Source organism: Dermacentor albipictus, chromosome 3 (genome assembly GCF_038994185.2).
Source record: "Dermacentor albipictus isolate Rhodes 1998 colony chromosome 3, USDA_Dalb.pri_finalv2, whole genome shotgun sequence".
Taxonomy (NCBI): Eukaryota; Metazoa; Arthropoda; class Arachnida; order Ixodida; family Ixodidae; genus Dermacentor; species Dermacentor albipictus.
Window position 1 is genome coordinate 114,964,903 of NC_091823.1, and position 64,424 is coordinate 115,029,326.

At 46.5% G+C, this 64,424-nt stretch overlaps 2 protein-coding genes across 5 annotated transcripts in view; both read left to right on the forward strand.

The window, feature by feature from the left end:
- The window catches only part of LOC135916900 (RNA-binding protein 24-like), a 126,279-nt gene extending 119,382 nt beyond the window's left edge, over window positions 1-6,897 (forward strand). For both annotated transcript variants that reach the window (XM_065450345.1, XM_065450346.1), the window contains exon 4: window positions 827-6,897. In XM_065450345.1, the coding sequence (XP_065306417.1) occupies window positions 827-1,262 (436 nt within the window). In that variant the 3' untranslated portion in view covers window positions 1,263-6,897. The remainder of the gene's footprint in view (window positions 1-826) is intronic.
- A 10,366-nt stretch (window positions 6,898-17,263) lies between these two features.
- capt (adenylyl cyclase-associated protein 1) lies at window positions 17,264-60,718 on the forward strand. 3 transcript variants are annotated; one of them, XM_065450354.1, is made up of 12 exons: window positions 17,264-17,346; window positions 44,142-44,398; window positions 46,351-46,428; window positions 46,527-46,580; window positions 47,890-47,979; window positions 48,087-48,172; window positions 49,160-49,265; window positions 50,676-50,850; window positions 53,287-53,462; window positions 55,484-55,607; window positions 58,369-58,595; window positions 60,147-60,718. In XM_065450354.1, the coding sequence occupies exons 2-12, from the start codon at window positions 44,156-44,158 to the stop codon at window positions 60,225-60,227; spliced, it is 1,440 nt and encodes a 479-aa protein (XP_065306426.1). In that variant the 5' UTR covers window positions 17,264-17,346; window positions 44,142-44,155; the 3' UTR covers window positions 60,228-60,718. The 3 variants fall into 3 exon arrangements, with proteins under 3 accessions (XP_065306426.1, XP_065306427.1, XP_065306425.1); XM_065450355.1 differs by lacking the exon at window positions 17,264-17,346 and adding an exon at window positions 35,700-35,811; XM_065450353.1 differs by lacking the exon at window positions 17,264-17,346 and adding an exon at window positions 40,698-41,131.
- Window positions 60,719-64,424: the final 3,706 nt, after the last annotated feature.

Below are 64,424 nucleotides of genomic sequence, written 5' to 3' on the forward strand. Positions count from 1 at the left end.
TTTAACGCTTTGTACAAACAGAGCCCTTGTAAAAAAAAAAGAATAACACGATCACTTGGCCTTCTGGAGAATCATTTTTTTTTTCTTACCCTAGTCCACATGCAGACACTTATTTGACGAGTCCTGACCGTCCTCCCATACTTATACTAGAGTAGATCTAGGGATTTGAAAGAAAGAGGAGTCCGAACTATCTGCCTCATTTCCCTTGCAGGTGCAGGTTGTCTGAGAGGTTCATGAACACTTGAGGTATTGTAGCTTGCGTAGCACGAACACATATTGTGCATGTGCAGCATGCTTTTCAAGTGTGATTTTGCATAGTTGAGGCAGAAAGTATAGGTGCAACCTTTGTGCTTTGCGGATGACACAGGTCTGGTAAACGAGTGGTGGTTTACGCAACACACTGAAAACTTGATGTGCCATTTTGGAGTGTTTAGCATGTTGTTTGCCAAGAAAGGGTAATATTACTCATCATAACAAATCTCTCCCTTTCTCTCTTTTTGTGTGTGTGTAAACAAGATGGGGCACTTATCACGAAACAAAACAGCATGCATGTGATAGGTTCTTTTGTTTGATAGCCACAATATGAAATGTACGTATGCAATCTACTGCAAATACGTATGCTGTGCAACTTTGCAGTGAATGGGACTGCACGTAAAGTGTGCACTGCAATTGGTTGCACCGACCTTCTGCGCACTTTGGAAGCAGATAATTTCCACAAGTTACCTACCAGAAGCATTCGTTCTGTAGCATCTCACGTCATGCTTTGACTTTCTGCGTCCACCCCTATTAGCAGCTGTCGTTATCTGCTTTGGCATCCCGTGCGCAGGCTACACCAGCCATTTGTCTACCCGTCCGCCTACCTGCACACGCCGAGCCTGATCCTACCGCCACACCCTCCCCTCTCGCCCGCTGCGGCCGCCTTCTATGACTACGGGCCATCGCCATTTGGACATGGGGCTGCAGCTGCAGCTGCCTCGGCCAACCAGGCTGCGGCCGCAGCTGCTGCAGCTGCCGAACTAGGCTACCCATTCTCGACAAGCCCTTCATCCGCCGCCCTGGCCGCAGCTGCTGCTGCCAGTTACCTGGCACCACCGCCGCCTCCGCCCACAGCTGCACACCATGCCGGGCAAGCCGCTGCAGCTGCAGCTGCTGCCTACTACACACTGCAGCAGCCCCTGGGGGCGGTGACTAGTGGCGCTGCCGGGTCCCTGAGCACCATGCCATATGCCGCCACGCAAGCTCAAGACGCCCGGCTACAGTGATTTGGGTGGTGGCCCTGTTCGCCTCGTGCTGCCCGCCGCCGCCACCCACGCACGCAACCGACACTTTCAAGTAGTCTAGAGCAATACCAAAGCAGGGGTGGGTACATCGGCAGACATATAGGAGGCTCGTCACACCACCAAACCGGGGCACCCAGGTGCTTGCAAAGATGATTCCGAAAGAGCAGCACTGGTGAGGAAGATATGCCTGGTGGACTGCTTGGACGAACATTTTTTTTAATAGCTAAATCTTATATTTTTGCTGATGTTATCTGAGTCCTTGGGGCAAGCTCCTTGCAGTAGTAAATTAAGTGTGATCATCTGTTATGGGCAATGCAAACTTTTCTTTACTGACCAGAAACTTTGTGGAGTGCATGCACACATGGGGTAGGGACGCCGCGCTCAAAATTGATGCAAGGTGTTTAAGTTGTTTTACTGGCCTCTCTTTTCTAGTCTGAGGGAATTAGACATCCCATATTTGCTCAGGAAGTTGCTGTAGTTAGCCATTTGTTTTGTTCTATGGGTGGGTCTTGGCAAGAGTACTATAGTCAAGGTGCCTCTTATTTCATCACCTGCAACATACGTGCAGTAGAAATTGCTGCTGTAGTCTGTGATGATCCTTTTCTGTTGCTTCCCCTTTCAAAGTGCACCGAGGGCCAAACTTTAACGAGTACTTGCTCAAGTTGTGAAGTGCCAGCATTCCATGTCGTGTTGTGTGCGATGCTGCATGCTTCTTGGAATTTTGAAGGGATCATATTTTCGCCGGAAATAGCACTTGAACGAACTATAGTCTAATATTGAAAGCTAGTCATTACCACTGTTACTGTGCATCAGGATGAATGACAGCTGCTTCACATGTGCACTCGAGCAAGTGGCATTGTTTGCACTTGAGCATCAGGAACACTTCAGCAGTGCACAGTCTTAGGCACGATTGATTAACTCGTAATCCGTCGACTAAAATTAGCCAGATTCCAATGTGCTGCCACAGCTTCGACAAAGTTTCGGTTACCATTGTAATGTCAAGGCTTTGCAAGGAGCTTGCTTCAAGTAGACAATGCATAGACGGGGCATTCCTCAGAAGTGTAGTTAGTCCAGAATGCTTGCCAATCTTTTCAAGGGCGCCTTCAGTGGTCACCCAGCATGCTGCTTTGTGCGCCCCTGGCTGAATGCGCGTCCCCCCTCGATGGCAGGTCACTTTAGCAGACAGCCTGATGTTTTATTAAGCCGCCAGCATTGATTACAGAAACACAGCAGCACTTCTGCCCTTTCAATATGTGGGGGCTAGCTTTGTACCAAAAGAGAACTACTACAACAGTCTGGTACCACTGTGGGGTCTGATGCTGCCGCTGTGCTTCTGTGGGCAGCCGTCGCACAAGAGTACATGTATACATACGCAAGACACAGACCACTTAATTAACTACACTCTTTAACATGCATGATGACCGCCCTGCGTACCAAAGGGGCACGTGGTAACACTTCGCATGATCATGTTGCTACAAGCGTATGCGCGAGCTCCAAATGCCTGCAGTGTGCTCTTTGCCTGCAATCATGATTGCGCACCCTGCATTGCTTTTTTTTTTTTTCCCCGTCTCCATGGCTACCTAATCGGCACTTTATTTGGTAGCTATTTGGCATTCTCCAGCATTCTCTTTGTGGTCTTTCAAACTTGTGACAGTTTGAAGTGGCTGTTTAATTCACAAATGCTGTTGTTAATGAACTGCTCATGGAAGTTCTGATTGCATTGTTGAGTTGGTTTTTCCTCTCGTTGGCTTTGAACATTATGCGCAAGCAGACATGGCAAAATTTTCTATACAGCTCGCAAAGACTATTCTTTTTTTTTTCTGTTAACTTTCTGTTACGTTTGCAGAGATGTTTCTGTCATGGATGCAGTGCAAAGAGTATCCTGGTGGCATCATTTGGGGCATCTTATTGCTAGCAGGCAGCCATCATTTCATACACCCCATTCATTCTGCATATCAGTGCCTTGTCTGCTAGAGGAAAAAAAAAAAGAAGATATAAAACATCATCGGTGAATAATCTTCACTCTCGTCACTTGCTGCTCAGTGAAACTGCTTGCTTTCATTCTCATTTCTATTTGTTAATTGTTTGTAAATGGCTGTTTTCTTTTGCTTGATGCCTGCTGGTAGCATTGATGCATGCAGAATGGTGCTGTCAGTTCTTGCACACTGAGAGAACGCCTGCTGTAATCACTACTTCAGAAGGTGGCATCACATGCTCTTAGTGATGTGAATGACCTTAAGATGAGAATTGTCTGTGTTGCAATGTGCCACCGTGAATTCTGGCAGTTCTTTAAGCCATCACATGGTCTATTTTATGACGGAGCTTTGAGCTAGCAAGGTGAGAGAGCAGTACAGTGGTTCCCCCTTTTTTTTCCTTTTTTTTCTCACTAGCTCACAGACACGCTATTTAAGTACTGTCTAGGTTCTGTAAAATGCCACCTCATTGTGATAACCAAATGCTCTTGCATGTTGTTGCTTCTCATTGCTTTTTTTTCTCTCCCTTTTTTCCCCCATCTTTCACCCAATCATCTATGCATCACCTCCAAGAGACGCTCATTCCGGACATGCCGGTGGAAATTTTCATTGAAACAGTTTTAGGGGAAATGCGAGAGGCACGAAAACTAGCCAACCAAGTTCTTTCAGGAGAGATCGGCTTGAAGAGATATTTGTGCAGACAGACCCACGAGGCAGAATTGTTCTCGGTCTGTATACATACGTCTCGCAACTCCTGCTGGAGAAAAGAAAAAAAAAAAGAGATTATGGGTGCAAGAGCTCGAAAGAAGATGCAAGAGCTCCCGAGAGCCTCTTGTTGGCGATGTCACAACTCACTTAGTTCGCGACGGCTAATTCCAAGGTGCATGTAGTGATTGTAGCTCTGCAGACTGTGCGTCCCAGCACATGCATTTCTTTCCGAGTCATCTCGTTCTCTGCATTGAGAAGGCAGGTGAAGTTGGCTGACATGGCGCTTATGACTTTTCCCCCCCCCCTCTCTCTGCGAAGAAGCTAGAAACCAAAGCAAATTTCTGTCTCCACATGTCGCTGTGCGTCATGTACAAGATGAAAGAAAATATGTAGCTAGGATGAACTATATTTTCCTCTAAAGATTCAGAAAAAAAAAATGCTGCCTTTGTATTCAACTTTACACAGCTGCAGCCTTCTTGCCACACGCGAGTACCTACAGGGTCTTTCTCAAATGCCTTATAGAAAAACACGCAGGAAATTGTGGGCCTTGCAGGCCGTCGGGTTTGACTATCCGACGGGGGACAGGCACTTGTCTCATAAACACTGGATCTCACCCGCGTGTCTCTCTCTCCTTTTTTTCTTTTCTTTTATAAACATTGTTGTTCGTCTACTATTTATCACTCCCTGCCCCTTTTATTTATGTATTTATTTTTATTTATGTTTTCCCTCCCTCACACTTCCCTTTTGTACCCCAAACTTTCTTGTTGAGACGACGGAAGGCACAATACGGTCGAACATTTAAGCAAGGTGCTTTTCCTAGCCTCGAGCTGTGGCAAACGCACAGTCTAAACAAGGCTGTGTGTGCCGCGTATCAGTTGCATGCGTCAGAATCATCTGTGTGCTGTCGTTCAGAAACGAGGGATGCACACCTGTGCCACTCTGTGCTGTCATGTGATCCACAGCAGCTGCTGTTGTCCGCGCGTGGCAGCTCAAACGGAACGGGGCAAGTCCTAGTCCCAATGTCCGAGCTTCAATGAACATGTCGGTGTTCTGACAAGCCCCCATAACTGTGGCACTACTGGAAACTTGATGCAGTCTTGGTTCTCAAAAGCCGGGTTCCTTTGAAAACTTAAACTTGTGGGCTGCCTATGTTCTCCTGCTGTCTGAAGGTGCGCATTGGATTCGAATTGGCACCACAAGGTGGCCAGTGCAGCAGCAACCACAGCAGCAGCTGTATTCAATCTGCGGACTCTTGCTCAGTACTATACAGCATGTATATTCCAAGTTGTTGGGAACAAGCATTTTATGACTTGCGCTTTGCTTGTCGTGTTCAAAGCTCATCCAAAAAGGAGAAGAGGAGGGGTGAGCTGCTCAGAGCTTTGACAGAGCCATGAACAGAATAGATATGGCACAGTTATGGCACATCGTGTCTTTCGAGGCTTCCGAGATCTGACGTGCTTTTAAAACTCTATTCACGCCGAAAGGTGATCAACCCCTCTATACATTTGTGCATTCCCAATCTCCGCAGTGGAGTGTCTATGCATTTGCCACAGCTCTGGCGAAAGCTGGAAGCCGTTTTCTACTAGGATGCGTAAATACCCCCCCCCCCCCTTCCCGTCCGTCCGAGTCTAATCCAGTACCGCTGTCACATGTAGCCGTGTAAATGTCATTTTGCTCAAATGAGTTCTCGCAGAGGTGCTGTTGTGAAAAGAAATGGCTGTGATGCAGCAACATTTTGTGGCAGTGGTTCATTCACCCTTTGCTCGAATGCTGCCCACCTGTTTCTTTTTTTTCTTTTAAGTGGATATTCGTTCAAGACGAACTCATTTACATGAAATGGCCTTTACCTATGCTAGCATGACACGGACATAGCTAAGGTGGATGAGATGTATATTTTACACAAGGAGCGAGAGAGAGAGGAGGAACACTCATTATTGTTAGAAACTTCTAACCAGTCAGGTTTTATACTGAGCCTCATGCACATCACTCACACATTGTCACAGAACAATCAGGTCAGAGAAATTCCACCAGTTTCTGTCTTTTTTTTAAACCTTCCATTTGAATGCTATTTACTTATTTTATCTCAACCAACAGTTGTCTTTGTTTTTGTTCCGTTCTCTTTTACAAGCAGTTCTCTATTCTGCTTTTAGATCGCACATTGCCTTAAGACATACTGAAATTCGACATTGAATTTGTTTTAATTTGAATTGCGTGCCTTAAAGGTTCCAGGTAACAACCAAACAATGGCTATTGTTGTTTGTAAACTGACAATCATGTAAGTTTTTAAATTGGTAGCCCAGAGATGCCTTTACTGGTTGTATAAATGGTAAAGCGCCAAGCCTGCCTTAACCATAGCTTTAGACTTGGGGGGGAGAGTAAAAGAGTTCCTGCTCTATCCTTTCCTTGTTCTGCAAAAAAAAAAAAGTCTTTTGTTCTAGTCAGTGTGCTATAATATTATGGACTCTAGGAACTGTGCCATTTTAAACGCCAATTTTTTTTTCCAATTGAATGTGGTCTTCATTGGACGAATGTGTGATGCAGAACTGTTCTATGCGAATGATGTGGTATGCCTGTTCTGGCATTTGGAAGAAGTGTTGATCTGGACTGATTGTGGACATTGCAAAATCGTTTGCTTAGATCAAAGATGGTGTAACACTTGGAACACTGCGCACTTTCGAGATACGCACAGATACTTACCTGTTCCTGTTTAATACACTCAACATGTGTAAAAAAAAATTGAGATATCTGATGCTATGGTTTATACTGTTTATCACTGGTGTTATTTTCTCGTAAAGGGGCCCCTAAAGGAGGGACAAATAAGAAGGCAAAAATGCTGAGTAATTAAGGCCCATTTTATTCGCTCTGATGTTCTCAATCGACCTGATTGTGATATGTATCCTAAGAAGTTTCATAATAAACTCCTGTACACTTGGTTACATGTGACGATCCTGTTTGTGTTCATATACATGATTTCACCTCTACCCTACGGTAGATAAAACTGAGTAGCATGAAGCTTTTGGGCTAATTTGTGTTATTCTTTGTTGCTTTCTCAATGGTTAAAGGCACCCCCTATATAATACGCCCTCCACTTTCTGGGGTATTTGTTTTATCCACTAGAAATAAACCTGGGAGTGTTAGCCAGCACCACCACTCGCAAGCCTTGGCGGCCAATGTGGATCTTCCTTTGTTGGCTTCTTACGATATTATTAATAATCGGGACCCTTGGTTCCCTTTCTTCTCATAGGAATACAAGAATAAATTAATCTGCCACAGTCAACATGACATCCAATGATCATTTTTCTACACACGCAATGTAAACTTTTGAAATGCACAAAACAAAAAGCTAGTGTACTACCATATTCTGTGTCGGCATGACAGCTTTCATAGTAATTGCAGTGAAGTGAGCATGAACAAAAGCAAGTTTATGCACTTTGTCATTGCATGAAGTTTGTTTAATTTTAGTGTAATTTAGGGGCCTGGAAATTTTGGCTATTTTCCCAGGTGCTGGAAAAGTTTTTTTTTTTTTTCGTACAATAACTTTTTTTTCCAACCATTTCCATATTTCCATAGACAAGAGTGTGGAGACAGCAACAGAAGCACAAATGCCAGCTTCCATTTTATCCAGCATGTGTAAAAAAAAACACGCAGAAACTCCTGTGGGAGTTTTCTGAATATGTGTAAGCATTGTGCCACTTGCTCATCTCCACGCAGCTAGTTGTCATTGTCAGTGTTGTGAAACATTATCCAACCAGTATAAATGACAGTGCTGCAGCAACACAAACTGCTGCAGAAGGCAGTGCAAGGTGAGTTGACATAAGCTAACTACTGCAGGTGGTGGTGCCAGTTGTGCTGATGACGTTCTGATCATTATAAGTCGTTATTGCACTTTAGCGCCTTATCGATCTGTGTCGAAACAGTATCAGCCACACTCCAGCAGCGACTGCCCTGAAGCGATCCTTGAAAGTGATCTGCCATGGGAAAACAGTTCGTTGAGTGCTGATAGCTTTGTCTGCGCTCTGTTCTTGCCACTTAGTTCGTGTTGAAGCGGGGCGCATAGGCCTTTTCTTAAGAGCAATCTGCCATGGGGAAACAGTGCACCGAGTGCTGATAGCTTTATGTGGGGTCTGTTCTCGCCGCTTAGTTCGTGTTGAAGCAAGAGGCACAGGCCTTTTCTTGAAAGCGATCTGCCATAGGGAAACAGTTCGCCGAGTGCTGATAGCTTTATATGGGGTCTGTTCTCGCCACTTAGTTCGTGTTGAAGCGAGACGCGCAGGCCTTTTCTTGAAAGCGATCTGCCATGGGGAAACAGTTTGCTGAGTGCTGATAGCTTTATATGGGGTCTGTTCTCGCCACTTAGTTCGTGTTGAAGCGAGATGCGCAGGCCCTTTCTTGAAAGCGATCTGCCATGGGGAAACAGTTTGCCGAGTGCTGATAGCTTCATCTGCGCTCTGTTCTTGCCGCTTAGTTCTTGTTGAAGCGAGACGCACAGGCCTTTTCTTGAAAGCAATCTGCCACGGGGAAACAGTTCACCGAGTGCTGATAGCTTTGGGTCTGTTCTTGCTACTTAGTTCGTGTTGAAGCGAGATGCACAGGCCTTTTCTTGAAAGCGATCTGCCGTGGGGAAACAGTTTGCCAAGTGCTGATAGCTTCGTCTGCGCTCTGTTCTCGCCACTTAGTTCGTGTTGAAGCGAGACGCGTCTTCCATGGAGAAACAGTTCGCCGAGTGCTAATAGCTTCGTCTGCGCTCTGTTCTCGCCGCTTAGTTCTTGTTGAAGCGAGACGCACAGGCCTTTTCTTGAAAGCAATCTGCCATGGGGAAACAGTTCACCGAGTGCTGATAGCTTGGGGTCTGTTCTTGCCACTTAGTTCGTGTTGAAGCGAGACGAACAGGCCTTTTCTTGAAAGCAATCTGCCATGGGGAAACAATTCGCCGAGTGCTGATAGCTTCCTCTGCGCTCTGTTCTCGCCACTTAGTTCGTGTTGAAGCGAGACGCGCAGGCCTTTTCTTGAAAGCAATCTGCCATGGGGAAACAGTACGCCAACTGCTGATAGCTTCGTCTGCGCTCTGTTCTCGCCACTTAGTTCGTGTTGAAGCGAGACGCACAGGCCTTTTCTTGAAAGCAATCTGCCATGGGGAAACAGTTCATCGAGTGCTGATAGCTTGGGGTCTGTTCTTGCCACTTAGTTCGTGTTGAAGCGAGATGCGCAGGCCCTTTCTTGAAAGCGATCTGCCATGGGGAAACAGTTCGCCGAGTGCTGATAGCTCCGCCTGCGCTCTGTTCTCGCCGCTTAGTTCATGTTGAAGTGAGACGTGCAGGCCCTTTCTTGAAAGTGATAGTTACGATAGTTACGGATTTGTAAACATTGTGCTTCTGTTTTTTTCTTTAATAAACCTACAGATTTACATTAACGTCTGTAAATAATTCCAGGCCCTTCAAATGCAACGCTACAGACGCTCAGTCGTGTAATTAACCAATGGTCACTGTTGAGAAATGTGCATCTGCCACATAAGCATGTCTGTGGCTGGCAATCTAACAGCAGCCAGCATCAACATGTGCGAGAACCGACCAGACTCAGTCAGTGTACTAAAGCTAGCAGCTTATTTTATTACCTTATTAGATCGTTTAGTTGATTACATCATTGTTCAGTGACTATAGTTCTGAGTTCATGCATGTTAGCCGATTAGACACACATTGCAACAGTTTGCCGTTGCAGCTTAACTTAGCGTGACTTGAGTGGAACATACTAGAAGGCTGTGCCATGGCGAAACTGCATCCACGACTCCTTGCCCACAGTGTGTGCGTTCGACACAGCATGTTGCTTCTTTCGCGACGGAAGGAATGTGCTACAAAGACTCCCATCCCAAAGACTCCTCAAGATTGCCACCTCAGACAAGCAGATGCACTGCGATGCCTTGCATTCACCAGCAGGGCCTTGTGTTCTGTACTACCTGAAACTGATAAACAACATGGGAGGGCACTGTTGACTGTCGCTGCCGCAGTGCCACCTGGGCAGCACATCAGGCCTATTAAGGCAGCCAAAGACTGCACTTCACAAGTTTTTAGTACTTGTAGTATACTTTGAAATTCATGACCTCACATAGGTGTACCGGCACTGAAGTTTTGGTGTCCCTTTAGGTTTACTTTGTGGGCAGCAGTTTTTCCATTCTCTTAATGCATGCACATAGGCAGACAGAAGGTATTGGCAGTCTGAGAGCACTGTTGGGTACGATCAGTGTACCTAATGTGTCTGCTACAATCCAAGCACAGTTGTTGCACTTTCATTCATTTGTTCTCATTCTCAACACTTGCACACTTAGCATGGCACTCTGGATGTCTTTGTGAGTTAACACGGTAAGTGAATGAATGGTGCCAAGCGAACAGATGCTGTTTTGCAGTGGAGCTGTATAATGTCTACCCGTCCATTGATTTTCAATGTCGGTGCTTGAAGTCCCTCTTGCAGTTGTGAGGAGGCAAATAAAACCAGTAAGGCATGTGCTGACACCTGGCTTAGCAAGAAGAAAGCTAAAAGGCCACCTAATACAATATAGAGTTTCATGCAATAATTACTAGAGGGAACTCTGACGCCAGTGTCTACAGGAGCTGCAATTAGGGCGGTTCAGCCAGCATGGAAATTATGGGAAGTACGTGGATTTGCCTAAACTTCATCTTTCTGGCTTCACACGGCTTTGTGACTTAGTAAGCTTGTCATTTTCAACAAAGTACTGTGTAATAAATAATTAAACAAACATTATTAAAACTGTTTGACGGCAGGATTTGAACACAGGACCTCTAGTACAGAAGCCCGATATTGTGCCATGGACGCATGCATCAACAAGCGGCATAGAGCGCCCTTACGTATTTCTCGCGGGAAAATCTGAGCGTTGAGATGTGTGGCGTGTTTTGATTTGGCCACCTCGACAGTCTCAACTGCTGCAATTAGCAATTGTGTGTGTTCACAGAGATTGTGCCTGCAGTTGCGAGTATTCTGATCAGTGTATATCATCGTGACCGCAAAGCCATTGTGACTATCGGTACTAAGTGACAATGAGTAATGCAATACAGTCTTTATCACAGGTTTTCTTACCACAACATTTACAGCGCCGCTGGTCATCCACCTTCAGAGGGCGGAATGGGTTTGAATTTTTTTTAATGACCACCTCGGTAAGACTGCAGCTCTTGTTGCCCGGAAACCCAAACACAACCTAGCGACGCCATCACAAAGCATTACATCAACATAGCTAAATATCAGACAGAGCTGCTTATGAACGAAAACAATAGCTTACTGGCTGAGTTGCAGTGTACAGTCATGCGCAATCGATACATTTCACCTTATTAAATACAGGTATTACGTAAATGAGGGGTATTGATGTGAAAAATGCTGATTTCATTGACGGGCAGTAATTCTGCATTGTTGTATTAAACCATATTTTTTTCCATGACCATCCAGTAGATTAGTTCATATAGTTCAGAAACCTTTTCAACAAGTAAGCCAAGGCAATAGTGGGTGTATTCTTTACGGCAAAAGCCTTAAGTGGCTCGTTGCAATGGCTCATACTCGAAAAAGCCGTGGCTAGTCGAGTGGTTCAAAAAATAGCGTCAAGTCGAGTGGTTTGGAAAAAGTTGACGAGTGGTACAAAAAATATCATCATCGGTAAAGGCTCATAACCCCAAAAAAAGAAAAACATGATCTGGAATGGCATATACCCCCTTAAGCAAGCACAGATGCAATGGCCGAATATGAATCAAGACACGAAAGAAGAAAGAACGAAGGAAAGAAAGAACACATCAACGCCAGGAATGGCTCATAACCCTGTAAGAAAGCAACAATGCAATGGCTGAACATGAAAGAAGTGAAAAAAAGAAATAACAGGAAGGAACTAAACAAAGAAAGAACAAACGAAATAACTTTTAGATAGTGCATTAGATGTTCTCATGTGTCATTGAGGAAATCAACTTGGAGCGCAGTAAGTTTACTTCACACTGCAGCTCTTTATGTCTTGCAAGAAGTCTGACCCCTTCTATCAGATAAAGTGTGTTACCACATGTACTGCAGACTTTTGCCTTTCTTTATCTTCTTTGTTAAATCCATATTTTGCAGTTAAGATAAAGCAGCAATATGTGCACCTATATTTGTAAAATGTGAACGTTTTTTCTTATGTGCTACCACATTTATTCACATCTTTAAAAATATTTTTGCCCTTGTACTGCCTACAGCAAGGGCAAAGGATGTTGCCGTCAGGAGCTGGATCTGCATTACTGGCAGAAGCTGAACTCACTGATGTACAATGACTATCCAACGCATTCCGATGGCATATCAGCCATCGCTAGTAGCAGGGCAAAGTAGTCGTTCACCTTTCACGCATATGTTGTATCATAAAGTCACCACCATTAGCCTGTTGTAAGCTCACTGCTGGATGAACACTTTTCTCAGTTATTTCCAATGACCTCTGTCTTGCAATGCTTGCACATAAGGCGTACCAATTGCAATGTATTACGTAATCGTATTTTGTGAATCAAGTTAACTGCTCATTGTTCAGGAGAACATTGAGCCTGTACTGGCAAACATGTTCATAGCAAATATGCACCTATAGCTCAGCTCTTTGCGCCCCATTGCAAACTGCGCATTTCACTAGACTTTTGTTATGCAGTGAAAGAATATGAACGTTTCTGGCCTGTGTGTTGTACCTATTCTCTGCGGCTGCTCTTCTCATGTTCACCTTCACACATGTACCTTCTTTTTATTTCCTCTCACCCAGGTGTGCTGTTGCTCAACGCCTGTTACACAATGTTATAAACAAATGCAAGGGTGGACACACATAGACAGACACTGCCAACCTGCAAAAAGGAAGCGTATGTTGCTGGAAGGCACGTCACCTTTGTTAGCATGCAGTTGTTTCCATTACAAAAGAAAGTGCAACACGTAATGTGCTCAATAACTTTTCACCCTTTGCATTTTGCTGATAAGAAATGCTTTTGGAAAATTTCTGCGAGGAGATGATTAGCGAGGTAGCTTGTGTCGTTTGGTCAAAGATGATTTATAACATGCATCTGTAGCTCTAGCCTTGTTTGTCTGTAGTATATAGATGCATACAAAATGCATATATACATCTATACTCATGTTTTCTCATTTCACAAGAAATGTGTTGTACTTGAAGAAAAATATTTATTTGTAGTTGCGATGTTTTGATTCATGCCTGATTTTATAAGCATTTAACAAAAAGAACCTAGCCTAGCCAAAAAATTCAGTGGGCCCAATGGGACAATTTCCAACCACTGCCGAGCGGCGTTGAACCAAGTGCATTTTTGCCACCCATTGGACCATACCATTCATAACCTCTTCGGAACACTGCTTGAAGCCAGTTTTATTTAAATGGTAACCAGTTTGACAAAATTGGTGGCCACTTTGATGTGCCTGGAGACAACTAAATGCAACTGGCTACTCAGATAGATTTTCATTGCAAGCCACCTGCTTTAACCTGAGTAGTCATCCAGCTGAAAGTAACTGGTCACCCAGTTAGTCGAACCTGTGTGAATGAAAAAGTTCACAAATTCAGCCCCTGAGCATAATGATTGCCTGTTAAAGGAACCAGGTTATCTGATATTTATTCAATTTGAGAAGCTTGTTTGTGCACAAACGCACAAGATGTTATTGCTTCACGGAGGCTCCCCAACTAAATGTAACCTCTCTTTAGACATGTCTTTGTCTAAATTCCAACTACTCTCTGTTTTGAATGCTGCACATCTTTTAAAATATATGCCAGAGAATTCTTGCACCAGGAAGTAGCACCAGTTTTACAAAACAAAAAGGTAAAATTTTACGGCCAACTCGAACAAGAAATAAATGCTGCTCTCTGTTGATTGTACCAAACTACAATTACTTCTTATATTGGACTATCACTTTAATTGCACTATTATCTTTAATTAGTTTGTCATTTCATGGCGCTATTCATAACTGCAACCAAATGGCGTTTAAGGTCACATTAAGTCCATCCCTGCATAAATAAACGCTTGGCACTCTCAAATATATGTTTTAATGGGACACACAATGAGCAACTCGCAATCTGACCCAATCGGAACTTTCTTAACAGCAACTGGTCCCATAAAAATTAACGTACAATTGGAAGCCTAATAACACCAACCAACTGGGCCCCATTACATTGTATATGTTACAAATTATTTTCTAATGCCTGTCAGACCCAACAGGAGTTGAACAACAGAAAATTGTAGATACTCTGTAATGTAAGCTACCTCGAGTTGTGCATTTTGCAGTCACATGTTACCAAAAATACCGGTATACATTTTAGTGTTGTGTGTGGTGTTTCCAACAAATAAGGGGGCCTTGCAAAACATTTTTAACATATGGTAATTTGCTGAGCCACAAGACAATGCTGCCGTACGAGAACTTGAATGGACGATTAATTATTCCTGTACTCGCAGCAGATGAGAGCCGTCATGCTCTGCACAGCGATGCCAGGGAACGGCAATGATCAATGCTTTTTAGCACACAAAAAAAATAGCCCAGAAATTTCTGCTGCATTTCGTGTTTATTCTGTGATAAGGGTGATGGCACTTCTTTCGGAGGATCATACTGCCACACACTATTTGTGGTTTCGTACTACTGTGCTGATACTATGGCCTCCGAGCATGGAGGATGGAAATTTTCTACATGCGCCCTAGGGGCCCTAGGATTGTGTCTGCCACCTTGACTTGTCCCTGTATTGACCCTTTTCCCAAAGCAGTTTGCTACAGAGGAACGAGATGGTGCACTCGGCAGCGTGCCGCACGTTGCCTCAGAGAAAGTGCACGAATACGAAACCATTTGCCTTGCTTCTGTAACAACAGAGTTGTTGTTACAGAGTTGCTACAGAGTTTTCGCTAACACACTGTGCTCCATTCATGCTGCAAAACATGGAGCAGTGGCTGCAGTAGTTGGCTGCAACAATTCTGACTGGCATATTAAGGGATGGAATGAATCTGTGTGTCAAAGTTCACAGAGCTTTGCTACATAAGGGCTACCTGTGTTGCCGGCTCTTCGCGATGCATGGCTTCCCTCGAGAATAAAAAAAATTCACTCATCCACCAGCGTTGTAGTGCCAACCTCCAAGGAAAGGACTTCAACCCCGGAATGCCTGCACGAGTGAGTACCGCTCATTATACGGTAAGAAAGGGAGCAGCACCGTTTCTTGGCATATACAGTCGAACTCGGATATATGAAACCTGAAGGGGACCACAAAAAAGCTTGTTATATAGGTAATTTGATATATAAAATAAAACCTTCATACAAAAATTCTTGTGAGGATTTTACTGATGTTCATTATACACAATAATTTGTTATATGTGGGTTTGATATATCAGAGTTTGACTGTAGTAAGTTTCTCGCGTGTTATCTACACACATCCACCCCAACTCGCACACAAACATACGCCCATTTTATCACCAACGAATCAAGAATAAGTGAATTTGGGTGCACTCTTGAATCAATGCGCCGAAGCAATGGTGATAGCGACTACACTGACAGCACAATTTTGTTCGAAGCTGAACGTTTCATAATGACCCAGACTGTGAGTGACTAGTGATAATTATGTATTTGCTTGAGGCTATTATAAAGTACTGAACATCTACGTTACAAGCCTTGCGCGCAGCAAGAACAAATCTATGGCAAGTGAGCACACCCACAAACGATCAGGCAAAAAATAAAGAATCAGAGTGACCGCCCAGGGAACATGACAGTCGGAGATGTGACAAGCTGCTGCTTAAAAGTATTTGCTGAATTAGGGACGAAAAACTAAACACACTGATACTGATTGGCGGAAAGGGAGAAAAGGCCGAAAGTGAGGATAGCTTGCGATATATTTTTAGCCCCGCTTTTTGTGCAAGCACTGCAGGTAAACGCTGCTTGCGCCATTTGGAGCTCGGGAAGTGCTGAAATGTCCTCTGAAATTGTGGCCAAAGCTTCGCGTGTCGTCCACTCAGTCACCCTCTACGATATCCGCCGAAACAGAGGACCGCAGAGCCGCACCGACGTCGTGCACCGACGTCGCGTACAACGGAAGCGGCTGAGACCACGTGATCAAACTTGGCCGCGCCCACGGAATCGCCGTGAGCTTGAAGCCTCCGAGATCATTCGTTATACAGGTCACTTCGTTGTAGAGGCCGCGCGCCGCACTATTCGCAATAGAACCGGGACAGAATCATTCCTTAATTGTAGCGGCGTTCGTTGTAGAGGGACAGTGCTGTGCACCATAGTCGTGATGGAGGTTCGTTTCGCGTCACGTTGGTCTTCATTAGCCTGCGAAGGGCGTTTTGCATAGTGTTTGGCCTGCGCAGGTATAGATGGAGCCACCATTATTGTCGCCCAGAAAATCGGCTGTTTCGATCTGTCGCCGTGGGGTATGCGTCGTTTTGATTTACTCTGGGCACCCTCCTGAAAAAAAAAAAGGAAAAGGAATATCTATGCAGTGCCCAAAACCCACCGCAAGATATGCCACCTCTATGTGAAATGCGAGCGCAAGCGAGGGCAGCGTTTAGCTGATCGATTTGTTCCTATCGTCTCATCGGGCTTATCCCTTCACTGTTGCGCTTTTAATGTTGGTGATTAAACGAAGAAAAGGGAAGAGATGGTAAAAAGGAAAACGTACCGGTTTTCATCTTCATTTTTTGTTTTTCAGGCATAATGTAATTCAGCTATATCATTTCGGATGGTCCTCGCTAGTACTTCATTTTGTCTTTGCGAAAAGTTCTTGCGAAGAGTTTATTTTCTTTGCTCCGCTTTTATTTGCCTGGTAAACCATGTAGTGCTGCGACACATGCACTGCACACACATACGATGCATCTGTCACAGTATGATTTGCTTCCGCCCCCTCTTTTAAGCTTTTATCGTTGCATTGAAGCTTTTCTTAGGAAGCGGGTTAATGTCAAGAGGCCACATTTCTCCACTTTTTCCATGAGCTGCTAGAAAACGGTTATGCCCGCGGTGTTTATTGATGGTTGTTCAAATCAATTTAATGTTATTGATAAGCAAACGAGTTTTTTAACGCATTTGACTTCGCAATGCACATAAAACGGATAACCCTATCTAGTTATAGAAGGAACGTTGCGGTAGTAGGAAGCGGACAGCGTTCGCCTTATTGTCTGGTTTCGGTTTCGATTAAGTTATTTTTTTTCTTTCACTCAAAATGTTATTAGCGCGCTAGTGTAACCATTGCCCTTGAGAGTAATGAAAATATTTATTCTACTTAAATCTGTGATTTTATCCATATTATTATGATAGGTTTGAAAAAAGAACATCCACATAGCTACATGCGTTGTTCACAAGAGGACGCTACCAATAAAAGGAGGAGTTGCCGAGTTGCCTAGCTGTGAGTCACTGAGCTTGGGATACTCGTAAGTGTTTTGACGATTATATGTGCTTCAAACGAGCGTTTTAAACCGCGTTTTGAGGCCCGTGGGTCACATTTGCACCCGCGGCAATTGGTTTTTGAGCACTGCAACTCGGGCGAGAGCTCAATAGCAGCATAAGCGCAGTTCGCCGGCGTTGGCGGTGGCTTGGGCGCAGCGCTTGCGTCGCGGTAGCGCACTTTGATCACCTTATCTGGCATATTCACCGGTGACTGCATTGTTTTCGTGCGATCTCGCGTGAGCGGAAGCCAACTGGAACTTCTAGTCCCTCCGTGTGGCTCGATTGCCGTGTTTCTTCGCAATAGCCGCGAACGACGTTGCAGTCATCAAATCGGGAGCGTGCGTGTTTCGGTTGTACCTTTTTATTTCTCGCCCAGGTGTCACCGACCTTATCAGATTTGGGGAGGTGTAAAGAAAGATATCTCCAGGCTCTTCGCACCGCACCTACGCCCTTCACCTCGTCGCTGCGTCCTTCCCTAAGCGCCAAAAGTCATCGGCGCGACTTTCATGCGATCGCCGCCTAGAGGAAATCGGAGCCTACCTTGCGCTACAGCTAGCTGTCACAAATGTAATTACGCACGCATGCGATGTAAGGACAGAAGGAGCGACGCCGCCCTCTCTTACGCTTAATTTATTTAGTTCGCTTACTTGGCAGCCGACGTTTTGATAGTGAGGCTGACTAGCGGATCGCTGCGCGACCCATTTTTCTTTTGAATGAGAGAACACCTACTCGCGCGCGCGTGTGTTCGTATTCAACGCAAGCCGCGCGGTGACACGGAACGTTTTGCCGCTTGATTAGGCGCCACGCCTGAATGTCTGTTTTTGCATTGGCATCATCACGGCTACAGTGCGGATGCAATAAGCGGAGATGACACGGCGCGATTCGATCTGCCAATCCGGACAGCACTGCGGCCGTCTCAGTATTAGAGCTCAACGCTTGGAGGTTTTCTGTTGGCCTAAGTTCGGCCACCGACGCTTGTGTAGTCAGTTTCTTGCGGTTGGACTAAAATCGTAGTGATACAGGTGAGGACCAGATGTTGTTTGCTTTATGTGGACGCTGCGCACTTTTAATTTAATTGTGAATGTGTGTGCATGATAACGCCGGCCGGATCACTTCACTGTTATTTTCTTAGGAGCGGAACGGCGTATAGCAACAGCTCCGCGTTACAACGTGGCCATATGAGGAAAATTTCAGTTCTGTCAAACAGAATTCGTGGCAGCGAATAATGTGCGGATGTCTGACGTCACTCATCCGGCTTCCACGGGCTTGCAAAAGCGCACCGACGTAATGACGCGACGCGCAAAGGAAGCTTTCGGTTGCGGAGCCCATCTTACGGAAACCCTCTGTGCCTTGCGGATCGATGTATTGGTTCCTTTCTTTCTTTTTTTTCTAAACCCGCGTTCTTTCTGGCCAGCCTTGCATTTGCACCTAAAACGAACTTTATCGTTAAGTAGAGCGCGTACCAATACCAAGAACACCGTCGTCGCGGTGTTCGTAGGACACGACACTTTCGTTTGGCACCATCGCAATAGTTGGCCTTGACTTCGTTATAACGAGTGTCTTCTCTCTCTCAGTCCGCTGCTCTTGCGGAACTATATAGGTCTGGTGGTGCATGGTCGAAGAACTATACAACGCAAACGGCATGCTTTAAGCAGCCGTGCATGTGTGTTTTTTCTTGTCGGCTGCTAGCAAGTGTCGCGAAGCGGATGTTGCGTCTACGCGTGTCATCGCGCTTGGAGTTCTACGAAAGGAAAGGGATCGCTAAGGGGAGGAAAAAACAAACCCCTCGGTGTCACTTTAGGATTTGTTGTGCTGACCTACGCGCACGAATGAAGGCACACGTTCTATTCGTGGCCTTATACTTCATTAGAGTAGGAGGGCGTAGCCATACAGACCATGCTTAGCAGGTAAGCTGGGGCCAGATTAAACCGATTAGTTACGCACACGGCAGTCCTTCAGTGGGTTTCGAAGCTTGCAGCCCTTACCTCGGAACGGCGTGAATATATGGTCTGTGGACCGCTCTTGTGTAACTTATCAGCTCGGGGGGCGTATCTTTAATTAATGTCGACGAAGAAGCAAAATGCTCTGCTCCGCCTCTCATTGAGCCTGCTGGAAGCGTGTGTCAATTAGTCCTGTTCCGTTCGCATCACAAATTACGTACGGTCAGTCTCGGTGGATATGTCAGAGACAGGTAATGTTGAAAAATAGTTGGGGGTTCGACTTGGCGGTTTCGTACGTGCGGCACAGCACATATGTAAGAGTAGGCGGACATAAAGCCATCTCTCTTTTCACCAGCCGTCGACTTTGCACGACGGAGGTGTATCGTGTACCGCTTGCGTGCATGTGGCACTTGTAGTCTAATAATGAATCTACTCACCATATGAAAGAAATGGTTATGTTCTCTATATAATACTGGCAATCTTAATGGGGATTATTGCATGAAAGGCACAAACGTATTAAAAGAAGAAAAAAAAAAGGAAGAAAGCCGAGTTATTACAAAAGGAACAAATCTTGTACACTATAATTTGTACTTCATCCGAAGCGATCACAATGTTTCGATAGAGTGTTCTAGAAATTGTTGCGATTCCAATGCAACCGATGTTAACTCCTGTAAAGCTTACTCGCATTGCCCCAAACTTCAGGCCTCACATTGTTCTGAGGTCTCGCATTAGTATATTATTTCACGTGAAATATCGGCATTAATGGTGGGTACCTGTTAAAATGTGCACCTTTGTATAGAAATCTGAGCACAAGGGCGTTTTCGCGCATCGGAATGCAGCCGCCTCGCCCTGTGTTCAGTGGTGAACGTCATAGCCACTGAGCATGCTTGTACCTAATTAATTACTTGTATTCAATTACATTTTTTATAGCTTTCTAATTTATCGATTACTTTTTTTTTACTCAGTAACGCTCAATGTAATGTCAATTGCCTTTTTTTTCAGCGACCAGTTACTTGTAACCATACTTTCGTTTTCAAGGAACGTATGTAAACTGCTGGCGCCCTTCACAATTCCTCGGTTCAAGTCTAAATGGCTGACGAGAGAAGTCCGGGCTATGTATATATGTTTCGATAGCGATGTCCACTTTGGTCGTTGGCGCCAGGAAACCATCTTACCGGAACCACCTTCTCCGAGCTCCAGCAACGATTCATAGAGGACGCAGACCCTGTAGCATCGCGGCATTGAGTATAAGCACGATTTTGTGAGCAAGGTGTTCGTATGTACATTGCATTCACCCTTCCCCGCTGCCCTCGCACATCGAGCACGTTGTTAGTGCCGCTGCCTGATGACTTCTCAAGGAAACAAGGGAGGATTATCGATGAAGTTTTGGAAAGCAATTGCTGGAAAACGACATGCGATAGAGCTGCAGAGGGCGTATTGAAAGAGCCATGGGTCACCAGCTCGTCCTATCTATTAGATTTGGCGAATGTTAACAACGGTGTAAAGGCAAGTAACGTAAAACTAATTGATTGCTTTTTTTAGCAGTCGCTCGGTTACTTTCGCGGGGCAGTAATTGGTCACTGTAATCAGACACATATTTTAATGAAGCAATGGTAATTATAATCGATCACTTTTACGGGACGTGCGTGTACAAGGAGACATACATGGTGGACGGCAAGGAACTGGGTCTTTCTTGAAAGAAGGACATCTTGTATTGACGGTACCCAAACGTCGTGTTCCTGTCTCGCTGTCAATCGTTTCGCGCTTTCACACAATAGGTACGGTTATTGAGATCCCGCCGGGTGGCGGTCAGAACAATATCTCGTTAAAGTTTCTGTATATGCTATCTTTGGTAGCATATACAGTAACTCTAGCTCTTGTAAGGGAGCCGAGGCACGGTATGGAATTGCGGGGTCAGTGACTTTCAGCAAAAGTCCCGTTGTGAATGAGCGCCAAGGTATTCACCCAGCAAGGACCGTAGGAAACGCTCACCTTCCGGAAGCGCTGGGTTTCAAAGCTGGTATGAGCATTAACTGGTCAGCGGTCGAGAGCAGCAAGGTACGCCTAAAGTATGGGTGCACGGATAAGAAGGCAGGAAAGATATTTATGGAGCCGGGGTCGTTAGAGGCGTAGGTGACTGTACAATATCGAGACAGATGTTTTAATTACCAGAGATGAGATGAAGGGGAGATAAACAACAAAACGCTAGACTGCAGTTGACGTGTAGTATATCCTGATTAGCTCAAGCAGGCTATAGTCGGGTACAACTTTAGAAAAATGGGGTGGCCCCGCCCAGATGACCGAAGCGCGACAGCCGATTGCCTCCGGTGCTAAAATAGTACCGCTCAAAAAAACCGTGTTTAGAAAACGTGTAACTGCAGTATAAATACTTTTGTATTTTGACGACTGGTTTGGTAAAGCTCTCGTCTTTGGAATGCTACAGCACATATACCGGATCGCGAGAGAAAAATAACCCCGTGCCTTCTACAATGCTGCGCGTCGTCTGCTTTTATAGCTTCATTGCAAGGGAAAAAAGAAAGAGAAGCTCTGTTTTGCGCTGGTTACTGGTTTACACGGCACATTTACTACTCACAAACTTATTTGCAAGTATGTGATAGGGTTTTTTTTTCGTTTCTTTTCTTTTGTCTTTCTTTCGTTTTTCTTTTTGCAAGCCTGCAGTCTCGCCAGTTCGCGTAGCGCCAGCGATGCTCGCTGCAATTTTTCGTCGCTGAATCACGGCTCAGAATAAACGCACGCGGCACAAATGGTGCATTGTAAGCTAGCAATAATATTTGCGGCATGATAGACCACCACAAACAATTTGGGAATTCACTCTTACGAGGGGCAGACGCGCACGAATGACGTGATTCGGCCCAGTTAGAAGCGCGGGCGACCATCTTCTCCATCGGCGAAGTCACCTACCGTCCGGCTCATGACGTCAGTCTAGAGTGCGCGCCCGTTGGTGGAGGCTCGTGTGCATCCGCCTCGGAGGAGTAAACGCCCCTTTTTTTCTAAAGTTGTGCCTGACTATAGGTGACTTTTTGTCGCCGCCCCGTTTGAAGGGTCGCCAAACAGATCGTCATCTTCATATGCCGTAAACAGGTGTACTACCTGTTTGTGGCTTTTTGTATACTAGCTGTCCGTAGTCATGTCCCAAGGAGTTGCTTCGAGCCAGTTCTTTGAATGTACTTGTTTTTGCCGCAGTGGTTAGCGTCGCTCTTCTTAATTTCGTCCCCGCGCATCATTTTGTCGCCACGCATTGAAGGTAGAGCTGTGCGATTATTCGAAACTTTCAAATAACAAATCGAGTAAGTTGTCCCGTGTCCATTCGGACTTCGCATGAAACAGTCACTGCTCGTAAGTACGTCTATATTTCCGATGTTTGTCGGATGTTTTAAATCAACTGTGCGCGATCGAACGCAAAATTGGAGCATACGTACGTGCGATACATTTCATTCCGGCGCCCTTAATGCATAGTCATCAACGACGAAAAGTGACATAATGGTAATACATAACGTATTATGTAATACATATGGTGCCGCATGATACGTACGCTGCACGTACGTATTACTCGGGGGTCCATATATTTTTTTTTCGGCTGTGTCGCTATTCTTACCGAAAAGTCCACAGTATGTGGAGAGCTGCTTATCTCCTCCTAGTGGTCTTTTTTTTTTTCATTTAATATACAGTGCTTCATAATATGTGCAGTGTAATAACAGAAGCTTGCTAGCGTTGTGAATACGCTACGATGTTAAGGTCGCTTTATATTAATGGTGAAAACAGTTCATTTATTGGAGAAGTGTTCGATATTCGATTCGCTTCCGGCACTATTTCATTCGTATACGATTCGGTCTCAAAATGAACTATTCGCACACCCATAATGAAAGAGACAGTGTAAAGAGAAAAACAAATCAAGTTGTGTGGCAATAAATAACGCTCCTGTAAGCTCGATATAAGCCACAAAGAAAAATACGCAGACACGAAGGATGGATGGCGACGCCTGCTTATAGTTCCCGCACGAGCTCTCAGTGACGTCATGAATTTTATACTGCCTCTGCTCGACCCTAGCTATAATTGGTTATCCATGAAGTTGGACTAGATTGTATCCTAATGATTGCCAAAGAGCGAACCTAGCAACTAGTACTATTAGTACTGTACTGGCACAACGGCCCAAATACGAGAAAATAGCTCGGAATCCATGCCTGTCACTGTGACAAACCTGCGTTGTTGTTTCTACGCAAATTAAAAAAAAAATGCGTAAGTTTCGCCTGCATTGTCTCTCCTACTAATGAACCACATGCCGCGAAATTAACGAAAATAGAACAGCTTTGTCCTGTGCTCTGTCGTCTCTATAACCATTCCTGTAGCTTCTTTTGTTATGAATCTTCCGTAGTATTCAGCCTACTCGAAGCTGCGGTGGTCCTCAGCCGTCCCTGGTCAGGAAGCTACATTATCTCGTTCACTTCACTATATTGTCATGGCCTCCGAGATCGGCGCGCGTTCGGAGGTCGTGCTATTGTGCTGAATGGGCCGGTGCGGTGCATGACCTTACACAAGCTGCAATGCCGGACGCGACGAATATGTGGTGGCTCTACCTACGCTTTTTAACATTTAAAGTTTAAGGGCGAGTTCCTGAAAAGAAAAAAAAAATATGGCGAAATGCTGTACTGTTCGGTGCTGGCGAATGTCTAGCAAGCGAAAGTCTACTCGACCTATCGGCGTATTATATTTTGCCTTTTCAATACGTCCATGCACAATTTTCTTTCGTAACAGGCAGCGTATTCATATACTGTGCAGCATTTTCTCGCGCACCGCAAAGCCGAACTAGCTGGCCTGAGAATAAACAGTACTAATGAAAACTTAAGTTATATAAATGTGTCGCATTTTTTAACATGGACCATAAATGTAAAAAGTTGCAAGATAGACTTTTGGCATGTTTGCTACGAAGCATAGTGCGTCGTTATATAGCGGTTTATCTTATTTCGGACAATAATGATTTGCGCTAGGCAGATGTCTGACAAATGTTTTCCTAGCACACTCCATGCGCGGTTATCTCTTTTGAAGTATTTTTTAGAGTTCCAACAACAAATGCTCTCTCAGAAATTCCCGACGTCATCCGCTGCTGCATGTCTTTAACAATGCAGGAGTTGCAGAAAGTCTTACAGTCAACCTTTCAACATACAGAATTAATTGGCGTTTGGAGGGGATATAGCAGCCGAGACAAGGTGACAATCGAGACAGTATGTATAATAGTGTATGCCGTCTCAGGCACATGTCGCTGCTCTGATCAGCAGCCGTGTTGTCGTTTGCGCCTCGACCCCTAGCAGCACTGTTTTCGTCGCACTGCCCTGCTCTCCTGTTGCCCACTTACTTTTTTTAAAAGTGAAACACAACGGCAACGACGTATAAATAGGCCTCCACTCGTCGGCGGGCCGCTTAGCGGCGCGTCCCGGGACGAAAACGTCGACGCCCATCGGTTTCTTTGGTGGCACGTGTTATGGAATCCCAACCGGTGCCACCAGTATTACGAACTCCAACCGGTGCCACCAGTATTATGAACTTGCACCGCTGCACCACGAATACGGCTTTGTGGTCCCGTAGCGCTCGTCACCCGTTTCGTGACAGAGCGTTGGTAGCGAAGACTCCGAGCCTGGCGTCGATGAGAATAAAAAAAGGGACTTTATACATTATATACAGGTTATCATACAGGACATGAACGGATCGGCACTGGGGCCGAGAGCTCACACAAACGCGACTGTTCTCGCACGACGGCGTCCGGCGAAAACGCGTGACACATCTCACCCCAGTCGGGAGCGACCCTCTCTCCAGGTGGGGTCGGCGGATCCTGTTTTCGAGCGGCGTGTTGCTGCTTTTATAATCCCCGAGGCCCATTGTCACTCAAACGGCCCAATACAAAGTCAGCACACGACGGTCGTCCGAGGGGTCCAACCAGCGACCGCGCTGGCCACTCGGTTCAAAGTTCGCGCGCGCGGTGACCTCCAGGCAAGGGAGGTGCGGCGCCGGGCCGTCGGGCACACGCGGACACGTCAAAACACGCTGCTCCGCCGAGGCTTCTCCCGCACGAAGGCGCAGCATCTTGACTTGTGAAGGGAGAATTATGGCGCTCGCAGGATAGATTCTGCATCTTGCAGATTCGGGATCCGGGCTTGTGGTAATGGCACAACAGCATCCCCGCCCTCAGATAAGGCGCCGGGAAGACGAGCTGCCTCCACGTGGCTCGGATGCCAGGCGCGCACGTTCGTCAGGCTCGTCCAAGTTCACGTCCATTGTCGGGACGCCAGGTAACTTCACGTGCCCAGGTCCGACTCGTCAGGACAGGAGCTCTGCTCACCACGTCGTCGCCAAGGCACCTTGACCAGCTCCGCTCGGGTCGTTCCTAAGACCTTGCTTCTCGCCACTGGTCCCGCTTGGTCGTTCTGCAGCTTGCAAAACCGACCGGCAAAAGGCAACACCCAACACGAACAAGTGCCCTCTGTCTCCCGTCAAACACCAGACAAGGCCATAATTCAAATCAACCTAACTAAATTGTTTTCCCCTTTTTTTTCTCCCGCTGCAACAAGAGGCAGGTGTACGATCTAGCACACAAGGCTCAAACAACCAGTTTTCAAATTAACAACGCAACAAAATAGAAACAATTATTAATCAGCAATAATAATTACAAATAGAATGGTCCCCTTGAAATCACTTTGGACCGAAAACATACTACTGAGGAAGCAAATGAGGTCATTCATTTTTCCCGGCGATATTTTCGCGGAATCCGAAGCTGCTTATATTTGCGACCCTGCTTATCCGTGTAGCGGCGGTACAATAAGCCAGATTCCTTGCCAAATGAAACCCTCTTTTTTTTCACTCCCCGTTTGACGCTCTTCCTCAGATCGGCTAATGAACAGCCTTCCTGTTGCTCGCGAATCAGACTTTCTCTTTCAACTGCAGCCTGCTCCTGCCGGCTGGCGGAAACCAGAGCGAGTGTGGAGCCCGCGTCGCCTAATTGCGGCGTCGAGTCTATATCGCGGCTAGCACTGCACGCGTCACTCCCACTCACTTCCAGGACCCGCTCGTCTAGGCCAGCCTCCGAGCTCTGCCTCTCCCGTGACTGCTCGCCACTCAAGTTACCGTGATCGGTCCGTGTGCCGCACCGCTGTTCGCTCACCGACGCTAAGTCAAGTTCCCTCGACAGCGGGCGCGCTTTGGATCGCGTGGGGGCCATGTACGCCACGTCGGCAAAGAATGATTTGCCCTGATCCCTCAGCAGCTGCTCCGAGCTATTTGAGAAGAGGTAGGAAAATTGCTCCGGGAGGGCGGCAGACACAGCGGCTTCGGTGTTAAGTTTCCCAAATTCTCCTTCAATGCTAACCGTTGCGATCGGTAAACAGACACTCTCCTTCTCGGCCACTTGCCGTATCCTAACGCACTCTCCCGTAAAATCACTCGAGGAGACGAAAGACGGGTGAACAACGTCCATAGTTGCTGCAGAGTCCCGCAGTGCTCGGCACTTCTTGCCGTTTACCTTAATTTCCTGCACATAGGGCTCCAATAGACGTATGTTTTTGTGAGTTTCCTGTATCGTTGCAAAAGCAATTCTCTCTGGGCAGCTTGCAGCGATGTGCCCTTGCTTTTTGCAATTGTAGCAGGTTAACGGTCTCCGTTTTTCAAAAGAACGCGTCATTTCGTTTCGCTGTTTCGGACCATCGTCATCATTCTGAGATGCATTCTGTCCATCCCTTACAGTTTCTTTGGGAAGGGACTCGTCGTCCCGAAACTCGCGACGCGTGATTTCCTTCTGTTCGTCGGGCTTCCCGTAAAACCCATCTCTTCTGTCTGCTTTTTCTATGCGCACTGCTTTGCTGTGCAAGCTGCGACGGGTGTAATACTCTTCCGCTAACTCTGCTGCCTTGTTTAGCTTAACCTCCTTTAGCCTATCTTGCAGCCAGAGCCGGACATCCTCATCAATGCAACGGTAGAACTGCTCCAACGCGATGCATTCGACAATTTTGTCGCGGTCGTCGTAAACCTCTTCGCCCTTCAGCCATTCCACCAAGTCGGCTTTTAGACGAAACGCGAAGTCAACATTCGACTCCTTACCCTTTTTTGCATACCGGAACCTCTGCCGGAAAGCTTCGGGCGACAATTTGTACTTCCGCAGTAGCGCTTCCTTCACATCACTGTAGCTCTCAAACGCCTCTTTCGATAAGCAAGTTATTACGTCTGATGCCTCCCCAGGAAGCAACGCTAACAGATTCTGTGCCCAGAGGGATTGCTCAATGCTATTCCGTTCGCACACGTGCTCAAATTTCACGAGGTATTTGGCCATATCCTCTCCGACGACAAAGGGTGGAAGTTGATCGCGTATTCTTGGAACGTTAGAAGTGAGACTAGGCGCTGGCGAGCTATTTCGGGTCTCCAACTCTTTCATTTTAAGCTCGTGCTCACGAATCTCTCTCCTTTCCTCCTTTTCCTCCTCGCGACGTTGCTGTTCTCTCCTTTCCTCCTTTTCCTCCTCGCGACGTTGCTGTTCTTTCCTGCTCGCAACGTTCCTTCTCCCTTTCCTCCCTTTCCCGACGTTCATTGATACCCGCCAAGGCCTCTGCGGCTTCCTCAGCCGTTACGTCCCCAGTCCTCATGACCTCAAGGATCGCATTCTTTCTTTTGGTTGAGCCCAACTCAATGCCCAACTCCTCACAAATTTCGAGAAGTTCCTTCACCTTGTACTTCTCCATCGTTCACACTGTCCTCCTGCTGTTTACCCTTTTTGAATATACCTGCCGTACGCTACTATAATGCTACTAGTAAGACATATGCAAGTATTTCACACACTGCCCTGTCTACCCCCTCAGCATCCCCTGGTTTTCAAAACACTCTTACTAGGCTTGAAACACACAAGGTTATCACAATGCAACACCAAATCCTTCCCTAAGCTACTATAACCTGTGTCAGAGAAAGTCTGGTGTTTGAGGTAAACTTCAGGCACTCACCGCGCCGAGGTAGCTGATGCCGGTCAATCCCACCGCTGCCACCAGTGTTACGACATCCCACCGCTGCCACCAGTGTTATGGAATCCCAACCGGTGCCACCAGTATTACGAACTCCAACCGGTGCCACCAGTATTATGAACTTGCACCGCTGCACCACGAATACGGCTTTGTGGTCCCGTAGCGCTCGTCACCCGTTTCGTGACAGAGCGTTGGTAGCGAAGACTCCGAGCCTGGCGTCGATGAGAATAAAAAAAGGGACTTTATACATTATATACAGGTTATCATACAGGACATGAACGGATCGGCACTGGGGCCGAGAGCTCACACAAACGCGACTGTTCTCGCACGACGGCGTCCGGCGAAAACGCGTGACACATCTCACCCCAGTCGGGAGCGACCCTCTCTCCAGGTGGGGTCGGCGGATCCTGTTTTCGAGCGGCGTGTTGCTGCTTTTATAATCCCCGAGGCCCATTGTCACTCAAACGGCCCAATACAAAGTCAGCACACGACGGTCGTCCGAGGGGTCCAACCAGCGACCGCGCTGGCCACTCGGTTCAAAGTTCGCGCGCGCGGTGACCTCCAGGCAAGGGAGGTGCGGCGCCGGGCCGTCGGGCACACGCGGACACGTCAAAACACGCTGCTCCGCCGAGGCTTCTCCCGCACGAAGGCGCAGCATCTTGACTTGTGAAGGGAGAATTATGGCGCTCGCAGGATAGATTCTGCATCTTGCAGATTCGGGATCCGGGCTTGTGGTAATGGCACAACACACGGCGCGATCAGTGCACTTACTTGTGACTGTTGTGCTTCGAACTTCGCTGGTGGAGGCAGGGCGTTTATATTATTTTTAAGCCCAACGCCATCTTTCTTTTATGCTTCGAACACGCGCCAACGTTTCTTTTTTTTTTCCGGGAAAGTGCGCACAAATGACGCCGACTGCATGAGTGGAAAGGAGGCACGCGGGCCTACTATACGGCGGTAGCACGTATACACAGATCTATATGTTCTAGACACGACGGTCTTCGCAGATAGAAAAAAAAAGCAGATCCAACGCAAATTTCGGAATTAGCGAAGATTTCGTGGAGCGGTTAATTAAATGCTACTATAAGACTTCTCGCCTTCTGCGAATGCATTTTGCGGCGTAGCTATAGCGATCTCGTGGCTCTCCAGCAAATCAGCCCACGTGATGCACACTCTCCGGGATCGACCCACTAAAACCCCTTAAACTTCGTAAAGTAGCGACACTCTCCTCCTCCGCCTTCACTCCTCCTCGTTTCTCTCTTTCACGCTCCCTCCTCGACCGTGGCGCCGCCTGCACTGCTCGAGCGCAGCAAGGGCGCCAACATGCGCTCCTCACCGCTCCTTAGACGCTTCTCGAGCAAAAATGGCGCTGATGCACGGCGCGAGGGTCCACGTGATGCTATTAGACCAATAGCGACGCGGCGTCGGCCTCGGCCGGAGCGCGCGAGGAGGAGGCGGCATTCTTCAAAGCGTGGCACTACTTTACGAAGTGTAAGGGGTTTTACGGCCCACTTTACCCATTTCGTACAGCACTTATCGTGCAAAATCGGCAACTGGGAACAAGAGTCGCAAGGAGTTGAGAAATTAAGCGATGTACTACAGGAGAGAGCCGAGGCAACAGCCAAACGGAAAGGAAAAGCGAAATTTAACATTTAACTGTTGTTTACGAAAATGTTTATGGATCGACATCTTTTTATTTAAAAAGGAAGTAGAGAAAACGCCGCCGGAAGTGGAGAACAATTCCGTGTGTTTTGAATGACGCTTCTACAGTTATCACTCGAGTCGCCTGACGTAGCCACTTCTCTGCTGTGCTTATGTAGGCGTTTTTCTAACCTTCCGCGGTGGGTGCAGTGCGTCTAGAACCGCAGCGTCCTGCGCTCTACGCGGTTGTACGGGACTGGCGGCCACGCATTGTTACGCAACTTCTCAAATAACAATACGAGTCGGTTTTGGCACTTGGTAGATCAACAAACGAGGGATCCAAAAGAACTGTGATTGTACCGCAAATATATATAGCTTTATAATTCTTCCAGAGTTAATTCAAAAGAACGTTACTGTAGGCGGATACAACTTAAGTCTGCAGTGAATCCCCGCGCACGTCCTCATGACCACCAGCCACTGTTTTTCCGCGAGGCTGCAAATAATTCGTACTTCAAACTTTTCCTGTTACCCAAATAAGGCAGCAACCACAATAATGAAATTATTAGCGCGATATTTTATACGTTTTCCTTCGCCTATTATAGGCTAACGGTGAAAGCCTAATTCTTTGTTGAACTGAAATTAGACGCTTTTTCGCTGCAACTGTTTATTGTCAAGTTTGAATAGTACGTACGATGCAGGCTTGACAATAAACAGCTGCAGCGAAGCAAGCGTCTCATTTCAGTTCAACAAAGATTCAGTTCAGTTTGCAGTGAAGTTTCATTAGTAAAACGGGGTCAGCAGTGAAATGAACTGTACTGCGGACTTTTGAAGAGTGAAATGCTCAGACGACATACACTCTGTCCATGTCTGTTGCACACCTCATCGCTTCCGCCGGTGAAAAGACTCTTCAAGAATAGCAGACGCTCCGGAGCTACCAAGTACGACGCCATTTTGAAAAGGCCGCGTGACGACGGTTTTGTTTGCTTCTGTGATTGGCTGGCGGAGTAACACAACCCCGCGCGGTCCATGTACCTTGAGCCAATTGCTGTTTCTTAAAGTTGTATTCTACTATAGAAATCTTTATTTTACACTTTGTTCGCTGAAACACCCTGTATTGATGCGTTAGCATTACGGGTGTCAAAGTGCAAAAAAGTGTATGTGTGTGATATGTGGGAAGCCAGTCACGGGGTAGAGATAAAGAGGGGATATATATATATATATATATATATATATATATATATATATATATATATATATATATATATATATATATATATATATATATATATATATAACTGCAACTGACGATGACGTGCTCCGTACCAGCTGCACTTCGCTCCTCGAAGAGATACAATGTGGTGAACGGCGGTTTGGATCCGGGACCTCAAAGAGGTATGCCAGTAAATGTGAGAGGAAGCCTAACGCAGTTCTCTTGCATTATAGCTATATCACCACCGAATTACTTGTATCCTGTACACAAGATTCGTGAACCGTAGTTCACGTGTTTAGCGATTGGATAAGCACGAGCCCTGCGGGGCTCCGTTGTATATACCGTAATCGTTTCGAGTATTATGTGCGTATACTGCTACACCTGTTGTCAATTTGCACTTTATAGACGATTTTGCCGTTTAAATTTAGCGATCCTCTTATGCCCTTATATGGGGGCCAACGTGCGCGGTACATAAAATTATTGGCGACACTCCGCATTCATATACAGCAGGCAGCGTACGCACGATATAAAAATATAGCGTTACGAGACTACAAATTAGGGTACATGTAAAAATTAGAATGTCGTATAGGAGGTCGAGCGCGCTCGCTATATAGGCACTTCCCCCGAAGCTTGCAATCGAGGTGCAACACAGCTGCAGGGAAGCAACGGTCGTTTTATCACTTACGGACCCCGTCTTGCACTTCCCGTTCCGTTGAAGTTCTTCATGCTCTACAGTGCACGGTACATTTGTGGTGAGTAGGCGCAGTAGACTTTCGCGTTTTCACGCTTATACGACGAGCTACGATTGTGTCACCCGAGTGATTATTATTATTACTTTCTCTTTTGGCATGGAGAGGGGTGTGTGTCCCCGCGGGGCCATGTGTTCCTTAATTAGGTGTCTCTTATAGTAAACAAAAAATGTTCGTGTAGTTACACGTTTCTGTGGCTATCCCCATGCGGCCTGAAACGGCACCGATCCAGCTGGTGACGCTGGGTGGTCTGAGGCGCAACACCTCCGCAGTAACAAAGCCTGTGCCTTCTGGCTGTGACATCAACTACGTTCCCATTGATGCCGAAAAACAATGGATTGAAAAGAAAGAGTGGATAATTCCGCTGAACTTCACTTGAGGGCCGCGCGTCCAATCTATGGCCTGTCGGCCTTCCCGTGTGACGTCACGGCTCAAAGCGCCCACGCCTTGCGCTATCTATATGAGAGGTGCCGGCATCTGGTTGGTTCGCGTCTCGCCGTACCGGCGGTGCCACCGATTCTCTGTAGATACAGTGTCGCTGTTGCTTCCTAGCATTGCGCTGGCAAGTGGGCTGGCCACCGCTGTATGTAGTCGCGCATGTCTCTATTCATTGTAGCACGCGCGTCGCTTATCGAGTGACTCCACTGTGCCCCAAGCAGCCAAGCGGAGCTAAGACCCGACGCGTTCCGCATCGGCCGCCATTGTGACACGCGTCTTGCTCCCAGTGGCGAGAAAGTGCCAGTGTATACTGGATGTCTTGCCGATTATGGGCAGCCCGAGAACGAGGCAGTTTCTCTATATAACCAACGACGCCTCCCGTATATATGGAATGCGCAAACGCTAGTCGGAGTTATATAGTGCCGCTTCGTTCGGTTTTCCTGTCGTGACGGACGCCGGACGTGATCGGAATCGGCCAGTGGCCCTGCACTCGTGGAAGCAGTGACGTCGGCATGCGTTGATGCCGCTGAGAGAAGCGCTCGTAAAACCGTAACCGGTCTCATTCCGTGTATGACGCATGCCTTCTCTGTGCATTACATCTCGCTCGTATACCCGCTGTGGCGACTGAGATCTGCTTGGTGAGAACGAGATCGCTTATTCGATATCCGGACGCCTCCGCGTTTCTGTGAAGGTCAAAATGCAAAAAAACCCTCGTGTACCGACCTATCGGTGCACGTTTAAAGAACCTGAGTGAGTCAAAATTATTCCGGAGCCCTCCACTTACGGCTTGTATAACAGCCCGTGTTGCTTTGAGTCGTTAATGACGATCGATCAACATCAATCAGTCAGTCAGTCAATCAGTCAGTGTCTTGCGTACAGCGCATGCGTCGCTTATCAGTGACTTCACTCTGCGCCAAGCGGAGAAAGTAATCAATCTCGCTCTTAGTTGAGCGGTGCGGGGAAGATAGCGCTCTCGTTTGCGCGTTGCTCGCGAACATCGAGGATTTGCAGCACTTTAACCGCTCGATTCGAAGGAGCTGAGGCCCTCTTGAATCCCGTTGGGGCCCGCAGGCTTCGAAGACCTCCGTTCACGAGTGCTGGTCAGCGACCTCGGAGAGACCATTGCTGCGTCGAAGCGAAAAGTGCCACGATTAATTCAATTTACGTTGATTTAGTGAGAGAGCTTGCATGGATTTAGAGCAACACGCTTAATGCGTAGAAAACTGTATTCTCTTTACCACGCGCTTTTTTAAGTTCCAACATTTTGTGGCTCGCGATAACGAGATTATTGCACTTTGTAAGAAGTTAGAATCTTTTCTGTGTGGAACAAAGACTTGCGTTGGAAAAGTAGCCTCGGTTCCATTGTGCGGTAGGGTTTTTCTGCTTCACATAAGAATTTTAGCTAAAACTCGTCGCGGGCAAGCGACCGCATTGAGACGCTCGGCACGTTTTGATTTGGCCTTACCGAGGCGCAGTTACAGTAACGCGCGGACAACACAGGCTTCCGGGAGCGACTGTGACGTGGCGTCGCGTCGATGCCCTCTCCCCTGACGCGTGACCTGGCGCGCGCTATCGCGGCAGCAGGTGTTCCATTTCCACCGCTCTACTCAGTCAAGTTGCGCTCAATGATAATGCATCGCAGGCAGTGGGAACTTACACCTGCCCATTTGCTGCCACGGACGACAGACGCTGGATTTTTCGGTCAATGGGCCATTTGACGCTTGCGCATAAAAAAAAAAATTACATCTCGGACCCCTTTTGCGACTGTCCTTATCTCTGAACGCGCCCTGCTGATACATCTACTGCATTGGCGGTGTACTATGTTTAATTTCGGAGTGGTAAGTCTTCGAACTTGTAAAATCTGCAAGTCGCAAAAACTTTCTTCTCCACTTTTAGGGAATTACAATTTTATTGATGGAAATCTGCGCTGCGCCTCACAGAACAAAGATTGATTCCTTTCTAGATACATTTTCGCTAAAACAAAAAACAAAAAATAGTAGGGACTTTCTTAAGTTTGTCCTTATCTGAACACACCCTTCCGTAGACCCTCTCGTAAGGGAGTCAAGAGGGACTGCAAGATAAACTTAGTGGTTTGAGAAATGTGGTGTAGCATTAAGGCATTATACGAGGTGTTTCAGTGAAGACTGTTTCAAGTTATTTAATTATGGCAGAGTTGGAAATGAAATGCTTGTTTTAGCCAAGTTTACTGTAGTGGGAGACACCAAAAATTGTGCGATAATCGGCAATAAACTCATTATGCATCGAATTTTCACCATATAACGAAGTCGCTACAGTAACGAAGTCCTACCAGTGCTCAAGGTATGTCTGCTGAGCAGGAATTCTCGCCACCATGCAAATTCGCAGCGAGGTGCGTTTGCGCGTTCTGCTCTACGCACGGTTCGCTCTTCCCACAGAGCGGAGTACGCCGCCGTTCCACTTTTACTAATCTGACCTAAATGCATATGCACTTCGGGCAAAAAAAAAAGAAACACGTTTCGAATAAAGCGATAATTCGAATAAGGCAACTTCGCTATAGCGAGTTTGCGTTCTCACGATGTGGGGAGACGAGCGGAAGATATTGTGCGAAAATGACTGTCTCTTCGGAACACGCCTGCGCGTTTGTAACCAGACAACAAAGTTTGGCATTCAAAACAACAGCGAAATCAATGCGAATGCACCGCCTTTTCTTGCTACTTCCTTTGCTGCATTGAGAATTATTACGGAAGTCTCGCGTTAATCTGGACAGCCCAAAATTTGAGCGCATGCATGCAAGCCGTCTTTGCATCAGCGGCGGGGGCGCGCGGGCCAAAGCGCTGGCCCGTCGCGACGAATGAATCAGAGCCAGACTGGCCCCATATACACGCGAATTGTTGCGTAGTCTTGCAGTCTCGCTCGCTCGCTTCCGCTCGGCGTCATCGGCTCTGTGGTATGAGCGCGCCCACTCTTCGGCGCACGTTGGTGCTGCCCTTTCGACCTTGAACGCCGGATTCCGGCTAGACGAGTGGTCGCCTAGCTTGTGTGCGATGTGGAACACGGTGACGACAACGCGTTGGGATTACGAGGTCGTATACTTGGCGATTTTTTTTTTCTTTCTTTTTGACCGGCAGCTCCGGCCGACTGTATTGTCTCGCTACGGCAAGCCGCCGGGCTTCTCTCGAAGCTCATTGTTGCCGTACGAGTCGACCGCATGGGGAATGCGCCGCCGTTGCACGTGTTAAAGCCTGCGGCCGAGTATAGCGACGTTCGCACGCGCAAGACTTCCTGTCGAGGCATCGTGCGGGCAGGACGCTTACCGGCGGAAATAAACGCGCGCGCGCGCGCGCTCCGTCAGCGCTTCGTCACAACAGCGCGTCGACAAAGCAGACCGCTACGCCAGCTTTGGAGGTTTTGGAAACGGCGAGCCGTTCCGCAAGGGCTGCACATTCTTCGTGGAAGGCCCGTCGACGACGCGACGTGAAAGGTGCGACGACCCCCTTTCCTGTCATATTCACGCGAGGGAGGCGACAGGAGGGGGGGGGGGGGGCTTCCCTGAGCTACAGCCGTACGCCGGTACCGTATTGCCTGCCGTACTGTAGCAGACGTGTGGGTGGAGTCGACAGTGTTGTAGACGACGTGTTGCGAGATGTTTTGAAAACTCTCTCGCTGATATCTACCGCTATTATTCGCTGACGTAGTCTTCGTAATTGTTCCACTTTTTCGGCGACGTGATCTCACTTTTTCTATTTCCCCTCTAAGAGGAGTCGTGCTACCCGAGGCAGCTTTCGGCGTACACTGGTTGAACGAACCCAGCGTAAGGTCGTGCGGTGTGTCGCGACCTTATAAAGTAGGCTGCAGATCATGGAACGTGAGCGAGAACGCAGAAGCGAGCTTCTCGTTTGTCTGTTGCTCGGTCTTTCGCGCACAATCTTGTGTGAGGCTTCCAGGTAACACGTGATGTATGCCGCACAGTGCGAAGCTGAACGAACATTGGCGCTTTTGCACCTTCGCAGCACAAAGGTAGCAGAAAAGTTTGCGCATCAAATACTGACGAGCAAACGGTATTGTTTTGGAAGTCGCAACCACTTTGCTCTTGCCGATTTCGCCTTGTTCAGGAACTTGTCTGTATGAAAGTAGCTCGAAGCAATTACCCCCTCACCCCCCCCCCCCCTACCACGCCTTTTGTTCTTTCACCATCCAAATACTTCAAACGGTACATTCCGAGACGTATTAGCTCAATTTGTCCACGAACGGTATCTTTCATTTTTTCCGCAAGGCTTGACGCTACATTCGTAAAAGCGTAGATCAAGCCCAAATTCGCAAACTTTACGAAAACATCACCATCGCGACTCCGTTGTCATTCCGCACCAACGTGGCCGGTTTCGGAAGCCCCCACTGTGGCTGAGAAGAGCAGACGAGAGGGAGAGAGAGAGATAGGTGGGGAGACAAATGAAAAGCCACATCTGGCAGCAGTGTTTCCGCTCGGGACATCTTTCCAGTTCTCCTTTCTCCTCTGGCTTAACCGTGTCGAATGCGCAAGGACGAGGAAAGGCGGCTTCTCTTCACGCGGGGTCAGGTCGTCTGCTGGCCTTGCAGTAGTGCCGGACGGCGACTTGCGTACGTGCGAGACTCCGGGCAGATTGCGCTTTGTCTTGCGCCGCAAGAAGGCTTCCTGCCGTCTTGCGTGCCGTTCGGTTTTTGTCGCCGCTTCTGCAGGCTTCGTCTGCTCCGTGCCGGTGGGGCTCATGGAGGACGTCTGCTTCGCCGTCGGCGGTACCCCCGCGGAGAGGATTTAATTAAATCAAATTACGCTTGGATAAAGTGTCTTTCACCTCAAGTTACGTGGCCCTGCGGGCCGGGGAAGGCGGGATACGCTACGACCGTTCGGTATATAGGAAGTCGGAATGGGGCTTCGATGTCGTAGGGCAAAGGTCGACGCTGACGACGTGCTGCCACCCTGCGCGAACAAAAGGTTCCGAGGGCTATGGCGTACCAGGGCCTTGTGGGGGTTGTCGATTCTCGGAGATCACCGCTCGAAGTAACGTCAGCCCGAGTATCATCGCCTTCTTGATCGTTCTTTTGTATCAATATATCGTTTAAACCCTCACCCACATACAGTCCCAGTCCTGTTGCCCACGTGTGAAACATTTCTCGTAGATATGGAGTGGAGGAAGGCAGTCTGTTAGCATACAGTGCGCGTGTCGTGAATGCGTGAGAGGAGAGTCCATACCTGACATATATACTTCTCTAACCCTGAAAGGAAAAATGTGGAGGACGCTTAAGCTTCGCCTTTAAAAGTGGAAAGCGATATCATTCAAAAACCCCCCGACTGCTTTTCATGCTACCCAGCAATTGTAGCTTACGTAACCGTAACATTTACTGGGAAACGCTGGCGGCGAACGCTATGCACGAATGCGAGCTTTCTGGTAGAAACGCGGCCTCTTGCGTGGGTCGATCTCCTGCTATTGTTCATGTTATGTTTATGTAGAAGAGCTAACATAAAATACATGCACTGACGTTTTTTTTTTTTACATTTGCTTGTGGGCTACCGTTCTCAAAATTCCGATGAATAACTTTGTAAAAAACGAAAGGCAAAGTTATGAGCAACTTTGGTGGTAGAAGAGTGGTTGTGTATGCGTGGTACGGAATTTGGTTCGAAATTTCTTTTGCCGAAGCGACGTCCGACGACGCTGGACGCAGACGCCTAACGCTTTCGGGTTAATATAATGTTTACGTTATTGCATCACAAAAGACCCAGCAGAGCTTCCGGGTTCAAAATCAAGGCACGATATCGCGTCAAGGCATTGATTTCACATCAAAGCGTCAACATCGACATTTGTATCAATCTGTGTCCAATTCATCTCCGCTTGACGCGTGAACGCTTCGCTGGGCAGCGGACGAAGCCTTCCGGACATTGAGGTTCGAGTCATCATCATCATCATCATCAGCCCGGTTACGCCCACTGCAGGGCAAAGGCCTCTCCCATATTTCTCCAACAACCCCGGTCATGTACTAATTGTGGCCATGCCGTCCCTGCAACGGTGGCGTAGAGGGCAGCGGTGGCGTAGAGGTAGAACACCCGCCTCGCGTGCAAGAGGTCCGTGGTTCGAATCCCGGTGCCGGCAATTTTCCACCGGATTAAAAAAAAAAATCCGCGTGTCGATAAAATTGCATAAACAGGCCTGGAGTGTGGCCTGATCCCGGTGACCAGAACCGGTAACGCACTCCCTCACCAGAGCAGGATTGGCCACCCTGGTGCAGTACTTGGCCACAACCTCCTGTATGAACAACACAATGAGGTTCGAGTGCACGTACACAAGTTTTTGCTTGCGATTCCCTGCGAGCCTGTTGCGCAGCTTAATGTGCACATTTCCAAACTCGAACCAGTTTCTTTCACATGCCGCAGACGAAGGGGGAATCTGGAGTACGCGACAGGCGAGGGGGCTCAAGGTTTGGTTGAAGCAGTCCTTGCCACCGCGTGGATGGATCCAGGTGCTTCGCAGGCTCCCAAACTCCTTTTGACTAAACGTTTAGATACCTCGAAAGGAGTCGCATCGCAGCGGAATAATTCTGCGGAGAAGCTCTGTTTTTATGCGAAGCATATTACGAGGGCTCAACCCAGCTCCTCAGGCGCGGCGGTGACCATGAAATCACGTGACACCGTGACGTCACGACAGAGGAGAACGAGGGCTCAACCCAGCTCCTCAGGCGCGGCGGTGACCATGAAATCACGTGACACCGTGACGTCACGACAGAGGAGAAGTGGCTTTGGCTCAACTCTTGCAAGACGGGCTGGGTGGGAATCGAACCAGGGTCTCCGGAGTGTGGGACGGAGACGCTACCACTGAGCCACGAGTACAACGCTTCAAAGCGGTACAAAAGCGCCTCTAGTGAATGCGGTGTTGCCTTAGAAACGCGCTGTTTCTAAGGCGTGCGTCTCTTGCTCAGGCGCACATTTCGTTGCCGCGCCGAACGCTGCTTTGCTCGACGCTCACCGCGTCCAATGCGGGGCGCGTAGTCGCTGCCCTGTAGCCCATTGTCTTACACCCCTTGGCGGGTCGACGGGAACGCTGTCGCGTTCCACTCTTGAAGGCGAAGAAGTAATGCATGAGTTGTTTCTTCGTCTAGCCGAACCAAATATAGCCAAGCAACAGCAGTTCACCAGGCTAAACAGTGGTTCAACAACTAAAATAAAGGCTAGTATGCTTCGCATCCTGGGCTTAACCTTACCTAAGCCACAGCCATTTTTTCCTTTTTCAATTTTATCCTGGTTGAAAAAAAGAAACGAAAGAAACCCTTTCCTTTCGGAAAATTAGTTTCTTTTTTCGTTTTGTTTTCATGCGCTTTCATCTCTACTCTCGAGCACGGTGGAGGATCTCTCGATTGAACGTTTGCGCGTTTCGGTGCTTCTCATTTGCACCGCGTGGGAGCACTCCTGTTGCTCTCGGTAGCAGACGGTCTTTACGGCATTCACTCGCGTCCAAGGCCAATCGCCGCATTTAGCGGTGGCCTACACGACTGACGCTTGCGTGAGTAATTTCCGGTAACCAGCACAATGTACACGATTCACTAAGCGTCGTTAACCAGGCAAGCTAACGCAGACAAACACACGTTCTCAATCACAAAGAGCGCAACAATATTTTCATTTGAAACAAGCGTGTTTTGTTTACCGTTCAGTGTGAAGTTGTTGTGAATTCTTTTTACTAGTATTTGCATTGAAGAAAGAATTAAAACAAGCTCAACATTCTTTGTCATCTATATGATGCATGCACAAGTAGCAATAACGGCCAGGCAAGGCAATTAGCGCGCGAAAATGGGCTATTACGTCATTTTACGTAAGTGTTCTGTTCTTGGCGGTCTGTTGCGGTGCACCACGCTTGCAAACATTCGTCATTCGTGGGTGGGAGGCTCGCTTGACGCCCCAGAATAGCGCTCACAGCTGGAGGCATGAGAGGGGGCGGCCGCCGGGGGCAAAGCGCACCAGCTCAGTCTACGAGGTCGCCCGTGTATTCGTTAAAGCGCGCGCCAAACCGTCCCGGTTTTAGCAGACGTGCCCGATTATTGGGAAGCCGCGAGCAAAACGAAGCCCCAGTAAGAAAACCGGGTTTTCGATCTTGCAAAAAAGTTGAAGAAGCTTCGTCGGGGTGAGCAACTCTACGTTGCCGTTGAAAGAGCAAAAGAACTCGCGCGGCGACACGCGTCCTCCTCTCCCGCGTTTTGTTTTTTGATATACCGGTTTCGTCGTCTTTTGCGCGCGTGCATCAGCAGCCGCAGCAAAGAGCAACGGGCGGCGCTGGGAGCGTCGCGGCGGCGGAAGCTCTGCTTGTGTGTATTTTGGGAAGGATGTGTCCCCCCCCCCCCTCCCCCCTCATGCCAAGCATCGTGCGCGCGCGCTCCCCGAGGTAGCGGATCGCTGGCTGCTTGGGGGACCCGACGTTTGGCTCGCAGCGGCAGCACCAGCGAAGCATCTCTTCGCCGCCGTGGTTTTGTGAGCGTTCCTCCCGGCGTCCACGACCCTGCTGCGAAGCGAACGTCCCCGCTTTACGGCGAAGGGATCGCTCGCGCCCTTGACCAGTGGAAACAGGTCTGCCTGCCCGCTGGTCGTTTCGCTGCGAGCGCTGCTGCCGCTGCTGCCTCGTTCCGAACGTTCCGCTCGCCGTGCTGCCGCCCGGTGTTGGTCGTACCTCCACAGAGCGTCCCGCCCTGCCGCCGCCGCCAGACTTTGTTTGGATAGATGTCTGAAGACCGTCTCAACGCTGTGCTCACTCGGCTCGCGGGACTTCGAGTGGCTCGCGATCACCTCGGTAAGCGTTTTCGAACGTCGGCAACGCTCTCGGCGGCGCTTCGCGATCGTTTAGACGAACCGTACCTTTTTTTTTTTTTCGTATTTCACGCTGACAGGCGCGCCGAAATGTCGTCTGCTCCCTCCGGGCCGGCTTTCCCGCCTGCAGTCGTTAGGCCGGTCTCTCTGACGGACGGCACGTTTGATTGCGAAGCCGGTTGAGTCACAGCATATCTTTCTTAGGAGTGGGTGGCGACGCCACCTTTCCTTTTTTTTTTTCCTTCTCGTCGCCGCGCCAATTTCCAACAATTTTCGGATCCTACTCTGCAACGCTTATCGATGCGGCTGGGTGATCACTCGGGCGTTGCGGCTGCCTCCGCCTTCCGGGAGCATAAACTAGTTTAAATAATGCGCATCGTTAGAAGTGTTTCTTTCTCTTCTTGCCATCTTCGCTGTCTGTTGCGTGTCGTGTCTATTTCGGACTGGCACTCGCTCCCACCCTTTGCACCTGAACTTGGATGCTACTGCGCTGGGCGCTGTCTGGAAGAGACAGACCCCACCCCCGCGTTTTGACTTTCCTTTTTTTCACCCCCAACTGCGCGTTGTTTGGGGCTGAGCAGGCCATCGAGATTTTACTACTGGGTGCGAGTTTATTTTATTGTTTTGCTCTGTCCCTTGGAACGGAGCCTGTGCGCATTGTGGAGGGCCAAGTCGAGCAGCAGGTGGCGATGACAGGCCTTGGGTTTTGCTTTTACTCGAAGCTCGCCCTTCTTTCGGCACGGACATCGACGTTGTGGGGGCGGATACAGCTGTTTGTGTACGGGCACAAAGCGCGTTTTACCTTGCAGCTGTGTTGCACTCACTGCGTTTCAACTTTTTCATGCTGGCATATCTGATCAAGCTTTTTAATTAGCCGGACATCTCACTGCTTCGTTCTTGTAATAATTTGCCAGTTTTCGCAGATTGCAATAGCTGTCAGAGCTATGTAGTGCGTTTGGGTTCTCGTAACCGGCAACCCCAGACTATGTACATTCGGCTCGAAATATATTTTGTGATACTCGATAAAAAACTGTAGTGCGTTAGTTGCCTTAGCAACAGCTGTCCTCATCTGTCACCACATGAAACTGCTTACAAGTTTGGTCCAAAATACTTGTATAGATTGCGTCTCTTTCTCTCCTTTTTTTTTTCCTACGAGCATACCTTGGAGCAGGAAATGAGTGTTGTTGGGTGTGGCACCCAGATCATTTAGTTTTGGCTTCTTGATCAGGGCAGGGGTTCCCGGCTTCTCAAAAATCGTTGAACTATCAGAAGGTTTGAAGCAACCCTGTGTCCAGGCTTCCTAAATGTACGTGAAGAAAATGCAGAAGAATGACCTTTTAAGAATTCACACTCTGTCATTAGATTGATCAGGCGGAGTTCACTACATGAAAATTAAAAGGAATGCAGTTGGGAATAAGCAGAACATTTTGCGCAGAAGCACTGTCATAAACAAGAATGTGCTCAGTACCCTAAATATTCTTGTATGGTCGAAGTTCTTGAACACTATTTGGAAAAACGTGGACAACGCTGGTCACCATGGCTAGAGCTTCATTTCTTTAACCAATAACGCTGATAGCTTTCATGCTTTTCATCCCTCTTCCACGGAGAAGTATGCGTCCAAATGAAATTGGGCTGCCACGGGCCACCTACAAGTTTACCTAGTGAACAGGCCCACAAAGTTTGGAATGCATGTAAAACTAATATTTAATTAGGAACAAGAAAGTGCTAAGGGTACCAAGCCAGAAAAAAAAGAAAAATCACTTTTGTCTAAAGCTGCAGTATCACAATCTTTTGTGCAGCAAGAATTGCAGTGTTCGGGGCAATATCAGTTCCAGCGAGTACTCAGGTGGATGCTGCCAGTCTGCGCATTGCTTGCACCAGATTGTCGCACATGCACTAGCATCATGCTAGGGGCATTGTCGAAGCCCTTGGCAGTTTCGCTCATTCACATCTCCAACTCTTAACAGCACATTCTGCTGTTACACAATCTCACTTTGCACCTTGAGAATTTCACTAATTTTGTCTTGCTTCTTTGTTGCCTAGAAATATTTTTTCGATATGATCAGGTGAAAATGCCATCAGTTATTTTTTGCAAACAGATTGTTTGTTATAACCATTGTTATGCTTGACAAGGCACAGCTTCCAGTCTCGTCATATTGTTTACTTAAGGGTTACTTTGGCGTCAAGGTTTGTTAATCCATTGGCATCGGCCAAGATGTCTGTGGCTATGGATTGAATTCTGTTGTCATCAGTGTTTTGTTAGTTCTTTTTAAACGTTCGTCATTTGACAAACTGCTTGTGTTGCAACTCCCTAACAGCTTCAATCACTGTCAGCCCTTTATAATTTGTGGTATTGCTGTTGACACCGCTACAAGTGGCTGGAGAATCCTACATGTGATTAAGTAAAAAACAGGGCCCAAAAATACTTATTATGATGACTATCCACAGGACAGTGCCAAGTTTGGGGTGTGTGAATGGTCAGTACTATACCTGAGGTGGAGGTAAGGCAGGAAAAGGCAGGGAAGGTGGCATTAATTCTGGTGAACATAGAATGTAGGTAAAGATACAGAAAAATGCAGATGTTTAATAGAGTGAGCCAGACAGACAATTCTCAATATATTTACCTTCCAGAGTCTTCATTGAACTCTGTTGAGAAATTTTGCTTCAGTACTTGAAACTTACTCTTATCTGCCAAAGCCATTCATTGCCTTGAACCTTTGAGCAATGGGTAGCTATTTCCTGCAGTTGTGTTGTATACCCTGAAGGGGATAATTATAATTAACAAAAACCCAAATTCTTGTCAATTAGTTATCTGCACATTGATTTGTTGTGCGAGTTGTGTTTGTTTGTAAAAGTTTTGATGGCGATTTGGCTCTGCTGGTGTGTCCTCCGCTACATTATCCTTGTGCACGTCGATTATTCTCTTGCTATGAAGGGCAACCAACCTGTCCAACTTTAATGTGCAACCGAGGCACACCTTTTGACCCCTGCAGGCAGTGTGACGACCATGTCAGTCCCGGAGTTGGCTGCGCTGGTGGACCGCCTGGAGCAGGTGGCCTTCCGGCTGGAGCGCTGTGAGGGTCAGGCCTTTGGAGGAGGCGGGGGCTCTCCCGCGGCGCGCCTTCTGCAGCGTGGCACCTCAGTGGAGCTGGTGTCGGCCTCGGTGCAGGGCTTTGAGGGGCTACTCAAAGGGCCTGTGCAGGCCTACATGGCCCTCAGCCGCACCATTGGGGGAGATGTTCAGACTCACGTGGGTACCCATGGCTGCATCCACACCCGCTCAGCTGCTTGCCAATGATATTGGTAGAAATTATATGTGTGTGTGTGTGTGTGCTTGTGTATGTGTGCCTGCGCATGCATGTGCATTTGTGTGTGTAGCGTTGCCACAGCAATGTTGTTGAGGAAGTGCTAACCCATGGACACTTTCTCTGCAAGGTAGCAGGAATATCGTAAGAATTCTATTCACTCAGTTCCATTTCTTTCTTGTCGTCTGCCACTCGTGACCAGCCAATACTGCTGATAACATAGGGCAAGCTCTGCTGTAGACCGCTGACTGATGAAGCGAAAAAAAAAAAATGCTGGAATAGAATTCTTACATTATCCCAACGAAGGTGTTAGGGATAATGTAATGCGCATATTATTGCACATATCAGTCTTTTTTTCTGGATTATGAGGAGTAGTTACTAAGAAGGGTAAAAATAACCTCTTGTATGGGCAGTGTAACTGTCACTCAGGGTGGACCTCTGGAGTCCTCGGCCGCAGAAGACGCATCGGCACTTGGCTAGTCCAGGCCATATCTCTCACAGGAATTGCTGCCAAACGTGGTTAGCTTTTCTGGCCAGCTAGTGTTGGAGTAGACTCAAGATTGAAAGGGCAAAGCTCGGGATGAAATAATCTTTTTACACTGGTTCGTGATAAATAATTTGATGGAAGAAGTTCATGTATGTGTGCCTTTCAGTCCATCTGTCAGTCTGCAGGATAGCTGGCTACAGTGGATCACAAGTTTGCTCAAACGTTCATTTTATTGTGCTTAGGTTTGGTGATCTGATGAGTACCAGTGTATTCAGCATGACATGGCCACTGAATTTGCACTCTTGCACTTTGGTTTGTGCATTCTTTTGTAACTGGAAGAATCTTGTGCATGCTACACACGCTTATGGTTAGGAGTGCTAGGATACGATACTAGAGCACAATGGGGTGTGCAGTGCTAGGAAGAGTGAAGTTAAGTGTGAATGAAGAGTAGTGGTTGTAAGCGCAGGACAAGCCCTTGTGGTATTAAATAACTCGCAATAGAGGCTTAATTACTTGTAATTCATTCCATTTCACAATCTATTGCTTTTGTTGAGCAAGGAATAGATGGTAATTTAGCCACTGTCTTCACTAACAAAAGGCTAGTTTTATTGTACTAGTTTTAGTTTAGTGAAGTACTAGTTTTTGTTTGTAGACAGCAATGCTACTCCTGCCATCAAAGCCTGGGTTCAGAAATTGCTGCTGGTGAGAATATTTCTTTCATGGCAGAGCAGATCTTGGTTAAGGAGCGAAGAAGCTTTACGTGTGTTTGTATCTACGGCTGTCAGCTCGAATGGGCTGCCACTAAAAAAAACTTTTTTAAAAGCTGCACAGGGAACAGTTAGAACTCCGTGAACAGCATTCTGATTTGTCATCATTATGAAATGCAGATTACTGAAAGTGGGGCTGGTAAATATTTTTGGAGAGTCTCCAGCATTGCAGCTGGTGTTTTAATGTGTCCTTAGAGTACTTCATGCATTTCTTGTCTCGTGTACTTTCTGAGGGTGTAATTGAGAAATGAAACAAGCTAGTTTTGAGCAAGGCAAGTGGGATTGTAATTGGTTGCATTTTTTCTGTAATGTAAGCCATAGTAAGTTATCAGCAATAGTATATCTATTGTATCATTGACAACATTGCAGTACTAGCTGCTTGGAAGCTGTCAAACAACATTTTAGAACAGGTTTGACTATTTCAATGTCTATATTGCATTTTTTATTGCAATTTCATAAATGGGTGAAGTGCAGGCTATGCACATTTGTCTTGTACTTGCGAGTCTGTTGCCTTCAGTGCAGCCAAAAGTGAGGCATTTCTAATGAGTACCAGGAAAGCTGCAGGTACATCGACATATGACAGTATTTGCTATAGATCTATGTACATCTGATGTATGTTAATTTTACCCCACCTAATCAACAGGCAAGCATGGTGGAGAAAGTTCTCCTGACGCAGCGACAGTTCCTTGGTGTCGCGGCCAAGTCGCGACAGCCCGACAAGGTAAAAGAAATCTTTAGCTGTTGCGCAGTTCATGCGCATTCCGCATCTTAAGGTTCTGCTACAATTCATTCTCTTGCTTTGTTTTTTCCGGCACCCAGCATGGCCTTATGACACTTCTGCAGCCAACATCCGAGCAGATCCAGGCTATTCAGGTACCCTCTCTTTTGTGATCGCCAAACCTAAGAGAACTAAAACATCACAGAACAGCTTAGAAGAACTTGTAGGCTGGCTGGTTGGTAATCCATCTTAGTAACTTGCTTCAGAGTGTAGGACAACACACTCATATACAGGGACGCACTCACACACAAACACCCCAAGAAAGGATGCCCCCTCTCTTTTTCACATAAGTGTGTGTGTGAAAAAGTGATTGTCCTTTGTTTGTGTGTGTGCATGTATGTTAAAGTGTTCTCTAGCGTCCTGAAGCAAGTTATCTACTTCACGGGCTCTTCTGAGCCAGCTAAGACTGAAGGAAATGTGCTGGTGGTTTGTGATACCGTCAAAGTGTGCTGCAAGGCTACGAAAGCTGGCTAGGACACTTTATAGTTTCATAAATCTTACAGAACACAAATTCTTTTCCTTTGTCTCCGGAAAGCAGTGAACGCTTGCCTTTCTTATCCTTGCAGCTTGAAATGTATGGCGTCTTTGGGGCCAATTATAGCTCCTGTTGCTTAGCATGCAAGCATGACAGCTCAAAAAAAAGAAAAGAAAGGTTTGGCCTTAACCCAAAGGGCAGAGTCAAAACTACTCTAGGGAAACAAAAAAAAGAAAAACAAAGAAACACTACTCAGGTGTCTTTGCTGTCAAGATAAGGAGAGGGCCATGTTTGTGACAGTGCATGACAGTGCAGATAAGATAACACAGGGTTGTCAAAGGCTGTTGTTGCACTGCATATAGCGTTACTTACTGTTTGCATACGGAACTGGAAATTTACTGGCTGGGGTGCTTCTGTGACCTTCTGCTGCTGAGCACAAGGTCACAGGTTTGACTCCCTACTATGGTGGCCACGTTACTCTGAAATGCAAAAATGCCGGTGTACTTGATTTAGGCGTATGCTAAAGAAACCCAGGTGGTCGAAAAAGCCCTGGAGCCCTTCGCTACGGTATCCATCGTAACCCACTCTGCCCTTTCGAAGATATTAAACCCCACAATTTAATTTTTTTTAACTGTAGATTTTTGAGCATGTGTGCCTTGGGGCTTCTCAGTTTCTCATTCTCACACACAGACGAAAATATGCGGAGTGTGTTGTTCATTGTCCTCTTGATACTGCCGCGGAAAAGTGAAGTACTATGGTAAGGCCACCTAAAGGCTGAAATTCTTTATGTAGGCGCCAAAAAGAGAGGGATGGTTTTGTTCCGCTTTCTTTATCACAGCGCGCTGCGTTGTGATAGTCAGTTGTGTGGCAGCACACTTCGCTGCTCTGGCCTCGCACTTGTTTATCTTTGCCTCGAATCTGTGTTACAGGATTTCAGGCAGAAGAACCGTACCAGCAAGCTCTTCAACCATTTGTCGGCGATCAGCGAATCCATTCCAGCCCTTGGATGGGTGACAGTCGTAAGTTGCTCTTGTCTTTGCAAGCCGCACAATGTGAGGATGTGTCAATTCTAAATGCATTTGGGAACAATGTGCAATCAGGTCCCCCTGTCTTTCATTGCTAACAGGCGCCTGCCCCGGCTCCGTTCATCAAGGAAATGAGCGATGCTTGCCAGTTCTACACCAACAGGGTTCTAGTGGACTATAAGGAAAAGTGAGTTTTTAATCTATTGCAGAATGTTCAGGACACTGTGCATAGAGGAATAGATGTGGAAGCTATTCATGTTGAGAACTCTAATGATTAAAACATGCAGTCTTTTTTTTCATTTGAATAAAATGCCTAGATTTATGAATATTTGTCTTTATTGACTTGCATGATATGATTACGTTTAGCACTTTGTTCTTCTCTCATTTCGCTAGACCATCTGCCAATGAACACTGCACTGCAAAGCACTTTTCTGTAGCTTTCCCCAGCAGCCATCATGGCTTTTGTTTTCAGACATAGCTTGTGATGAGTGTAGGTGGCATGGTCCTATCTCAGTGGCATTCTTCATTGATAGCTTTGCTATACTATGTGATGCTTTTGTCTGTTACATTCGGAAGGCAAATTTTGACCCAACATGACTCCAAGTTATCTTTTTAACTGATTTTCTTTGTCATACTTGCATGTGACAAATTGGGTCTGCTTACCTATGTAACAGAATGCTGTTTCTAGGTACATCTGAGAAATTTATTCTAGAATTACAGTTGTTGTTGCACAGCATTTGTATGAAATTTTGTCGCAACAAAACTGTTAAAGGTTCTTCATCCAAATTTCATTACGGGTGTGGGAGATATTGTCCTCCTGTGTTCATCATTATCATGTCCCCTTGTGAGTAGTACTATCCGGGGAGCTCCAACCGTGATTCAGTGCTGGGAGTGCATTAATAAGCCTTCAAGCTGTCATTGTCATACCATTATTGTTGTCATCATTGTCGTTGCTGTCAGCCCAGTTGTCACTGCTTAGTGTGGCTGTTTAGGCTTTCTTTCGAATTGGCCTCTACAATTCTTCCGGTAGCTGCTTTGAAGCTGAAAAAATTTTGTCTTGTTGTTGTCTGCCTTGTATGTTCAACATGCGACTTCACCTAGGTGCCACCTTGAAGTAATCCTTGATTGGCAATTGCATAAAGCCACTAGTGACGGGTTGCTTCCTCATTTGCAGGGACAAGACTCACGTGGATTGGGCTCGCTCGTGGCTCACTGTGCTGACGGAACTCCAGGCCTTTGTGAAGGAGCATCACCTGACTGGACTTGTGTGGAATCCCAAGGTAATGGTCGCCGAATCCCTTTGTCTCTCTCCTTAGCTGTGCAGTACAGTTAAAGGCCAACTGCAGCGAAATTGCACTTTGGCTAATTTGGTTATAAATGAGTAGCGAATGCCACTGAAGCAATCTTTGCAAAGCTGAAAGGCTGGTATTTGTCGAATTATTTTATTAGCAGCCTTTAAATAGAACTAATGCAAGTGATGTGTGTGCCTATGGTGGTTAGCGGATATGACTTAAATCCCAGTACGTTGCCTCCAAGATTTTTCATCGTTTGCGGGCAGCCTTGGGTGCCACTTAATTAATCTCGGAGGCCATACCAGGGACCTGTGCTGGTTCTCAACTTTCTAAGTCGTGCATCACTTTCTTCGGGTGGCAACAGTGACATTTTTTTTTTCAATTTCAGTACGAGTTTCTTTAAGAGTTTTTCATTATGCATCCAGTCATGTTTCAAATGTGAAATTTCGCATGGAGGCTGGTCTATATTTACAGTATCTGAAACTAAGCTTTTTACGTGATCCACACCCGCCGTGGTTGCTCAGTGGCTATGGTGTTGGGCTGCTGAGCACGAGGTCGCGGGATCGAATCCCGGCCACGGCGGCCGCATTTCGATGGGGGCGAAATGCGAAAACACCCGTGTGCTTAGATTTAGGTGCACGTTAAAGAACCCCAGGTGGTCAAAATTTCCGGAGTCCTCCACTACGGCGTGCCTCATAATCAGAAAGTGGTTGTGGCACGTAAAACCCCAAATATTACTATTATTACGTGATCCATAATTTTGTTGCAGTCCCCTTCAAAGGACATCGGGAAATAACTTGGCATAGTAAAGCTGTTTCTGCAGTGCTCCACATTATGTGTTTTAGGGTGGACAATATCTTCAGTGAACAAATCTCAGTATAATAAATGCAGAGGTTCAGGAAACACTAGTTGGCCCATCACTGACACTGGGTAGCGAGGCAGAGGCACTATCTTATTCCATATGGCACATATAACAAGAAAGAAAGGAGAATGATGGAAGCCGTAACCTGTCCTATGGCATAAACTTCGCTGTTGTTAGGTTGTACTTCTTGAAACTGAGCTTCTGCAGTAAGGTTCGAGCTCGAGTCCATGCTGTGTACTCTCTTGGCTGGAAACTAATCCCTTCACTGCATAATCAGATAACAGATGGCAAGAAACGTTTCCAGCAGAAAGCACCGAAAAAGACAGAAGGGATGACGACACAGTAGCGGTGTGTCGTCTGCTGGAAACTTCCTTTCTACGTGCATCCAATGAGCTCAGGCAAACACTATTCTTAAAATAACAGATGCATTACACAAACTTTCAAAGTGTCTAAATACAGTTTGTTGCTTGAAGGTGTAGGCAATGCGTACATTACAAACGAAAAAGTATGACTTTTCCCTGGAATGTGCACTGCAGGGTGGCGATGCCATGGCAATGGCCGGTACCGGTGGAGCACCAGCTCCTGGTGCAGGAGGTCCCCCGCCTCCGCCGCCACCTCCACCGGCTGATTTCATGAACAACCAGATCCCCGCTGAAGACCCCCGAGCTGCTCTCTTCAGGGACCTCAACAAGGGAGAAGACATTAGTAGAGGTCAGCTGGATGCTGTGCCTGCTGGAATTATTTGACAGCTGTGCCTGCGAATGTGTCACATTGAGGCAGCCATGGGAGCACATGAGAAAACTTTCACAGCTTTATTACCAGGCTGCTGCTGCTGCTGCTGCTGCTACTACTACTACTACAAAGGCAACACTTGTGTCTCAGGCTTTTTTTTTTGTGTCCCACGCCTTAAGTGTTCCGAGAAGTGAGAATGTAATACCGGCTGACCTGATCTTGCATTGTGCAGGTTGTCTGGCAGCTGGGGTTGCAAGTTTGGTTTCTAAGCAACACATTCCCCAGCATCGTTTGCATTCAGAGTGAACAACAACAACAACAAAAAATCACCTCAAAGTGGTCCTGTAGCATGTAAAAGAACACCAACAAGTACGCCACACCATTTACCCTTCATGCACAGCGATACCTTTTCCTTGCTTCTCACCAATTCTTTTGAAAGCATGCACAGTGCATGGCAATTGTAACAATACCACTTGTACAACACTAACTTGGTGATGGCTCCTTCAGCTGCGAATGACGATAGACTGTTGCTATTTAGTATAATTGAAGTGATGGTTTGTCTTCTTTGAGCACAAGTTGCAAGCTCCGCAGAAATGAATTCTAGGCCTCAGCATGTATGTTCCAACTATTTCTTCCCAGCCGCATAATTACAAAATGCAGTTTTCTATGGAGATTGCTCTGGCTGTGCTGCTTTGTTGTTTCACAAGAGGAACTCAAGTCTCAAGTTTGAAGCTTGCATAGAATTTATTGTGCAGCTTAGGGCATTCTGACACACAAGGAAGGAGCATCCATCAGCAACACTGATGGAGAGAAGCCCATTGAAGACCAACTGCAACAAAATTTCACTTTGGCTAAATTTGTTATAAATGTTATAAATGTTATAAAGCAGTATATATACCACCTGACCAGTCTATGCTATGCATCAGCGTGGCCTTCAAGTTGAAGTAGTAACTTAGCACGATAAAAACCACAGAGACAAGAAAAGTGGACAAAAACAAGCGCTGCAGCTAGAATTATGGAAAACCAACTAGCCCAACAATCAACTTTTCTGGCCTTCAAGATTTCTCGAATGTCAGAACCTCGCACTAAATTGTGCATCACTTCTCGCGGGTGTAGTGGCCGTGCTTTTTTTCAGTATCAAAAACGGCTATTCTTGTTAGCTTTTCGTCATGCTACCAGTCATATTTCAAACATCACATTTTGCATGGAGGCTCCCCAATATCTATGTTATCTTAAACTAGGCTTTTTACACGGTCCAAAATTTTGTTGCAGTTCCCCTTAAAGCTTCCTGTTCCGCATTGTAATGCCTTTCCTAAAACAGTGCTCGTGGCACTAACTATGCAAGATGCTAACATGGCACAGCAGTCTTTTCGTTGGGAGAGGAGGTCAGTTGTACTCTGCACTATGATTCCTTTTTTTCCCCTTGTGATCACTGCGCAGAAAAAGCATTAACGCTCAGTTGCATTTCCAGGTGTAGTGCTACGAGTGGAGGGGATGATGGGCTTTGCCTACTGCGTTGTGTATCGGAAGGGTAGATCTGTACAGATGTTCAAACACATAGTTAAAGTGATAGGATTTGACAGCATTACAGATAGACTGCATTGTACTTCACCTCACCTTCACATGTGATTTGCATCTCCTGCTTCTGTTCATGCTTGTGTGTCCACACCTTTTGTATATCGTTTGCCACCATACTACTATACGACACACTGCACACTTTTTTGTTCATCACAGTACGTTTAGACGTGGCTGTGCTCAACCATATGCAGTGAGACCTTGTTGTAACAGTCAAATCAGACACACAGGTACCTTTGTTATATCCAATATTCATTATAAGGCCAGGGGCTAGCAAGAGATAGAGGATGAAGTTGTGTGGTCACTGCTAATGGCTTATGGTGCCATGTTTGTTGTTCACCTGAATCTTCTGCATTGTTTGTGCCACCTGCGTTTGTGAACATTGGTGCCTGTTTCTGCTTCACAATAGCATATCCATTACATGCTGATATCAGCAACGAAATTTCCATATTTACTTCATTATATTCAATAATTATATTTGCTTTGTACATAGCACGTGAACACTGTGTTCCAGGCTGGGACTACTGTTTTCTGATTGCGAATGTTGCCATTACGTGTAAGTGGATGACTTTCTAAATGCTGCGAGAGGCTAGCAGGGTCCATTGTTGAGAACATAGGCAAGCGCACTTCACTGTTGCGTTCCTCAGTGCTTACGTATGTGTGCATACCGGAAATGAATACCCTTGCACAGCTTAGTCCCCTAGAAGCTTGAAGCCTAGCTGGGCTAAGCTAATGTTGTAAGGGCTGTTTCTTCAGTGAATGTTCTCATGGAACTCTTGCTGCACTGTCTTGTCTTGCTGTAGCATGAAGTGCATCACGTGCATGTTGTGGTTATTGCAGGTTTGAAGAAAGTGAGCAGCGATCAGATGACTCACAAGAACCCCGCGTTGCGGTCACAGGCACCCGTGGCCCCCAAGTCTGCGCCGGGACAACCACCCTCGCGATTTGGCTCTAAGCCTTCCCAGGAGATCACTAAGCCTCCCAAGCTGGAGCTGGAAGGAAAGAAGTGGTGTGTGGTGAGTACTAACGCTGTTTCACTTAAAAGTGCCCTGGAGGGAAATTTTTCAATTCCCAGCAAAACTCCCCATGCAACAGCCTGACAGCTCTAACCATTAGGCCACAATTGCACGCATTCTTCTCTTGTGCCAGCGTCGCTTAACTCTTTGAAATGAGTGGCACCTGCATCACGTCGCATAATGCGCAGGAGCATGTGCGCACGAGGCCATGTTAATCAGGCCACATAAGTAAAGTCATTCTTGCCACTGTCTCTTGTGTGCGTCACATCTCATAGTGAAAAATTGCTTATCAACACGAGAGCATGCGAGTTATTCCCATTCTTGCATAGTGGCAGCCAGTGCTTTGAGAAGCTGTGTTTGACTGCACTGCCTTCAGGATTGGCCTGTATATTCCCCAGTCTTTTTGTCTTGGCAGCTGGCGCTACATAGACACTGGGACGTTCTACTACCTTTAGGCATGGACCAAGTTGTAATAGAACAGGTTGTAATGTTCCTTCACCGAAGTGCAAGAAAAATGAGTTGTCACACAATCACTGTTGTCTTGCTGCTGTCTTCACACACACACACACACACACACACACACACACACACACACACACACACACACACACACACACGCACGCACGCGCGCGCGCACACACGCACGCACGCGCGCGCGCACACACGCGCGCGCACACACGCGCGCGCACGCGCGCACACACACACACGCGCACACACGCGCGCGCGCACACACACACACACACACACACACACACACACACACACACACACACACACACACACACACACACACACACACGCGCGCGCGCGCGCACACACACACACACACGCGCGCGCGCACACGCACACGCGCGCGCGCACACGCACACACACTTGCATCGCGCACACGCACACGCGCGCGCGCACACGCACACACACTTGCATCGCGCACACGCACACACACTTGCATCGCGCACACGCACACACACACACACACACTTGCATCGCGCACACAATTGCTCACCTTTGATCGACACGTTGGTCCATCGGGCAGCACTTTGCAAAACCCCAAACGGTCCTGGATAGCTATTGCTGCCTGCAAAATGCTTCACGTAACATTGATTCCCACGGCAAGCACAACCTGCATAATTTGTGCAATTTGGACATACGTGAAGCTCAAGCATGCAAGGGCTGTAGCTAGACGAATAGATGAAGACAGTCAGCACTTTGTCCCACCTGTTTAACTTGTTCACGAATATCTATATGCTGCATTTTGCCAATTAGCCAAATGAAATGCATTGTCAAAAATGTTTTTATGGGTGGTGGGATCGTTGCTTGTTGAAAGGATGTACAGCAGGGCACAGGAAGGAATCTAGTGCATTCATGCAGTTCAGTGAAATGGCATTGTGTTTACATTGCTTCTCTGACAATGGCGCTGGTGTAACAGTTAGGCTCATAGCACGTGGACAAAGGCAAACCTAGATATCAAGAATGCTGTTTCTTTTGGCCGATTGTTTCTGGCCATTTTTAACTTCAAGAAACAGTTCTGGGAAGAAGCAGCAGAATATAGATATAAAAGTAGCTGTTTATGAGGGAAGTTTCAATGCCACTCTCCTTGTCCAAAAGCCCTATGTTTCTCCGGTTCCTAAAGCAAGGTGTGACATAGTACCACCTATGGTCTCTGTGTTTACTTGTTTACTAAACTTGTCCTGTGTTTGGAGCAGGAAAACATCAAGGTAGGTGAAAATTCTTGGTTTGTGAAGATGTCGGAGACAGGCTGTGTCTTTTCTGTTGTTAAAGGCACCTTTAACAGGCACCTTTTCTGTTGTTAAAGAGCAAGAGAACAATCGGACAAGTGAGTAAAGAATTGCAGGCTTAATTTAAATGCTGATGTTGCCACATTGATGGGCAGATTGTTCACACTTGCGGAAACATTGTGATGTTTGCTTGCTTTTCAAAAATTTTTAATCCCTGTTAATTGGGAGTATTTTTCACCTCTGTTAAGTGCCTGACACATATCTGCTTGTTTCTGCTGTTTGCAGGAGTACCAAGTGAACAACCAGAACATTGTGTTGGACCAGACCCTGATGAACCAGTCGGTGTGCATATACAAGTGTGTCAACTCTGTCATCCAGGTCAAGGGCAAGGTCAACTCTATTGTCATTGGTGAGACCACATTTGACGTTTGCAGAGGTGTATGCGTATGCAGTTCATTTGACCTCGACCGAAAGTTCCAGCCCTCAGCCATACGTTTCTGTTGGGAAAAACACTTGTTGTTCTTATCCTGAAGTTTGCCTTTGTCATATAATTAAAACTTGACTGGTCAGCACGCTGATGCCTTACCCCCGTGACGACCTCAATGGTTACCCTCATCATAACACCAATGGCTACAGGGTCTAACTTTGAGGAGACTGTGAATGCGGTTAATCTACCTCCCACTGAAAATGCCGATTCAGGCCTAGCTTCAGCAAAGTTCAAAGTGAGAACGGCAGCTCGCAATGAGTGATTACTACAATTATCCGATCTTAATGTGTGCCGCAAATTGCCTGCACATTGCAATCTAATACGAAGCGAGAATCACATTCGTGGCATTAGCAACAGCCTACAGTCACGTAGCGTCGCCACCATTGTCATCACAAGATTGCCTCACCACACGTAAATTTATTTATAATGCCTATCATTATCAATCACAAACAGCTTTTTATTGCTACGTATAAACCACAACATGTCCTTTGTACAGTTCAGAGTTTTATATTCTGCATTTCCCGAACGACTTCACAACCTATGTGAATGGGATAGTGGCCTATGCCTAGACTAACCACATTTCCAGTTACTACTGTAACGTACGCAAGTCTCTGGACAGCTTAGCCACTTAGCTTAGCCAATTACACAGCTTAGCTTAGCCACTTTGTCTTTGATTACGAAAGCTAAGTGGCTAAGCTGTCCAGAGACTTGCGTTCGTCACAGTAGGAACCGGAAATGTGGTTAGTCTAGGCATAGGCCACTATCCCATTCACATAGGTTGTGAAGTCGTTCAGGAAATGCAGAATATAAAACTCAGTGAACTGTACAAAGGACATGTTGTGGTTTATATGGAGCAATAAAAAGCTGTTTGGTGTTGATAACGATAGGCATTATAAATAGATTTACATTTGGTGAGGCAAACTTTACAGGTATTATCCGATTTGTGACTTCCAGAATTGGAGGCATGCTATGTTTCCTTGTTTTGTTTTGAATTGGGTGTTATAATTTGAGTGCACATTGTTTTGTACTATTAACCTGTAAAAATTGGTTGCACATTTGAATCAGTGCTGGGTTAATCTGGTAAACACACCGCTGAATGAGCAGCGATTTGTTCTGAAATTCTTTTTGCTTCTTTTAATTCTGCCTGCCAGATAATTAAATCAATTCTGTTGATCCTGCCAAGCTTGAATTAATGGAAGTCAGCTGTATTAATTTGCAGTATCCGAGTTTGTAAGCACATTCACACAGCTCTTACTTTCTACACTGTTAGAGCAGTGTCTGAACAGTCTCTCTTGCAAGAACTTTTCTTTTTCAGTTATGGTTATTGTGTCACCATCCAATGTAGCAGTGATTTAGAAGCACAACATTGCTGCTGCATTATAGGTGTTGGTGTACCAAAATGGTCAGAAGGCAAGAAAGTTGGCGACGCTTTGCTTCCTTTGACTCTTTTGAAGTTTTGGAGGATCACTAAGCTTGTAGCAGGTGTTGGAAGAGTGGTGTTTCATACTTAAATTGGGCTGTGTTTTGTAATATCGGTTAAATATAATGGTTGATGTGGCGCTTCATAAATTCTGTACCATCTTTTTAAAGCTCTTGCCGTCAGATGGTTGGAGGCTGTGTGTGCGCAGGCATGGGTGGCAAGGAGTGACCTTGCGGTATATATAAGCTACTGTTTACGTGTAACAAATTCAGTTGGTAGTCAGCGCATGTCCTGTATCAAAGTTGTGCTGTAAAAATGAAAGAAAAGAAAGCAGACCATGAAGACACCATGTGAACTATGAAGGTTTGAGGTGGGCAGCATACGTTAGCATTGTGCCAGTACCTCGACGTTGGTTCCCCGTTGGTTCACGTTGGTTTCCCGAAATCCCAAGGCAGAAATTTGTAAATGGCTCTTGCGTTCGTTCATTCAATGACAGTGCAATATTGTAACTTCTGTGTGTGCTTTCTCCTCTTCTTTTTCACAATAATCTATTTTATTGACATCTTGCTCACTTTACACTGTACCTGGAGATTTAGGTGAGCGAGGGGTGCACCTAAGCATGTTCAACTGAAATTTTGAGCACGTGGCTTTTAGTGCATCTGCTCTCTGGCTCGACTCCAGCAGTGCTGAAGAACCAGTCTTACTGTGTTTTTACTGAACCTCTGCAGAGGCATTTAAAATGGCATTCACTTTGCAGAGCGTGTGAATTTGTCAACCATAAAGGAATGCTGTGTGTCGCAAAGTGAACCCCCTAAATAGCACACACATTTCTACAGAACGTGAATAATATAAAGAATGTATCAGCTGCGGTGTACTCAGTGGCTGGATCCACAAGGTTGCAGGTTCAATTCCCGCCCATCGTGGCTGAATTTCGGAGAGGGCTGAATGCGAAAGCTCTCACGTACTGTGCTTTGGGGTGCACAGTAAAGAAACACATGTGGGCAAATGATTTCGAAGCCCTCCACTACAACTTCCCTCATAACCCACTGCAGTTTCGGGACGCGCCCGCAATTTAATCTGATAATCAATATGCTTACAGTACTCCTGGAAAACGTGTTGCACAAAGTGCTGCTATGGCATTGCACAAATACAGCATTACATGGTTTAATAATATGCATAATGTTCAAACACATTGGCTCAACACAAATTCACCACTTAGGGGTATGGATCCTCAGTGTTTTCTTTTTTTTAATTGGATTTCAGACTCGTGCAAGAAGACTGCTGTGGTGTTTGAGGACATTGTGTCGGTGGTGGAGTTCATCAACTGCCAGAGCGTTAAGGCGCAGTCGATGGGCCGGGTGCCCACCATCGCGGTGGACAAGACGGACGGCGCGCACATCTACCTGTCGGACAAGTCTCTGGACGTCGAGGTGGTGACCTCCAAGTCATCGGAAGTGAATGTGTCTGTGCCCACACCCAGTGGAGACTACGTGAGTTTCTGCCTTAAGTTTGTGGCATGCCTGGCTGCAGCGGATGGCCAGAGTAGTATCACTTGCATGTTGGCACAGAAGTGCGCTGCAGCTGCCTCTTGCTTGAACATACTGAAAATTCCCATGATGATTTAAGCTCTAATAATTTGCAGCTCTGGTTAAACTAAAAAAATCACAAGGGTTTTGGTTGGCTTTCAGTCATTAGACTTTCCAAAGAAAAGTGACAGATTCTGAACCTGAAAAAAAAAAAGTGCATTGCCAGAAAATTCTAAAGGTGTCGGGCATGGAGAATTTTATCCCAGTATATTTTAGAATCCATCACAACTTGCTGGATGACAAATCCATCCTCCAAAGATAGTTACAGCGCCGTGTAGATTTTTACTGTGTGGTTTTATCAGGTGTCTGTAGAAGAAGCATGAAGATGTGTGCTATATGTGTGTACAGGTGCTGTGAAAATTGCTTGAAGTACCCCTAACAACTGTAACGGCAAAAAAATCACTACTATAGCTAGCAGAGCTGCAGCACAATCTTGCATTGCTTGCAATTTCGTGCTATTTCTCGTACAGTAGAACCTCGATGACGCATCCTTGTTTGTTGCATTTTCCTAGCTCTTATTATGCTCTAAAGCACGAGTCCTATTAAGTTTTCATACGATCGGGTGTATTGGCTTCTTGTTGGCTGTTTCTTTTCCCGGTTCTTACTTCCAAAAGTGACTGGCGCGACACTGATGCGGCATCATCCACTGGCGATGCTATCTTGCCTCTGAGAATGGCCCTCTTTGTTTGGAGCTTCAGACGGATTGCGATCATGTTCAGATCATTTCCGTTCACTATCTTAACTGGGCTCGTGAAGTCAAAAGTGAAGAGGAGGCGCGTTAAGGCTCGAGGGGTCGCCCCACACCCATTTCCACCGATGCTGTCTCGTGATCTTAATACTTTCGCATGCAAGGCTGCACAAGAACTGAAACAAGGGCTGCAAGTGCTCAAAAAGAGGCTGCTCAAGTGCAGGACGGAAATTATACACGCCTTATTTAGTGTGACACACGGCTATGACTGCTCCAGAAAAAAGAAAATCTGCCAGGCAGTGATAATGAGCTTTATTGAGCTGGTCTCTAGTTATCAACTTCAAATAAGACCTTGTACCAGTGTAGCTTTTTTCTCTCATCAATAGTGGTGCCAGAACTATTATCAGATGTTAGGTTTTCCTAGAACATTCGTGCTTTCCCCATGGTCCCACAAAAGACGTATCATTTGTTCTACTGTATGTACTTGCATATAAGTTGTGCGTGCTTGGCACTGTATTATGTGCAACGAAGTTTTGTCATTCATAAAGAAGGGGATGACTTGTCATTTTTTCTTTGTTAGGTCCGGCGACAGACAAGAAATACTTTTAATTCACTATGGAACTTATCTCATAAGGTTTCTGTAGCATGAAATACCTAATCTCCCTCAACCAAGTGTGCATTGAGCCATATTTTTTATAATGTATCCTAATCGGATCTGACTGTGAGGCTGCACTGGCATGTTTACATCATTGCTATACTTAATGCAGATGGAGATACCAGTTCCAGAGCAGTACAAGTCCATCTGGAATGGAAAGACCTTGACGACAAGCGTCATCGAGAAGGCGTAAGACTGCTCCAGAGGAGGCGTCACACGTCTTCCAACACCTCTTCGCTGTGGCAGATCAGGAGCAAGCACCCCCTAATCAGTGCTGACGACGAAAACAAGAGTTCCAAAAACTTTTCTTCCTTTTCTGCCACGGTACGCGACAGTGTCTGCTGTCTGGGCCAGACAGCGCGCAGCATTACGAGCAAAGTTGCAGCGGCCCAAGTTTTTTCCCCCCCTATTTATGCGCGCGCAAAGCTGACCTCGTCAACTGACGGCCAGGTTGATCAGACTTCTGTCCTCCTCCGACATTTTGCACTTTTACACTCGCCTCTCTCTCCTCTACTTTTTTTTTAACTAGTCAGAAATGGGGAAATGATAAAAAAACAACATTCTAATTGTAATGTGTGGAGCGATGTGATTCTGAAATGCTTTTTTTTTTTCTTGTGGAACGTGCCTGTGGAGCTTGTCTGAGGATTGCAACCGATTGCTCAATAAAGACGTCTGGGGCGGGCATCCAGTCTAGCGTGTGTTTTGTACGATGTCAAAAAGATCATGCAGGCACTCTGCAGTAATATCCGAAATGTAGCTGACTTAGCTGGCAGAATTTTCAGTAACTTAATTGGCTACGAGGCAGACTGGAAGACACACGTACGCCTTCCATAATACTACTTGGCCAAACCTGATGCCATGTGACCAATGGATACTGAAGCCAAGAAAAGTAAAGAAAAAAGCTTTAAAGAATTGGGCCGTATAATTGTTTGTAGATTAGGATTAGAGATGAACTTTATATTCTGTACATTGGAAAAGGGAAATAAAACCAAGGAAAAGCCACCCTGGTGGGCGTTGAACCCACAACCTACACATGCGTTAGGTGTACGTACTACAAAATGAGCTACGATGATGGCTGTCCTTCTGTTCACTTTCCTCCGCTTATGTACGTACAATCTGGCCCTGGGACTCCTAGCCCCTGGAGGCTGTGGCGGCGAATGTGGAACATCCATTTGGGCACAGGCATCGCATAATATGTGATCTTTCACAGAGCAACTGGCTAATAAACCCCTGTATCTTACCTCAAAGCATCAAGTTTGCTGTGGGACCATCGCTATGTAACGAAGGAAACTCCTCCAAGTCTTTGTGAAGGTGGTACCCCCTGGTGGTGAGAACGTAATGAGTATGTAATGGGTGAACAAGGAGGAATTGAGGAGCTCGATTTCGGGTTTACTGATCTCCTTCTTCAAGGCACAATTTTGAATTCCAGCGAAGTGTTTTCTTTTTTTTTTCAGTTGAGAACAATAGAATACATAGATGAACACGTACACTGATCAGTTCTTATGGGCTTTGTCAGTGGTGCATGTCCATTGTTGAGAAAAATCCTCATTGGCTCAAGCATTTTCACTTCAGTTCCAAATAGCTTCACCTGCTCAAGCTGAAGAGAGAGAAGGATAAATGAGGAGGCACGAAGGTTAACCAGGGCTCCAGGACTGAGCCTGGTTGGCTACCCTGCACTGGGGAAAAGGGAGGGAAAGAGAATGAGAGAAACTCCAATATTGGTGCCGCCAACGTAAAGTTCTCTGCTCTGTATCTCGGATGCTCGCTCAGTCTGGTAGCCTTCAGGAATTGGCAGCAGCGCTTATGTGGCTTTTTGCAGCTGGATGTACCGAGACCATGGTCTAAAGATCTTGTCCAACAAGGTCTTCCATCTAGCTGGTTTAGAGCGGTGCAGAGGTCAAACCTTTCATTTTCAAGGGACTGAAGTAGCACAGATGTTCTACAGTTTCTTCGCCACTACAGGCATTGCGTTTGGCATTATCGGTCATTCCAATCGCCAATCACAGCGCCTAGAGTAACGGGCAGCTGAGTGAAAGTGACATACTGAACACCCGGAACAGTATAGCAATTGCCTGGAGGCAGAGATGCTCTGAACAACAAGAATGGCATGTATGACTCGTATTCCTTTTTCACACAATACCTCTCTGGCTATGATTCAGCATATACACCTAACTGCTGCACAAAGTCGGGTATACAGTACTTGCCATTACCGTTGTTTGTGTGGTCTAAATCTGTACCCAGCCTGGCCCGTGGCTCTGGCCCCCAGTCTTTTCAGAGGCCAAAGAAATCAAAGTGAGGCTTGCTGTGAATGCTGAGGATGTATACAGAATAGTAGAAGCAAAGAATGCCAGAAGAGCCAAGCAGGCCGCGTTAAACAAGGGTTTTGGTATGCTACTAAAGTTGCAAAATTAAGCAGAAATGCTGCGCAGTTCATATGGTTTCCCTAAGTAAGGCCACTCCCAATGCTTCTACTGCTAATCAAAGGTACTTCTATGGACATTGTAAAATCTCACCACATTGCTGAATTTTGTAATGGTGGCGTTTTGGTCCAATTCAAGAGGACGTATACTAAACAGCCCTCTGGACCTATCAGATTGACAAAATGGCAAAATCAACAATACAGCGAAATTTGTCAATGTCCAGAATACTACCCCAAAACAGCACTGGCTGTCCTAATTGTGTGGTATTAGAGGAAGCTTTAGCCTGAGAGTTCCTATATGCATACATGGGAAATGACAAATGTTTTTCTTGGCAACCACTGCACGGAATTTGACGAGATCTGCTACATTTGAAAGAAAAAGTTAGGATCTAGTGGTTGTAGAAAGTGGATTTTTGATTTAGGCCATCTATTTCTTGAAGAAAATTGAGCCACAAATTTTTAGAGAACTGAACTCAAATTTACAACTCTCTAACTCGGCAATAGTGTATTTGGTTTTCACTCTACCCATCGCTGATTCCACGTCTTCATAGAAGCTTTCGACTTCCTGGTCATCATGACTGGCTGTAGGAGCGTAGACCTGTACAATCTTCATTTTGTACCTCTTATTAAGTTTCACAACAAGACCTGCCACCCTCTTGTTAATGCTATAGAGTTCCTGTATGTTACCAGCTATATTCTTATTAATCAGGAATCCGGCTCCTAGTTCTCTTCTCTCCGCTAAACCCCGGTAGCACAGGACGTGCCCACCTTTTAGCACTGCATATGCTTCTTTTGGCCTCCTAACTTCACTAAGCCCTATTATATCCCATTTACTGCCCTCTAATTCCTCCAATAGCACTGCTAGACTCGCCTCATGCCGATCATGCCAAGGTTAGCGCAGAGCATGAAGTCTATTTCATTTCTAGCCTCGCCGTTCGGGCTCCTCCACGTCCACTTTCGGCTATCCCGCTTGCGGAAAAAGGTATTCATTATCCTCATATTATTCTGTTCCGCAAACTCTACTAATAACTCTCCCCTGCTATTCCTAGTGCCTATGCCATATTCCCCCACTGTTCAGCCTGCTTCTTGCCTAGCTTGCTAGGTGCGCTGCAGTGACCACAGGATGGTAAGAACTCGAATTAGCCTAGACCTGAGGAGGGAATGGAAGAAACTGGTACATAAGAAGCTGATTAATGAGTTAGCGGTAAGAGGGAAAATAGAGGAATTCCAGATCAAGCTACAGAACAGGTATTCGGCTTTAACTCGGGAAGAGGACCTTAGTGTTGAAGCAATGAACGACAATCTTGTGGCCATCATTAAGGAGCGTGCAATGGAAGTCAGTGGTAACTCCGTTAGGCAGGATACCAGCAAACTATCGCAGGAGACAAAAGATCTGATCAAGAAACGCCAATGTATGAAAGCCTCTAACCCTATAGCTAGAATAGAACTGGCAGAACTTTCGAAGTTAATCAACAAGCGTAAGACAGCTGACATAAGGAAGTATAATATGAATAGAATTGAACATGCTCTCAGGAACGGAGGAAGCCTAAAAACAGTGAAGAAGAAACTAGGAATTGGCAAGAATCAGATGTATGCGTTAAGAGACAAAGCCGGCAATATCATTACTAATATAGATGAGATAGTTCAAGTGGCTGAGGAGTTCTATAGAGATTTATACAGTACCAGTGGCACTCACGACGATAATGGAAGAGAAAATAGTCTAGAGGAATTCGAAATCCCAAAGGTAACGCCGGGAGAAGTAAAGAAAGCCTTGGGAGATATGCAAAGGGTGAAGGCAGCTGGGGAGGATCAGGTAACAGCAGATTTGTTGAAGAATGGTGGGCAGATTGTTCTAGAGAAACTGGCCACCCTGTATACGCGATGCCTCATGACGTCGAGCGTACCGGAATCTTGGAAAAACGCTAACATAATCCTAATCCATAAGAAAGGGGACGCCAAAGACTTGAAAAA

What these genes read in the sequence shown, in the direction of transcription:
- capt (XM_065450353.1), top strand. Translation starts at nt 41,062, where the DNA reads ATGTCTGAAGACCGTCTCAACGCTGTGCTCACTCGGCTCGCGGGACTT. An exon ending in GGGGAGATGTTCAGACTCAC is followed by an intron (nt 44,399 to 46,350) that starts GTGGGTACCCAT and finishes CCTAATCAACAG; the next exon opens with GCAAGCATGGTGGAGAAAGT. An exon ending in AGCAGATCCAGGCTATTCAG is followed by an intron (nt 46,581 to 47,889) that starts GTACCCTCTCTT and finishes TCTGTGTTACAG; the next exon opens with GATTTCAGGCAGAAGAACCG.